Source organism: Dasypus novemcinctus, chromosome 2 (assembly GCF_030445035.2).
Source record: "Dasypus novemcinctus isolate mDasNov1 chromosome 2, mDasNov1.1.hap2, whole genome shotgun sequence".
Classification (NCBI taxonomy): Eukaryota; Metazoa; Chordata; class Mammalia; order Cingulata; family Dasypodidae; genus Dasypus; species Dasypus novemcinctus.
Genome location: NC_080674.1, coordinates 143,407,440 through 143,478,888, shown reverse-complemented (window position 1 = coordinate 143,478,888; position 71,449 = coordinate 143,407,440). Strand labels below are relative to the sequence as shown.

The 71,449-nt window shown below is 47.6% G+C and overlaps 1 protein-coding gene across 6 annotated transcripts; it reads right to left on the bottom strand.

The window, feature by feature from the left end:
• Positions 1-24,180: 24,180 nt before the first annotated feature.
• SLC25A48 (solute carrier family 25 member 48) lies at positions 24,181-63,140 on the bottom strand. 6 transcript variants are annotated; one of them, XM_004475883.3, is made up of 8 exons: positions 62,898-63,140; positions 61,259-61,302; positions 52,273-52,344; positions 50,250-50,508; positions 36,703-36,960; positions 33,018-33,151; positions 27,663-27,792; positions 24,181-24,574 (listed from the first exon to the last, which is right to left on the bottom strand). In XM_004475883.3, exons 1-7 carry the CDS (start codon positions 62,941-62,943, stop codon positions 27,670-27,672), a joined length of 936 nt encoding a protein of 311 aa, XP_004475940.1. In that variant the 5' UTR covers positions 62,944-63,140; the 3' UTR covers positions 24,181-24,574; positions 27,663-27,669. The 6 variants fall into 6 exon arrangements, with proteins under 6 accessions (XP_004475940.1, XP_012373997.1, XP_071066147.1 ...); XM_012518543.3 differs by having other exon boundaries at positions 36,775-36,960; XM_071210046.1 differs by lacking the exon at positions 62,898-63,140 and adding an exon at positions 61,563-62,485.
• Between the last annotated feature and the right edge of the window lie 8,309 nt (positions 63,141-71,449).

The following is a 71,449-nucleotide window of genomic DNA, read 5'->3' as shown; positions in this document are numbered from 1 at the left end:
CCATTGAATTGTCTTGACACCTTTGTCAAATACCAATTGACCGCATATGTATGGGCTTATTTCTGGGCTCTCATTCTACTCCATTGCTCTATATGTCTGTCTGTATGCCAGCACCACACTATATCAATCCCTGTATCTTTGTAGTAATTTTGAAACCATGAAGTATGAGTCCTCCAACTTTGTCCTTTTTTTCCAAGATTGTTTTTGCTATTCTGGGTCCTTTGCCTTTCCATTTGAATTTTAGGATCTGCTTCTTAATTTCTGCTAAGAAAAAACCCACCACAACAAAAAAACCCTACACAACTAGAATTTTGATAGATATTACATTGAATCAATAGATCAATTTGGGGAGTATTGTTATTTTAACTATGTTAAGTTTTCTGCTTCAGGCCATGGGCTGTCTTTTCATTTATTTAATTTGTCTTTGATTTCTTTCAATGATGTTTTGTAGTTTTCATGTGGAAGTCTTGCATATTTGTTAAATTTATTTTTAAGTATTTTATTTTTTAATACTATTTTAAGTGGAATTGTTTTCTTAATTTCATTTTCACAATATTCATTGCTGGTTCATTGCCACTGATTTTTATATATTGATCTTGTATCCTGAATTCTTGCTGACCTCTTTTATTGGTTCTAATAGTTTTTAAATGGATTCCTTAGGATTTTCTATATATGAGATCTTGTCATCTGTAAATACAGTTTACCCTACTCCTTGCTTTCCAATTTGGATGATTTTTATTTCATCTTCTTGCAAAATTGCCCTGGCTTGGTACTCCAGTAAACTGTTGAATAGAAGTGATGAGAACCAATGCCCTTATCTTAATTGTGATGTGAGTTGTAATGCATTAAGCTTTTCATCATTAAGCATGAAGTTGGCTGTGGGTTTTTCATAGCTGCTCTTTATACGGTTGATGAAGTTCCCTTCTGTTTCCTAGTTTGTTAGTTTATTTTTTTAATCATGAAAGGATTTTATCAAATGCTTTTGTCTGTGTCTATTGAGATAATAATTTCTCCCCATTATTTATTAATTAGAGGTTAATTTTTGGCTTTTGAATTTCCAAAGGTGGAGCTCCTAGCTCTAAGGACAGGATGGAAAAGCTCCCTGCACTGTGGGAGAGAAGTCAGAGAGGAGAAGGGTGAGGAGGTCGGTGGGTGCCCTTCATGGGGTGGGGGCATATCTGTCAGGAGTAGGGGAACTCATCACTAGGTCTTTGGGGCCCAGTGAGGCTCGAAGATGGCAAGGCAACACTTGAAATTTTAGGCTTTACAGTACAATAACCTCCCTAATCTAAAGTCAAAGTCACCCCAGGGTAGCAGGAGGAGAAAATTCTGAGCTGACTGGGTTTAACTTGGAATTTCTGAATTTTACCCTGAAATAGCAAAATTACTTTCTCTGCCACCAGGTAGAACGGAGGCTTGAAATCAACTTAAATTTAAGTTAGAGAAAAAGCAAGCGTCATTTATTTTTGCACACCTGAGAATGTGGTTTAATTTATTTACAAACACTGATTAAGCACTCAGTGTGCACCAGGTGCTGTTGTCTTCAGAGAAGCTAGAGGTGCCAGGGAGGGGAGAAATACCTGGTTTGCATGGATGGAAGCAGCATTTCTCTGATGGTTTTCTGGTTCCCTGGTTCTTGTGGGCTGGTCTCCTCTGCTGGACTAAATGCTTGCTGGAAACCTCTTTGATAACAGCAAGGCAGAGAGGGCCCTTGGCGCCTGCAACTCCAAGGGTTTGAGTAAATGGCTTGTCTGGCCTGCCGGGCACCAGCATTGGCATGTGCCCCTCTGAAGACCTCGGAGCCGAGCCTCTGCAGACCTCAGGGTTTCTGCCTGCAGGCTTGAGGCCCAGGGACGACCACTGCGACCATACAGCAGCCGCCTCCCCCCAAACTGCACACAACCCAAATACGCACAAACCGGAAAAATCATACAGTGGCCCTCTCTTCCCCCAAGCATATGTTTCTCGCTTTACAGTTTACAAGAACATTCTGGCACTCGCTTCTCATGGAAGTCCTGGAAATTCTGTAAGGGGGGATCTAGGGTGGCAATGAGGAAACTGAGTACCGGAGGGCCCAGAAGCCGGCCACGATCAAACAGGTAGATGGCGGCAGACCTGGGACCAGAACGCAGGGGGAAGGTTTCCCTGGTCTGAGGGTCTTTCCACCGCAGAGAAGGAAAAGGGCAACAAAATAAGAGATGGTGAGACCCAGGAAAGAGTCAGGGGAATGTCACGAGGCCAAGCACATCACCAATCAAGGTCACAAACTACCAGCGACAAGCGCCAGGCAAGGGTTTACTGATCTCTGCTGCCACCAAGTGGCGATTCTGTAGATTACCCGCTAAGGGACCTAACTTTCTTGTAGAGCAGTGATTCTCAAAGGCGCCCACGAGGTCAAAACTATTTTCTGGCTTTTTCACTCCCATTTTGTCAGGAGTGGGCAGTGGAGTTCCAAAGGTTATATAACAAGTGGTATCATAACCAATTGAAAACAGAGTAAATAGGGGAATACAATGGGCTTCTATTCAGCCAGACATTAGAGAGATTTATAACTCTTCTCATTTTTTGTGTGTGTGGAAAGTATAGTTATTGTTCTAAAATATGTTATTTATGTTATCATGTAATGGCTTATTATTACACCTTATGCTCAGTTTCAATTTCTGGTAAATGTTGGTAGATAAAATCTATGTAAACAAAAGTCCTTTGAGGTCCTAAGTAATTTTTTAAGAGTGTAAAGGAGTCCTGAGACCAAAAGGTTTGAGAACTGCCATTGTAGAGTAATGGTCACTGTTTTCTTTTTGCCGTCTCCAATAAGGCAAACTAGCCAGGTCTGAAGTCCTCCAACCTGAGGATGCAAACAGGAAAACTGCTGCTAGCCTTGGGATTCTGTTCTGTTTTCAGGCTTTCTTAAAAATTGAGTTCTGTTTATCCTGATGATGACACCAAAATCAAAGCCAGATACCAAGCTTTCTGAGGGCAACCTCCCCTCTACTGTCACCTCAGCACCTAGCACACATGCAGCAGTCAGTCTCAGCACACAGAGTTTTTGTTTGAATGAGAGGCTATGATGTATTGATTGAGGAAAAATCTCCAAGTTGTTATCTCAAACCATTCCACCAGATTATCTTCAGAAAAATCCGCGAGTAAGCAGGGACTGTTGCTCGCTGACCCATCCCAGCTACTGGGTACCACATGAGATTTGTCTAGGCTGGGGAGTGAATTTCTTCACGAAAGTTGTATTGTTTTCTTTTCCAGCACAGGTGCTCTTGGAGGCGGCGAGGGGAGCGAAAGGGTGCTGGAGGCTCCGTATGACCAGCAGGGGACAGCACACAGGACGAAGGAAGGCTAGAGGCCGTTACTCAGACTTTTATTGAGATTGCACAGCTCAGCAGTGCCGGCTGAGAGCCTGGAAACCAAGTGTCCAACCCAACATGGGGCCCCAGCTCTGAAAAAAGATGTGCCTTTATTTTTAAAAATTATGAAAGCAATATATGCTCACTGTAGAAAACGGAAACACTGTAGTGTGACACAAGGAAATCATGCTCATCAAAGTAGAAACTGAAAGCCTTCATTATGAGCAATTTGGTGTATTTTCTTCCAGGCTATCTCCATGCCTATATGTTATGCATATACAGAAATATTCACATATCATGTAAATTAAAAAGAAAATGAATAAGCCTATACATTTTATTCTGCAATTTCCTTCTCTTCAATTAATGTATTGCCTATATAATATTTCCATGACAATATGTATAGCTCTACCTCATTCTTTTTAGTGACTGCATGATATCATTCACCACAATTTATTTAATCCCTTCTTTTGTTGATGGGTATTTAGATTAGATTCTAAATTTTCATTATTACGAGCAATTTTTTTTTATTAGAGAAATAATTGTTTACAGAATAATCATGTATAAAATACAGGATTCCCATATACCACCCCACCACCAACACCTTGCATTCGTGTGGCGTATTTGTTACAATTGATGATAGCACATTTTAATAGTTATGCTATTAATTGAAGTCCATGGTTTAACTTAGGGTTCACTGTGTAGTGTAGTTCCATTGTCAAATATGCAATCTACTACTTCCCCTTGAAATCGTATTCAGAGATATATTTCAAGTGCTGTTAACTGCATTCACAATGTTGTGCTACCATCACCACCATCCATTACCAAGACATTTCCATAATTCTAAATGGGAACCTTGTACATTTGAAGCCTTGATTTCCCATTCCCCATCCTCACCCCATCCCCTGGTAACCTGTATTCTAGATTCTGACTCTATGAATTTACTTATTATAATTGTTTCAAATCAGTGAGATCATACAATATATCTGTTCTTTTGTGTCTGGCTTATTTCACTCAACATGATGTCTTCAAGGTTTGTCCATGTAGTCACCTGTATCAGGACTTGATTTCTTTTTACAGCTGAATAATATTCCATTGTATGTATATACCACATTGTATTTATCCATTCGTTGGTTGAGGGACACTTGGGCTGCTTCCACTCTTGGCAATTGTGAATGATGTTTCTTTGAGCATAGGTGAGCAAATATAGGTTTGAGTCCCTGCTTTCAATTCTTCTGGGTATATACCCAGTAATGGAATTGCCAGGTCATATGGTAGTTCTATACTTAGCTTTCTGAAAACTGCCAAACAGACATCCACAATGACTGCACCATTTTACATTGCCACCAGCAATGAATGAGTTTTCCTATTTCTCAGCATCCTCTCCAAGACTTATTTTCCTTTTTAAAATAGCAGCCATTCTTATGAGTATGAAATGGTATCTCATTGTGGTTTTCATTTACATTTCCCTGATGGTTAATGATATTGAGCATCTTTTCATGTGCTTTCTGGCCATTTATATATCTTCTTTGGAGAGATGTCTGCTCAAGAATTTTGCCCAATTTTAAATTGGCTTGTTTTTTTTGTTGTTAACTGAAGGATTTCTTTATTTATATTGAAAATTAATCCTTTATCAGATATGTGGATGTGGTTTCCAAATATTTTCTTTCATTCTATAGGTTGTCTTTTTACTTTCATGATAAAGTCCTTTGAGTAACAAAAGTTTTAAATTTTAATGAAGTCTCATTTATCTATTCTTTCTGTTGTTGCCTGTGCTTAGAATGTAAATCCTAAGAAACAATTGCTTAAACCAGGTCCTGAAGATGCTTCCCTGTTTTCTTCTAGGAGTTTAATAGCTCTATTTCTTATATTAAGATCTTTCATCACACCATATGGTGTGAGGTACGGGTCTTCCTTTGTGTGTGTGTGTGTGTGCAGGCACACGCACAAATTAAGATCCAATTTTCCCAGCAACATTTGTTGAAGAGACTATTCTTTCCCAATTGAGTGGTCTTTGCCACCTTGTCAAAAATCAGTTGGCCATAATTGTGAGGGTTGCTTTCTGAGCACTCAATTGGATTCCATTCCATTGGTCTATATGTCTGTCCTTGTGCCAATACCATGCTGTTTTGATTATTGCGGCTTTGTCATAAGTTTTAAGACCAGAAGTATGAGTCTGTAGCAGTTTGATATAATTGATGAATTCCAAAATAATATTGGATTATGCTTGTAATCTGATCTGTATCTGGTTATGATTGAGTTATGATTAGGGCAGATAAAAGGCATGGTGAAGAACAAAGTTGAGGGTTTCTGATGTTGGAGTTTGATGCTAAAGACAAGCTAGAGCCCCAGGAAGTAAGCACACAGAGGAAAGAGAAGCCAGCCCCAGGAAGAAAGGAACCTTGAACCCAGAGAAAAGCAAGCCCCAGGAATGTAGGAACCCAGGAAGCCTGAACCCTCACAGACATGGGCAGCCAACTTGCTCCAAATAGACTTTGGTGAGGGAAGTAACTTATGCATTATGGCCTGGTATCTGTAAGCTCCTACCCCAAATAAATGCCCTTTATAAAAACCAACCAATTTCTAGTATTTTGCATCAGGGTCTTTGAACTTAATTGTTTTTTTCAAGGTGGCTTTAGCTATTCAGGACCCCTTTCCCTTCCATATATATTTGATGGTTGGTTTTTCCATTTCTGCAAAGAAGGCTGTTGGAATTTTGATTTGGATTGCACTGAATCTATAAATTGCTTTGGTAGTAATGACATTTTAATGATATGTAGTCTTTCAATCCATGAATATGGACTATCCTTCTATTTATTTATGTCTTCTTTAATTTATTTTAACAAAGTTTTGTGATTCTCTGTGTAAAAGACCTTTGCATTTTTGGTTAGATTTTTTCCTGGATGTTTGATTCTTTTATTTGATATTGTGAATGGAATTTTTTTCTTGATTTCTTTTTCAGACTGGTCTTTGTTTGTGTATAGAAACACTACTAATTTTTCAGTGTTGATCTTGTACCATACCACTATGCTGAATTTATATATTAGCTCTAGGAGCTATGTTTGGATTTTTCAGGATTTTCTTATATAGGATCATGTCATCTGCAAATAGGAAAAGTTTTACTTCTTCCTTTCCAGTTTAGATGCCTTTTATTTCTTTTTCTCACCTAATTGCTCTGGCAAGATCTTCCAGCAAAATGTTGAATAACAATGGTGACAGTGGGCATCCTTGTCTTGTTCCTAATCTTAGAGGGAAAGCTTTTGATCTTTTACCATTAAGTAGGATATTAGCTGTGGGTTTTTCATATATGCCCTTTTTGTGTTAAGGAAGTTTCCTTCTATTTCTTGTATTCTAAGGTTTTGGTTTTGGTTTTGTTTTATCAAGAAAGGGTGCTGCATTTTATCAAGTGTCTTTTATGCATTGATTGACATGATTATTTGTCCCCCCCCCCCCCCATTCTGTTAATGTGATGTATTTTATTATTTTCTTATGTTGAACCAACCTTTCATACCAGGGATAAATGTCACTTGCTCATGGTGTATAATTATTTTGATATGCTGTTGGATTTGGTTTGCTCTTATTTTGTTGAGGAGTTTTGCATCTATATTCATAAGAGATACTGATCTGTAGTTTTCTTTTCTTGTGGTATCTTTATGTAGCTTCAGCGGAAGGTGATGCTACCTTTGCAGAATGAGTTAGGGCATATTTCCTCCTCTTCAATTTTTTGGAAGAGTTTAAGCAGAATTGAAATTACATCTTCTTGGAATGTTTGGTAGAATTCCTGTAGGAAGTCATGTTACCTTGGACTTTTCATTTTGGGGAGGTTTTGATTACTGATTCAATCTATTTACTAGTAATTGGTTTGCTGAGATCTATTTCTTCTTGAGACAATGTAAGTAGTTTTTGTGTTTCTAAGAATTTGTCCATTTTATCGTAGTTATCTAATTTTTTGGCATATAGTTGTTCATAGTGTCCACTTATAGCTTTTTTAATTTCAGCAGGGTCGGTATTAATGTCTCCCTTTTCATTTTTGATTTTCATTATTTCTGTCCCCTTTCTTTTTGCTTTGTCAGTCTAGCTAAAGTTTGTTGATTTTATCGATCTTTTCCAAGAACCAACTTTTAGTTTCATTAATTCAGCTGTTTTGCTTTCTATTTCATTTGTCTCTGCTCTAATTTTTGTTATATCCTTCCTTCTATTCACTTTGGGTCTAGTTTAATATTATTTTTCTAGTTCTTCCAGTTTTGAAGTTGAGTCTCTGATTTGAAGTCTCTCTTTTTTAAAAAAAATGTAAGCATTTAGAGTTATAGATTTCCCTCTCAGCCCTGCTTTTACTGTATCCCATAAGTTTTGGTACATTGTATTTTCATTTTCCTTCACCTCAGGATATTTCCTAATTTTGCTTTTGATTTCCTCTTTAACCTGTTGGTTGTTTAAGAGTATGCTGTTTAATTTCCACATATTTGTGAAAATTTCCCTTTCTCCCTCTGTTATTGATTTCTAGCTTCATCTGATTGTTGTTGGAGAATACACTTGTACTATTTCAATATTTTTTAATTTATTGAGATTTATTTTGTGACACAACATATGGTCTATCCTGGAGAATGACTCATATGCACTCAAGAAGGATGTGGATTTTGTTTTTGTTGGGTATAGTGTTCTATATATATGTCTTTTAGGTTTAGTTGGTTTATTGTATCATTCAAATCCCGTACTTCCTTATTGATTTCTGACTAGATGTTCTGTCTAGTCAGATAGAGAGTTACTGAGAGTGGTGTGTTAAAGTTTCCTTCTATTAATGTAGAAACGTGAATTTCTCCCTTCAAATCCATCAGTATCTGCTTCCTATATTTTGGTAATCTGTTAGGTGCATAAATATTTATAATTATTACATCTTACTGTTGAATTGTCCCCTTTATCGGTATGTATTGACTATCTTTAACTCTCATAACAGTTTTTTTTCCCCTCATAACTGTTTCTGACAAAGTCTATTTTATCTGATATTAGTATAGTTACCTCAGCTCTCTTTTGGCTATTGCTTGCATGGTATATATTTTTTTCCATTCTTTCACCTTTACCCTATTTGTTTCTTTGACTTTAAGGTGAACCTCCTGCAGATAGTATATAGTTGGGTCATGCTTTTTATCCATTCTGCCAATCTCTGTCTTTTGACTTAAGAGTGTAATGCATTTATATTTAAAGTCACTATTGATAATACAGGTGTTTTCTTCTGCCATTTAATACTTAGCCTTTGTAAGTCATATCTTTTTTGTTCTCAGTTCTGTTAAAACCTACTTTTATATTTATTTGCTTCCTTGTGTTGTACCATAGTGAATGCTTTCTCATTTGTATCTGAATATATATTTTTCATATGTTTTCCTTGTGGTTACCATGGGTTGAAATTTAACATACTAAATATATAACAATTATATTTAGTTTGATACCAACTTAACTTCAATAGTATGTACATGTACTTTTGCTATACCCCTTTGTCTCCCCACGATTTTGTAATTGTTACCATTTATATCATTGTACATTGTATGTCCAAATATATAGATTTAGCATTACTTTTTATGTATTTGCCTTATACCACCTGTAGGAAGTAAGAAGTATAACAGTTACTACACAATACAATAATACTGGCATTTATAGTTTCTTGGTTACTTTTACCACAGGTCTTTATTTCTTTATACTGCTTTAGACCACTATCTAGTGTCCTTTTGTTTCAGTCTGAAGAACACCCTTTAGCATTGCCTGTAAGGTAGGTCTAGTGGTGATGAACTCCCTCAGATTTTGTTTATCTGAGAACACCTTAATCTTCCTCACACTTTGGAAAGAAAGTCTCACCTGATGCAAAATTCGTGGCTGGCAGTTGTTTTCTTTTCCTTCGGCACTCTTAAGTATTTCAACCCATTGCCTTCCTGCCTCCATGGTTTCTGATAAGAAAGCATTGTGTAATCTAATTGGGACTTCCTTGTAAATAACATGTTGCTTTTCTTTTTCAGCTTTCAGAACTCTCTCCTTTTCCTTTGCATTTGATAATATAATCAGTATATAATGGGGTATATATTTTTTCATATTTATCCTGTTTGGTGATTGCTGAGCTTCTTGAATGTGCATATTTATGTATTTTGCTAAGTTTGGGAAGTTCTCCATCATTATTTCTTTGACTATTCCTTCTATCCCTTTCTTCTTTCTCTTACTGGGACTCCCATAATATATATCTTGCCATGTTTGGTGGTATCCCTGGCAGTTTGAGATTATTATGACCTTCAAAAAGAGAGATGTTTGTAAATGGTCTGTTCCTTTAGGAGTGATGTACTTTGATTATGTTAGATTGAGCTGAGATATCTTTGATTAAATTATGTTAACATTAGGGCTTTGGTTCAACCACATAAGTAGGGTATAACTCAGGGTTGATTCCCCGGCCCCTTGGTAGGCCATATAAATGGATACTCACTGAAGAAGACACACAGAAAAAGACACAGAAGATGAGAGAACTTGGCCATTTCAGTCCCGCCATGTGACAGAAAGGAGAAGGCTCAAACAGCTAATACCCTGGGGAAAGCCAAGCCATTTGCCTGATAGTTTGCAGCTGAAGAGACCAGAGGCCTGAGCAGCTGAAAAGGCCCAGAAAGAAATGAGGCCTCTAGCCTACAGCTGAGATCAGAAGAAGCTAGAACCATAGAGGCTTAAGAAGAAGAGGAAGGCTGAACATGCACAGAGATCAGCAACCATCTTGCTTTGACATGTGGCAAAAGATTTTAGTGAGAAAATACCTTTTATGGTATCCTGAGTCAGACTCTTTAGGACCTCGTAGCTGTAAGCTTTTTTACCCCAAATAAATACCCTTTATAAAAGCCAACATATTTCTGGTACGTTGCATTGGCACCCCTTTTGTCTGACTAGTACGGCGTCCCATAGCTGTCTTAGGCTATTTTCACATTTAATATCTATTTCTCTTTTTGCTGCTCAGCCTGACTCATTTCAAGTGTCTTGTCTTCAGGTTCACTGATTCTTTCTTCTGCCAGCTCCAATCTGGTCTTGAAACCCTCCTGGACATTTTTCTTTTTTTTTTTGTCTTTATTTATTTTTCTAATATTACATTAAAAAAATATGAGGTCCCCGTATACCCACCACCCCCCTCACCCCACTCCTCCCCGCATAACAACAATCTCCTCTATCATCATGAGACATTCAATGCATTTAGTGAATACATCTCTGAGCACTGCTGCACCTCATGGTCAATGGTCCACATCATAGCCCTCACTCTCCCATATTCCACCCAGTGGGCCATGGGAGGACATACAATGTCCGGTAACTGTAACTGTCCCTGCAGCAACACCCAGGACAACTCCAAGTCCCAAAAACACCCCCACATCTCATCTCTTCCTCCCATTCCCTACCCCAAGCAGCCACCATGGCCACTGTCTCCACACCAATGCCACATTTTCTTCGATTGCTAATCACAATAGTTCATGAATAGATTATCAGTAAGTCCACTCTAATCCATACTCTATTCCTCCATCCTGTGGACCTTGGAATGGTTGTGTCCACTCCACATCTATATCAAGAGGGGCTTAGCAATCCTTCTGCTTTCAGTTGTAGGCACTCTTGGTCTACTTCAACTCCATGTTAGCTGAGTGGGGTAGGTCCAATAAACCAGAGTGTAGGAGCTGAAATCTGTTGAGGCTCAGGACCTGGCTATCACATGGTCAGTCCAGAGATTCAGGTCCCCTGGGTATATATTTAACCCTAGCACCAATTACAATTCCAGTAAAAGTAACAGGAGAGACTTGTGAACAAAGATCACATCTGAGTCCAGCTCCATCACACAGAAACACTAACTCCAAAGCAGGGCCAACTGACATGGCACTGAACTCCATCTGCCATGACCATAGAACCTGTGGGTTTCTGTAGCCCTCAGAAGAACCAGTACCCAGGGTTGTATCTACTTTATCTGTCTCTGGGACTCTGCTGAGGTATGCATAAGGGCAACCCCTCTGATAACCTCCCGGCTCTTTTTGGAGACTCATAGCCATATAAACTCATTTGTCATTTCCATTTTCCCCTTGATTCAGGACAAAAAGCATTGTTTAACTCCTGGTATTATATGTAGATTAAGATATTCTGCTGGTGCGAGTTGACCCTTTTATTCAAGGTCATTTTCTAGTTACATCATCAGCTGGTACTTGGTAGTAATCCCTGGTGCCAGGGAGGCTCATCCCTGGGAGTCATGTCCCATGCTGGGGGGAAGGCAACACATTTACATGCTGAGTTTGGCTTCGAGACTGGCCACATTTGAGCAACACGGAGGCTCTCAGGAGGTAATTCTTAGGCACCCTGCAGCTCTAGACCTTGTTCTTATTTCAGGTGCACAGGCTCACAAGCATAGTCATTAGTATCAAGGGCTCACTGTTGGACCTTCATTCTTTTTTGGTCTTTGCCATTGTGCTTGGGGGATTGTTGCTGTTCCTTTAGGGAACGTGATAGAGCTCCCCTGGCTAGGAACTCAGCACTCCCTCAGTTGTTGTTTTTAATTGTATCCACTATGAAAATATCCAAACATTTTTATGTATCCTGAATATATACCCTGTAGAACTCCCTGCCAACCATGTGTCCCCTGTCAATAACATCCCACACCAGTATTCCTCCCCTGCCATTGTTGAACTTCTCTGTGATCCAAAACTTCTTGTAAAGTGAAGCCCAATATATTGCCGGGTACCATTAATAGTAAAATGGAATATAGCGATGAGTTTAAAGGTTAGATATAGAATATATATTAATTTAGAAAAATTAAGGTAAAAATAAATTGAGGTATCAAAAACTTAAAAATGCAAAAGCTTTGTTTTTGATATTTTGCCTTCCATCATTGCAATAAGTGTTGCCCTGTATGCAAATTGGCAAGGCTACTACTTCCGTCTTTTCCTCAGTGTCTACGTCCTATCTTTTTCTTTTCTTTTTTCTCATTATTAAGCTTATCTTCACAAAAGTTTTAGATCACAGTAATTCATATATACAATATACAGTACTCCCACATATCCAACATAAAGCCTTTTCCCTTTCACAGCAATAATCTTTTTACATATTTATAGTACATTTACTGAAACTGATGTACAGATATTGAGACAATAGCTTTCAAACAAGGTAACATTTGTGTTTACATTGTGGTTTATATTTTAGACTATACAATTTTCTAAATTTTTAGTTATCTTATGTTTTACATTATGATTTACATTTTAGCCTATCAGCCCCTATATATTTTTGGTGTAATTTTACATGTCTTATATCCATCCTTGTATACTCTTGTGGAACACTTCTATTGCCACACAGTTACATTGGTTCCATCTATTCAATACCTCTCTCCCCCTCCTCTTAGGGCCCACAGTGATGGTCAATCTTCATTGCTTGAAGGGTCATGTTCAGAGATACTTGCAACAGTGTTGAGGACTTGACATGCTCAACTGCCCTAATGTACTGGGAGCCACCATTTCTCTTGAGAGATACAATTCCCCTCCTGGGCATTTTTCATTTCAGTTATTGTGGTCTTCAACTCCAGAGTTATATTTAGTTCCTTTTTTAAAAAAAAATTTTCTTTACTTAGACTCTCATATTGTTTGTTCATTGTTTTCCTGATATCCTTTAGTTCTTTCTCTGTACTTTCCTTCATTTCCTTAAGCATTTTTAAGATCATTTTTAAAGATTTTGCTCAGTATGTACACAGTCTCATCTTCTTTTTGGTATTTTATGAATTTTTATCCTTTTCCTTTGGGTAGGCCATCATTTCTCATTTCTTTGTCTTATGCTCTTTCCTTAGTACACTGTGCATTTTAATATTTTAATATGTTAACTCTGGGATTTACTCCCTTGTATGTCTGTTTCTTGGTTTTGTAACCAGCTAGTAATAAGACAGAGACTTTCTTGAGCTTTAGCCCTTCTATCGGGAGGGACTGACTGCTCAAGGCAAATGTAGTGTGCAGAGTTTTCCCAATCTTGCTAGACTTCTGTTTTGTCCTGGACTTTTGCTTGTTAGTTATTTTGGAGTTTCCCTTTTCATAGGAGTCTGGTTATTCCCTCTGGTTCCCGGGGACAAACCTCCCTCTCAGGTGTCTAAAGCTGGCAGGCCTTTGTTCCAGACTGTCTACCTGTATAGGTTTTTTTAAAAAAATTATTGAAGTATATCACTCTTATATAAATATACGTAAACAATAAGTGTATAGTAATAGTTGTGCACTTACAAAATAAATATACATAACATCACACAGGGCTCTCATACCTCACCCTCCCACAAATACCTTGCATTGTTTTGAAACATTTTTAACTAATGATTAAAAAGCACCCCCAAAATATTACTACTAATCAAAGTATTGTCCCCAACCCACCCTATTATTATTATTTTTATGTCATTTACACATGACCATACATAAACAATAAGTGTACAGTAAAAGTTGTGAACTTAAAAAGCAAGCATGCATAACATCATACAGGGGTCCCATACATCAACCCTCCACCAATACCTTGCATTGTTGTGAGACATTTGTTACAAATTATGAAAGAATACTGTCAAAATCTTACTACTAACTATAGTCCTTATCTTACATTTGATGCATTTTCCCTCAACCCACCCTATTATTATTTTTTAAATATATTTTTATGACAGAAATTGCAAACTTAAAAAGCAATCATGCATATGTGTAGAATTCCCAAACAACACCCCTTTATCAACACACCACACCATGGCGGAACATTTGTTACCGATTATGAGATAATATCATCAGATTATTATCAGCTCCATAGCATATATTTGGCATACTTTTTGCATATTCCTCCCTTATCAACACAATATATCTTTGGTATAGATGCATGAATATTGATTGCATTATTACTGTTAACTACAGTCCATAGATCACTCCAGTTGTATTTTCCCCTTGTTTCTCCACATTTCCACCACCCTGCAATAGTGACATACATTTCCTCTAGCTCACAAAAGACATTCTTGCCTCTGTACCATCAACCACAATTCCAATCCACCTTTGAGTTTACTAGGTACTATTCAGTCTCTAGATTATTCTCTAGCTTTCTTTTTTTTTTTTTTTATTTTTTAATTTTTTATTGACTTTGTAATAATATTACATTAGAAATATATATGTGAGGTCCCATTCAACCCCATCCCCCCACCCCCCCTCTCCCCCCCCCAACAACACTCGTTCCCATCATCATGACACATCCATTGGATTTGGTAAGTACATCTTTGGGCACCTCTGCACCTCATATACATTGGTTCACATCATAGCCCATACTCTCCTCCATTCCATCCAGTGGGCCCTGTGAGGATTTACAATGTCCGGTGATTACCTCTGAAGCACCATCCAGGGCAGCTCCATGTCCCAAAGACGCCTCCACCTCTCATCTCTTCCTGCCTTTCCCCATACCCTTCGTCCACTATGTCCACTTTTCCCATTCCAATGCCACCTCTTCTATGTGGACATTGGATTGGTTGTGTCCATTGCACCTCTATGTCAAGAGGAGGGTCAGATTCCACCTGGATGCTGGATGCAATCTTCCCATTTTCAGTTGTAATCACTCTAGGCTCCATGGTGTGGTGGTTGTCCTTCTTCAACTCCATCTTAGCTGAGTGTGGTAAGTCCAATAGATCAGATTGTAGGTGCTGGAGTCTGTTGAGGCTCAGGATCTGGCTATCACATTGTCAGTCCAGAGATTCAAATCCCCTAAATATATCTTAAACCCCAACATTAACTGCACCTCCAGCACATTGGCATGAAAGTCTTATGAAGGGAGATCCCATCTGAGTCCAGATTCATCACACATAAACACCATTTCCAAAGAGGGGCCATCTGACCTGGTAGTTAACCCCATCGGCCATGACCATAACTCCCGTGGGTCTCTTTAGCCCTCAAAGGAACCAATATCTGGGGGTTGTATCTGCTTTATCTGTCTCTCTGACTCTGCTCAGTTGTGCGTGAGGGCAAACCTTCTGCCAGCCTCCAGACTCTTTTTTAGAAACTCGTAGCCATATAAACTCATTTCTCCTTTCCATTTCCCCCTTACTTTAGGTCAAACAGCATTTTAAAGTCATGGTATTTTATGTAGACATGGATATTCTGCTGATCCGCATTGAACCTTCCGTATAAGGTCATTTTCCAGTTGCATCATTGCGACGGTTTGCTCGGTCGGTAAAGGTGGGGTCTGGCTGCGGACGAGGGGTCGGTCCCACTTGGGACGAAGGGTTGGTCCCACTTGGGACGAGGGGTTGGTCCGGCAGCAGACGAGGGATCGGTCTCACAAGGGGTTGCGCGGTTCGGCTGACGGGGTCGCCCGGCGAAGCCGGCGACGAAGGGGTCGCCCGGAGAAGCAGGCGATGAACTGGGGACAAGGGAGGCCAGGCCCTTGTCGGGGGCTCTCAGGACTGGAGGGCGCACGGCAGAAGAACTACCGCGGAGACAAGGTAAACACGCAAGTCCACTTTATTGAGGGAGAGGCAACAGTTTTATAGGGGCTGGGGAAGGCTGATTGGTCGAAGCCACGCCCTGTTCTGATTGGTTGCCTGCGAAAGGTCAGTGGGCGGTACTGGGCGGGGGAGGGGTGGTGGTTAGGGATTGGCTGTCGCTGTTGCTGGGGGAAGGGGCAGGGTTTCGGGATTGGTGGCTGCTGTTGCTGGGGTGGAGGGCAGACTTGAGTTTCCCGCCCACGCCTGGCTGTTGCTGCTGTCGGGGGAGGGAAAAGGGCAGACTGGATTTTTCCGCCCACGCCTGGCTGTTGCTGCTGTCGGGGGAGGGGAAAAGGGCAGACTGGAATTTTCCGCCCTGCGCCTGCACAGGGAGAAAGAAGGCATTGTGTGGTGCTATCCGGGAGGAGGGGCGGCCGCGGAAGCATGGCTGCCGAGAAGGGGAGACCCGAGGGCACTCTGCGCCCATGCCAAGCTTCCTTCAGGGGTGGTGGTGAGTTCGACCAGCCACGCTATTATGGGGGCAGCAGCTTGGCCTACCGCGGCCGCTCCCCCGCCAGGCCAGCAAACCACGCTTCAGCCCGAGGGGTGACCGCACATCATCAGTTGGTAGTTGATAGTGGTCCCTTGTTGCCAGGGAGGCTCATCCCCGGGTGTCATGTCCCACGCTGGGGGGAAGGCATTGCATTTACATGCTGAGTTTGGCTTCGAGACTGGCCACATTTGAGTAACATGAAGGCTGACAGGAGGAAATTCCCAGGCACAAAGTTGTTCTAGGCCTTGTTCTTATTTTGGGTTTATCAGCTCACAAGCATAGTCATTAGCATCAGGGGCTCACTGTTGAACCCTCACTCCCTCCCGGTCCCCGCCACTGTACCTGGGAGACTGTCGCTGCTCCCCTAGGGACCACGACAGAGCACCACTGGCCAGGAACCCAGTACCCCCCCTACTGTGGTTTTTAATTGTTGCCACTATGAGTATATCCAAACATTACCATGCACCCTGGACATATGTTCTGTACAGCTCCCTGTCAGCCATATATCACCTGTCATTGGTACCCCATACCAGTATCCCTCCATTGCCATTGTTGAAACACTCTGTGATCCAGAACTCCCCGAAATTTGAAGCCCAATATAATTTCATGATCCCTTACTAGGGAATGGCATATAGCGATGAGCTTAAAGGATAGATAAAGAACTTGGATAAAGTTAGATAAAGAACTTATTCTCTAGCTTTCTATCAACTAACATTTACATCCCTAGACTATAATTTTCAGCCACATTCCCATTTATAAACCAGCTGTTACTATAATGTGTTATCATCAACTCTATGTTTTCACATTTTTACAGTAAAGTCAATTAAAACTTCTACATACATTAAACATCAGTAGTCCATCTCAATTCTCCTCTTATCTCCTTTAAGATCTATCACCTACCACTAAGTCTTGAAGATATTTTCCTACATTTTATTCTAGAAGCTTTATGGTTCTTCCTTTTATATTTGGGTTCATCCATTTTGAGTTAATTTTTGTATAAGGTATGAGATAGGGGTCTTCTTTCCTTCTTTTGGCTATGGATATCCAGGTATCTCAGCACTATTTGTTGAACGGACTGTTCTACCCAAGCTGATTGGATTTGACAAGCTAGTCAAAAATCACTTGACCAGGGAAGTGTACTTGGCTCAATGGATAGAGCATCCACCTACCACATGGGAGGGCCACGGTTCAAACCCAGGGACTCCTGACCTGTGTGGTGCTGGCCCATGTGCAGTGCTGATGTGCGCAAGGGGTGCCGTGCTGCACAGGGGTGTCCCTGCATAGGGGAGCCCCATGCACAAGGAGTGTGCCCTGTAAGGAGAGCCTCCCAGTGTGAAAGAAAGTTCAGCCTGCCCAGGAGTGGTGTTGCACACATGGATAGCTGACACAGGAAGATGACGCAACAAAAAGAGACACAGATTTCTGGTGCTGCTGACAAGAATAGAAGTGGACACAAGAACACACAGCAAATGGACACAGAGAACAGACAACTGGGGTGGGGGGGGTGGGGAAGGGGAGAGAAGTTAAAAAAAAAATCACTTGACCATAGATGTGAGGGTCTGTTTCTGAACTATTCATTCAGTTCTTTTGGTCTATGTGTCTGTCTTTATGCCAGTACCATGCTGTTTTTATCACTGTAGCTAGGTAACATAATTTAACATCTGGAAATGAGTGTCCTCCAACTTCACCTTTCCTTTTTAAGATGTTTCTGACTATTCAGGATCCCTTACCCTTCCAAATAAATTTGATAATCATTTTTTTCCATTTATTTAAAAAATGCTGGTGGAATTTTTATCAGAATTGCATTAAATCTGTATATCAATTTGAGTAGAATTGATATCTTAATGATAATTAGTCTTCCATAATTCTTCCAATTATTTAGGTCTTTTTAAATTTCTTCTAACAGTGAGTTGTAGTTTTCTGAATACAAGTGCCTTACATCATTGGTTAAATTTATTCCTTAATATTTGGGTTTTATCTGTCATATTTTATTTTCATCACTTTTTTTTGGACACTTTTAGTTACTTTTACTGATATACTCTTCATTTCTATACTTCCTTCCAGGTCTCTCTCTCCTGTCTTTTCTTTTTGGGTTGTAGCACACCCTTTAGTATTTACTGCAAAGCTGCTCTCTTGGTTACAAACTCTCTCAGTTTCTGTTTATCTGTGAATATTCTAAACTTACCCTCATTTTTGAAAGACAATCTTGCCAGATATAAGATTCTTGGCTGGAACTTTTTCTCTATCAGTGTTTTAAGTATAACATACCTCTGTCTTCTTGCCTCCATAGTATCTGATGAGAAATTGATACTTAATCTTATGGAGTATCCCTTATATGTTATGCATTGCTTTTCTCTTGCTGCTCAGAATTCTATCTTTGTCTTTGGCATTTCACATTCTGATTAGTATGTGTCTCAGAGTTGGTCTATTTGGATTTATTTGGTTGGGAGTATATTGTACTTCTTGGACATGGATGTCTATGTCCTTCAACAGGGTTGGGAAATTTTCTACCATTATTTCTTCAAATATTCCTTCTGCCCCCTTTCCCTTCTCTTTTCCTTCTGGGACACCCATGACATGTATGTTTGCATGTCTCTTGCTGTTGTTTAGTTCCCTGAGACCTTGTTTAATTTTTTTCCATTCTTTTCTTCATCTGTTCTTTTGTATGTTTGCTTTCAGAGGCCATTTCTTCAAGCTCACCAATCCCTTCTTTTGCCTCCTCAAATCTGCTATTATATGATTCCACTTTATTTTTAATTTCACTTATTGCACCTCCCATTCTCATAAGATCTGCTATTTTTCTGTGTATGCTTTCAAATTCTTCTTTGTGCTCATCCAATATCTTCTATTAGATTACTATTTAGTCATCTAATTGAATTTATTAATGAGATTTTTTTGAACATCTATGATTAGTTGTCTCAACTCCTTTATATTATTGGCTGGCTTATCTTGTTCCTTTAAATTGGTCATATCTTCCTGTTTCTTGGTGTGGGTTGTAATTTTTTGTTTGTGTCTTGGCATCTGGCTTGCTAGATATATTTATTCTGGGTGCAGTTTCTCTCTTTCGTTTAGGGCTTTCTTGCCCTTTCTCTCTTGCTTGTTGTGTAGTAGGAGCCAAGGATGTAGCTGGTACTGTAAGCTGTGGAGGCTCAAACTGCCTTCAGTGCCCCAGAGACCAATGAAGCTTCTTCCAACTTTCTCCTTTGCCAGTGGTATAGACAGAGCCACAGTTGTGTGTAATAATCCAAGTCGTCATGCAGGCCTAGACTATAGTTGCCCAGAGAGATTGATGAAACTTTATGCCCCTTTCCCCCCTGCCTGAGGCGGGATAGAGCTGGAGGTGTGGGCAACAATTTATGCTATACAGTGCAAAATGACCACAGTTGCACCAATAGACTTCTGATTATTCAGTCTGTGCCAGGTGAATGTACCTGCAGTTACCCTGAGAGGCTGGCACAAGTCCTGCCAGCTTCTTCCCTACCAGAGGTGGGGCTGAAGCCTAGGCTAGGGCTGCAGGCTGATCTGGGATCAGTGGCCAACAGTCTCTTCCTCCCCTGTTTTTGGGAAATGAAGCTTCCAATTCTAGCCACTGAATAGGTCCTGAGGCAGCTTGTACTGCCAAAGTAGGATGATCATCAGCCTCTGTAGCATTATGTGTATTTTCCTGGAGAGGCTGGTTCAGGTGCCCCCAGCTTCCTCCCTGCCAGAGATAGGGTTGGGTCTTATGCTAGAGCTGCAATCTGATCTAGATGGAAAGAAGCCGGTCCCTATCAGCACTGTGATTTTCAGTCTGCCCTGCTTCCCCTCATGCCAAGGGTGGAGTTAAAATTGCAGCTACTGGCCTCTTTCCAACTTGAGCAGGTTCAAACTATAGCTGTTCTTAGGATTATACTTTAGCATGCTGAATTTACTAATCAGTAGCTGAAATTGGTGCCCAACTATCTCTTCCTCCCCAATTTTTGGAAAGTGGAACTTCCAATTCTAGCCACAGAATAGCTCCCAAGGAGGCTTGTGCCACCAGTGGAGGATGGGCACCAACTTCCAGGGTGTGGAGTGCTTTACTTACAAATCTTCTCCACAGATGGGTACTCTCTTCCATTCTTTCAAGAATGTTGCAGGATGCTCTTCTGGTCTCTTGGAGACCCCAAACGGGTGCTTTAGATAGCTCTGGGTGATTACTAACTGCCCTATAGCATGAGCTGACTCTAGGAGCTCTTTACTCTGCCTCATCCTGCTGGTTGTTCTGCCTTTATAGGTTTTTATTCCCTTTGGTTGTCTCATGCTGCTTTTCCCTGGAGTGCAAATTCAAGGAGGAGGGTCACCCCAGGGAGGTCTTTCCCATGTCAGTCTTTCCCAACCAAAACCAGGGCAGGGACCCATAAAATGGACAAATACAACTCCAAAGTCCCTGTAGATGGGGTCATGAAGGGCCCTTAAAGAATCTCTGATGGCTCCCCAAAGTTGACCTTTCCTGTCCTGCCCAGCAAATGCAGTCCTTCAGCTCAATATCCCCTGCAAGCCCCAAGGAAGCCCTGCATCTTTAAATTCTACTGCCTCTGCTCCTGTCTGGTGAGCATTGAAACAATGCCTACAACTGCCTTTGCCCAGGGTGGAACTGAAACAATGGCTGCCACAGTCTCTGTACCCAGTGGGTTGAAACAACAGCCATCCTCAGAGCCAGGACCCAGCAGGCCAAATTTGCTAACCAAAAGCCTTGATCAGTTACCAGCTGTGCCCACCCCCATTCTTGGGGAAGATTTTTGTGTCCCTTTCTTTCACCATCAAGGCACTGAACCCGATGGTGGCCTGCTGTGAGAGTGGGGAATGAGCATCAGTAGCCACTGTTTGGAGAGAGAAAGTTATATTTCTTTACCATAGTATATCAGCCTCTTCCTCCCACTCTTCTTTGGCTGCTGTACAGTGTTCTTATGGCCTCTGGAGTTTCAAAGTAATTGTTCCAGACAGTTTCTAAAAGTTTAATAGTTATTTTTGTGGAAGGACTGAGTCCTGGAGCCCACTACTCCACCATTTTTCCCAGAGGCAATTAAAAAAATTATATATATATTTTAACTTTATTTTGTACATTTAGTAACTGAAAATATGAACAATTAGAAAAGAAAAAGAAAACGCAATTGAATAAAAACATACATTTCTCAATTAAATGTACTGAATTCATTTACAGTTTTTAAAAAATCATAAAATATGTCACACAATATTTTTGGTTCATAGTAATACAATCATACAGTATCAGAAGCAATTCTTAAATAACGTTATTATACTTTTGTTTTTACCCATTTATTCATGTTTCCTTTATTTAAAACTCTGCTTGTGAATGCTGCTTCCCTGGATATGAAGATAAACATGACTCAGCCCTGGCCCTCCAGGAGGGCACAGGCATGTGGGAAAGAAGATGGGCCGATGTGACTGCAGCACAGACGGGACACAGTGCTATATAAGATATATGAGTGAAAGGGCCATGTAAGTTGCTGGTGGAAGAGAATAATCAAGGAAGCCCCAGGTTGTAGCATATGAGTTGTATTTTGGACAACAGAGTGCTTTCTTTTTCCTGTAAAAGGAGGTGAGGATGCCAAGGCTAAAAAAAAAATCAGAGAGATAGGAATGTTGGAGTGTGGTTGGCAGACAGCAGCTGGTCCAATGAGGTTTGTTTGATTACTCAGTCATTCCTTCAACAAACATTTGAATGTCCATGATGCCTCTGCCATTTGATCATGGATGGGATGAGGTAAAATGGCTGGAACATAGGAGACTGGAATGGAGCAACTGGAGATAAATCTAGAAGTGCAGCTCTATTGAAGATTATGGAAGGCCTTTAATGGTGATTTGAGACTCCATACTTTTTTGTCCCATCAATTTTCTTTTTTACACCAGCTAATGGGCATCTCCATTGCTCCTGGCGATGTTTTCTGGGTTTGACAGCAGGGACAGAGTAGCCTCAGGAAGTGGGCTTGGGGGACCAAGCCCTCCTCAGTACCTCAGTTACATCTGAAACTCAGTTTGCTCATCTGTAAACTGGGGCCAGCACTTCTATCCCATACTTTACTTTCACCTATCGTCAAGAGGTGCCAAGGCTACCAAGAGAACCTGGGCTAGAGAACCTGAATAAGGTTGTTGTTGGATTTCAGACTCATGAGGAGAATCCTGTAGAAAACCCTAGCTGGCCTGGTATACATTGCAGTCCTTCCAAACTGTGCAGCCAGGATCTGCACTGGAAAAAATGCATGGTTGAGGCAGAATTAAGAAATATGTTTTGGGACATGTTACAGAAAAGACCTCAGATCCATCTGGGGATGGGCTGGATGCCAGTGAGCATCTCTTCACCAACATCCATAGTGCCTGCCGGGCCCAGGGGTGCTGTAGGTATGTAGATCCATCTCTTGAAAAAAGAACTGCCTCTACCATGCCAGAAGCAAGCACCACTGGACCCTCAAGGCTATCTTCAGCACCCAGGACAGCGTCTGCAAATAAATGTTTGATGACTGAAAGAATAAATGAATGTCCCAAAGCTGGAAGGATTGGGAGTTTGGACTGCAGCCTGCAGAGATGCCCAGCAACCCTGCTGTGCCAGAGCTATGAAGGGGAAAATTTCCAAGGAGGGCACCCTTCACTACAGTAAAAGGATTCAAACTGATGAGATTGAACACATTCAACTTCTTCATACTGGAACAATGCCTTGTCTTGGTGTTAGTTGTGCAAGCACAGGGGATTTGCAGAAGCATGCTCCAAATTACTCACAAAGGTGGGAAGGAGAGAAATCAAGAATGATCCTTTCAAGGAATAAAAATAATTTGAGTTTGAGGAATGGTGAATGGATCTGTCTTGTATGCCAATTCTGAGGGGCTGGTGGTGGTGAGAAGGATTCTGAAGCTGCATGGAGCTCATTAAAGGATTCTAGGAATGATTATGGATGCCTGTTGTGGGCACAATTGGGAAGGACATCAGGATGTAAGCCCGATCACATAACAGCAAAACAACAGTGTTCTGGGAAGTGAATGTGGCTCAGCTGATAGAGCGTCTGCCTACCATATGGAGGGTCCAGGGTTCCATACCCAGGACCTCCTGACCCATACAGTGAGTTGGCCCAGGCACAGAGCTGTCGTGTGCAAGGAGTGCCCTGCTATGCAGGGGCGCCCCCATGTGGGGGTGCTCCACCCTCAAGGAGTGCGCCCTGCAAGGAGAGCTGCCCCACGTGAAAAAAGCACAGCCCACCCAGGAGTGACGCTGACAAATGGAGAGCTGACGCAGCAAAATGACTCAACAACAAAAGACACAGTTTCCTGATGCCACTGAGGGTGCAAGTGGACACAGAAGAAAACACAGCGAATGGACACAGAGAGCAGACAATGGCTGGGGGGGGGGGGAAGGAAGGGAGAGAAATAAATAAAAATAAATCTTAAAAAAAATTAAAAAAAATGTTCTAGTGAGGAATAAAGTTTAGAATAATGTGATCCTTCTAGAAATCAGACTGTGGATAAAGCTTTGTTCCCCCTTTGTTATCCCTGTGAAAATGCCACCAAGGCTCACGGCCACCTCTCTGACGCCCTTTACTGGTGAGTGCCAGAGCTGGTGGGCGGGGAGAGCGCCGACGAGGCTTTCTCTTCCAGGACAGTCCTCGCAGCCACCAGGCCCTCCTCTCCCTGCCTGGGGTACCGGGGTAGAAGGTGTGAGACGCTGCCCCTCCAGCTTCCCCTCACCTGCGTGGGGTGGGTTTTTTCCGGCTCAGAGATGTCTAAAGGGTCTAAGTGGAGGTGGGAATGAAGGCGCTCAGGAATCTTTTGGAAGCCAGACATCTGATACAGGAAAGACCTGAAGAGGTTTTCAGCGTTTTTATTTGGAACTGAGAAAAAAAACCAGTTTCTCAATGAGTTCCCAGTGAATTTAAAACAGTCATGGGGGAGGCCTATTTCTGCCCACTTTTTACGTGGCACGAGTCCAGCTCGAAATCAATGGTGATCGACCAAGGGTCCCCACTGCTTCCTTACCAGGGCAGCAGCTCAGTGCCCTCAGCCAGGGGGTGAGGGACAAAGTGCTTGCAATTGTGAAAAAAAGGAGTCCAAGGCAGCACTCTCAGCTGCAGGCCCACCTGGAACAGCTAGGGTGGGGTGGGGAGACTGCGCCCCTGAGGAAGCCCCTCTTGCTTCAGTAAATGCACCACCTCAGGTTCCAGAGACACCGTCAGCATCGACAGGTCAGGCGACGTCAGCCCTGGGAAAAAGGAGGCGAGATGAGCACTTCAACCAGCTGCACTGACCTGTCAGCAAGACCCATGGGCCAAACCTGTTTGTGAGGCAACAATGGGCTAAGTGTGGCCATGAGCACAGACTGGTTAAAGGCTGTGAGGCTTGTCTGTGGTCGTTTATAACTGTTCAAAGAAGATATTATAGAAAGAATGTATCATCTTTCCTTGAAGGTGAATTTTCCTGACACTGAAAGTAGTTCTGTGAGATTGGGAGCACGGATGTCAGTGCAGAGGCAGCCAGCACTATTCCAGGAAGGTTCTGGGAGCAGGGAATCCTGGTGGGTGGGTAGAGATGGTGCAGTTGGATTGGGGGGCCTCAGACCTGCTCCTTCCATACAAGGCCACCTTCCTGCATTGTCCGAGTCTGGTTTCTTGGGTGAATTTGCAGTAACCATGCAAACAGACACAAATAACTGCAAGGACAAAACAACTACCTCATGCGGTGTTTCCTGGGTTTCCAATTGTCCTTGGGTCATTAATATGTGTAATCTGGGAGAGAAATCACTTAGTGGATGAATGGAAATGAAGTGCTCTTCCTCCACCAGACTTTTGTGGGTGCTGGGAAAGAGCTCTTTACCTGCTTGTTGGAAGGAATGGGGGTGGGGGCGGGGGCCGGACGCTGTACCCTCCAGTCACTTGGAAACAATTTCCACACACTTCCCGCCACCTGCACTCAGGGTCTCTTGAGCTAGCTGCCATCGCACCACTTCCTAGGAACTCGTTTTCCAGCATGTATCACTGCTCTCTCTCCTCTGTCTAGACACGAGGGAAGCACTGCTGCCTGCAGCAGGACCTGCGCCGATTCTCAGAGCTTCTTGATAAATTCAAATCTAGGACTTGTAAAAATGGCATTCTTGGGTTAGAGCAGGGAGTTGGAAAACGGGGTGTGGCTTGTTCGAGCGGAGGCTCCATACAAGTTGCTGGATACCTCCTGCTGCCCCTGATGGGCTCCAGCCTCTCCCACCCCCAGCCCCTTGCCCGGGAGCACTTTGGAAGGAAGCCTTCCCATTGGGCTGGTTGCTGCTCTGGTAGGCAAGGTGATGGTGATTTGGTTTGCTGGAGACTTCCTCCTGAAGTGGCAAATCCCCAGGGTGCCCACGAGTGGCAGGGCATGACCGCCTGGGCAAGCGTCCAGCCACTCCTGGGATCTGCGAGGTCTTGGCATTAAATGAGTGTGCAGCTGAAGATTTAATGACATGGAAAAATGGTCCTAACTGTTAAGTGGGAGGAATGGGCTACAAAACCCTGTATAAAGTATGATCCCATTTTGGGACACTTGGAGAAATAATAGCGAAGTATTGGGATTATGGACATTTTAATTTGTTATTTCTGTTTATTTTGTACATTCTATTTTTCCTACATAAAAGTGCCCTGATTTTATTACAGGATTTTTAAGAGTTACTTTCATCTCTTAAAAGGGTGGGGAGGGGGGAAGAGCAGGGGTGGCTGATACCTGAACACAGCTTTAAGAACAAAACCACTATTCTCCCCCGCCCTGGACATAGCCCAAACACAGTAGCTCTTCATCCAAGATGTTTAACTATGCGAAGTGTGTTGCTAACCTTCTCCTTTTATAAGAAAGGGCAAAAAGCCAGGAAAGCAGTGACTGTTGGTGCTTTAGTAAAAAGCTGAAAAAGCGTTTTCTTAAAGTCAATTTCTAGGATTTCTCCCAGGCTCGCTACAGTCCCCTTGAATGACCTTGTCCTTTCTCTGCTTCTATTAACTGCACAATCCATGAGTCCAAGGAGGGCTGCTGCCCCAAACACTTCTGCCAGCCTGGAGAGAAGGCAGCAGTGAGATTTTCTAGAATACCTTAATGAAGGTGAGAAGCAGGCCCCAAAATTCTTGGGAAAATTTTCAGTAACCAAGGTGGAAGCAAAATGGTTTCCTAGTTGATTAGAAAACTTGGTGACTTGCCCCACTGTGTTGTCTGAGCTTTGGTGATAACCAGTTTGGGGCCAGAGAAGGAAAACAAGGGAGAAAAAACAAGGAGAGGAAGAGGAGGCACTGAGAGGGGAAAGAAGGTTGATCATCCACCAATCCCCAGCGTTTCTGAGTGGCCTCTTGTGTGCCAGGCTCTGTGTTAGGCATCAGGGATTCAGAGGTGGAAAAAATCGTCACAGCTGTCCTGGGCCTTTCACGCTGGCTGCAGAGTGAGGAACCAAGCAGGCAGTTACAATGCAGTGTGATGTGGTAGGGAAGGAACAGGAACTGTGAGAGGGAGCCTACAGCAGGCACAACTCACCCCCAGAGGCATCAGGAAGACTTCCTGGAGGAGGAGGCTTCTGAACCGAGGCCCATGTGGCCGAGGAGCTAGTGAAGCCGAGTACCAGGGGGAAAGGTGCTAGAAGGTATCAGGTAGAGGGAAGAGAGCGAGCAAAGATCTAGAGGTGAGATAGAAGGTGGAATGTGTAGGATGGTGTGAGAGAGCAGGCTGGAGAAGGAGGCAGCACTAAGAACTGACGCTTCATCCAGAGAGCAATGGGGAGCCAGAGAGGGTGTTTGAGCAAGGCAGTCACTTGAGCAGCAGATTCCTCAGGCCGCAGTGATCTCTCTGCAAGGAGGAAGGGAAGAGGAAAGGATGCAGGAGGCAGAGAATGGTGGCCGAGACTTGCCCTCCACGGCTTCTTGGTGGCTTTGGCTTTCGGTGGGGAGGTTGGAGACAGTGCCCCGTGTGAGCGGAGTCACGGAAGGCTCAAGTCAGGCTTCCTGGTTCAAGTCCTCCCTCCTGAACCTTGTACAGGAAGCTAGAAACACTTCTCTCCCCAAAGGCGGCCGAAGCAGCTGAGTGGGAAATGGATATTGCGCGCTCGCTCGAGGCAGGGCAGTCCTGTGCCGGCTCCTCCCCCGGGGACGCGGTCCATTCCCAGCCACAGGTGGGCACTTCAGAAGCGCTTTCCAGCGACGAGAAGGGGGCGATGCGTTTCCCACACTAACACCGATTAGACAGCAACCTGTGACAGCGCGCACGTCAGAAGGCCCGACACTTTCATGACCAAGAGAAGGGTTTCAAGTTCCCGGGAGGTCGATCGGCTGGACAGGAGACACACTGACCTGACGCTCACGGGTCTGTCACCGCGTGGTCCCCTCGGAGGGCGTGCAGCGAGAGCTCGTACCCGAGGAACATGGCAGCGCTCATGGGGAAGCCCCGCATGGCGTTCACGGTGACACCCCTGAAAAACACCTTTGCACGGGAGGCCGGGTTATTACGGTGACGCTCTGCGGGGCACCACGAGGGGCAGGGAGAGGGCTGGTGGTGCTGCCCCAGCTCGGGCTGGACCCCGCAGAGCCCACGGACCTGGCGTGGACCCCACAGGGAGCCGCGGGCGGCCGCTCCCCTCACCCATGTCTCCTCTGACCTGATACGCATCTTCTAACCACTAAGGCAAACTGGAATCCGGCCAACGCCCGCACACACTTGCTCGGCGACTCTCGTATGTGCACACATACGTGAGTCTCTCGAATATGGAAGTTCTATCTCTCCACTCCGCTCACTTGGTGATGGCAGACTGTGACAGGTGCTTCATGGCACATCCCCAAAGTAGCAGTGTGGGGAAAGACTTGGGCGGTGCTTAAGACTCTGCAGACGTCGAGTTGAGGCACAGCTTTGCCATTTAGTAGCTGCATCACTGGGCAAGCAACAAACTCGCTGAACCTCCCTTTACCCACTGTAAGGTGGAGGTAGTACCAGCATTTATGTGGTAGAGGCAATAAACAAGATGGTATTTTTAGGGCACTTACAGTGTCTGGCAGGTAGTAAGCACTCATTAACTGTCAAACCTCAGCATCACTGCCATTATCATCAATTGCCACTATCATTATGCTGAGTAGAACTCAATGTCAATCATGAGCGTGAGGGCTGAGAAGTCAAGAAATAAAGCAAGAAAATAAACACTGAAAGTAATTAGTGTGTTTATGAGCTGCTAAAGGCTGCCTTTAATACCATGAGGAGCCCAAGTTTGTCTTCCATCTGTAGGGATTATTGCAAGATGCTTCCTCAGCACTTCCTGTGACCTTCCTTTCTTCCCTGACCCTCTTCCTGCTTGGTGGTGGAAGGACACTGATAAATGGATGTAGTGCCTGCCCTGCCCTTGTCAGGAAAACAGGTAAGGGCTTCAGGGAAGCTCTGGGATGGGAGGGGAGTGAGAGAACTATCCCAAACTAAAGGCAATGCCCACCCAGGTATAAACTACCCAAGAACGTGAGATAAGACATAAGCCTGTTGTCTGACTCCTGTATTATTTACAAAGTCTAAGATATAGAGGCAGGACTGTCATTTTAAAGTAGAAATCCAGCCGCTCAAGCGTGCCGGGTCTTCTCAGACGCTGGGCGTCTGGTGTCTGGGCAGGTGCAGGCCGCTGCCCTCGGCAGGATGTCGGGTGACCTGCTGCAGAGAGGGGTCTGCGCCCCGAGACACTGTGGCTGCCTCAGAGATGGCAAAGGGAGAGAAGAGGGCCTTGGTGGCCTCTGGGGAAGCCTTGGCCCTTGGCCCGGACGGTGAGCTGAGGGGCTCCCCAGAGGTCAGCGGAGTGCTGAGCCAGGCCCTGCAGCGATTAAGGCAGGGCACGGGGGGGCCCTTGCACGTGAGCCCTCCTCTCATTCTAACCTCCCTGGAATTCCACAGGCTCACCCAGAGTGACTGAACAACAGCAAGGAGCTGGACCAGGCTCCAGGTGGAAAATTCCATGCTGGGTGCCCACAGAGCCTGGTTTCTACTCCACGCTGCGAGGCCAGGCCAGGAAGGACCCAGTGCTGTGTGCTCGCTGCCTCGTCCGCAGCGCTGGGCCGCAGAACCAGGTCGGCTCAAACAGGCAGCCGTGAAGCCAGAGGAGGCAAAGAGAGCAGACCAGCCAGCTCCTCCCAGAACCTTCAGACCAGGCTCCCCCCTCGGGCCTCAGGGATGAAACCCACGCCCCTTCCCAGGTCCCCAAGACCCCCCAACACTGCCCTGCCCCTTCTCGGGGCTGCTTCTCACTCCCAACACTCCAGGCAGGCTAGAGGCCTCTTCCCACCACGTGGCCCCCTTTAGTCTCTGCCTGGGATGCTCCCCCAGCTCGGCTTCCATCTGGCAGTGCTCCACGGCCACCCAGGTGGGACCGCGGCCTGCTGTGCTCAGGGCCTCCCCATCTCGGCACCTCTCCCACCCATCGCCCCGATGGGTCTGTCTTCCCACTAACAGCGGCGGTGGGTGAAAGCAGGGCTGCCTGCGTGGGCCACTTCTGAATCCCTAGTGCTTGCCCAGAGTAGAACTTCCAGGGACGCTGATTAATGAATCTGTGGATGGACAACCAAGCAAGTGATAGAACTGCACGCATAAATGAAAAGGAACAGTCTCTAAAGATACGGTGCTGGCTTGGGGAGGGCTCCTGAGCGCAGGGGCAGCACCACAGGGCGACCCAGCACTGTGCCTCGGGGAGCATGTCCACCTGCACAGGGTCTCTGGTCTCCCGATGCACAGACCCCTTTGTACACACCTCTGTGGAGCTTATTTCACATGACAACTCTCCAGTACCATCCGTGGCTCATGGGGTCCACATGCCCCCGAGCTTTTCTTCTGTCTCCGCTTGGGTATCACCCCCAAGTCTGTGGACCTTGAATGGCTCTTATGATAAAGATGCTCTCTGGTCATCATTAAGGGAGTGAGAAAGAGATATCAAATTGGCCACCATTCCCATCGTTTCATTCCTTTTCAATTTTTTATTACAACTGAGTTCTTCCTTGGGACAGGGGGCCCAGGTTGGGTGATGATGGCCTTGGGTTTTGTGCCTCAGTGAGCCACAGTAAAAACTGTCTGAGAACAGGCACAGAGCCAAGCGTCCAGAGTCCCCTGGGCTCTGGGAAAGGGATTCTCTCACAGCTGCTGGAAATCTGCCTTTGAGTCAATCCAATTTGCCAGAACTTTGTGGGTAGGTTTTTTTTTTTTTCAGCATTACTATTTATGTTTATATACAGACACTCACATAAATGCACATACATTCTTATACACACATGCACATATGCTTGCTCATGCTGTGAATAATTATGGAACATACCACAATAAAATACTTTTGAGGAGAGGACTGGGGACCTCAGGAAGGATTTTAAACAGTATATCCTCTTGTACTTTTTAAAATTTCCTGTCTACTCTTTAAACTAACTGATAAAAAATAAACAGAACATTCATTTAGAGCCATCTTGTACGTGGTGTGGCTAATCAAAGTGAGTATCACTCTCTGTAGCTAAAACCTATCTCTGAATATACACTATGGACCCAACACTATAAGGTTAAGAAATTGATTATCTGGCCTCAGCTGCCTTCCAGAACTTTGTTTTTTTATATAACACTGTAATTTGGGGAGGAAATAATATCATCAATATATTTTGCCCCTATAGACATTTTAGAATTATGACACAATATTTTGGGAAACAGACAAAAACATCTCAAATAAAAACAGAACAATCAGCTTTGAATCTCTTTTGTGTCCCTCTGTACTTGGTTAAATTGCAAACTGCTTCTGCTGATAAAGAAAAAGAAGAAAGAGAAAAGAACACTTGAGGCTCTACCTTTCTTTCAGAAGAGTTCTTGTTAAAAAAAAAAAAAAGAATTTAAGGTAATGAGAATGTGAAACTTGAAGCCCTAAAAGTATAAAGATAGAAACAGAGCTCCAGCTCTATCACTTGCTCTTGGCGAAACAGAGTCCCAGGCCCCTGCCTGTCTTTGTCCCTGGGCCGCAGGCGGTCAGAGCCTTCCTCAACAGGTGGTGACCCGAGGTGGACGCCCCATCACCTGCCACCTGCCTGACCACGACCAGGCCCCACTATTGGCTCAGCAGCATGTTAGCTTCAGGAGGATTTGGTCCCTGTGGTTTACTGCTAGGACCTCAGCTCTCAGAACCATGCTTGGCCCATACCATGCTCTAAAAATAAGTATTGGTCAAATTAATATTGAACTGGTGAGAACTAAAGCCCTCAGGGTCCCACACCTTCCACCCCACTCCAGGAGCTGTTGTAAACCAGATCCCCCCCCACACAGGGCCTTTCACTATTTAAACCAAGGCACCGTTTCCATTGGCTCCTCATAGGGTAGTTTTGCCCTTAAGATTTAGTCCTTCAGTCTAGCTCTTGGGGTCATTTTGAATCGTGTCCTTTCACCGTCTTCCTTGACACCGGGTCATCCGAAACTCTGGATCTTCCCCAAATTAGGGGGAGGAATAAGACCAGACTTCAAGGAAGCTGCTCTAAGAAGAGCAAGATGAGGCGGGTATAGAAATACCTGTCCACGATGGTGTGTGGGAAGTGCTGGGGGGCGTGCAGGAGTGCGGCGGAGGGCGTGGATTCTGGGGACGGCACCGAGGGGGCCTTTGTGCCAGGCGGTGAACCGCGCCTCCTCGAGGGGTGGGAGCATTCACCTCGCGGGGTTTGGGGCGAGGGAGTCATATGAGAAAAGTCTCCCTAAGGAACACTAACAAAACATGCTAAAAATAGGGTACTACTCTTTCAAATGGTTAACTCTTTCAAAATGTTTCTTATGTGTTATGCATTAAGCAAAGCAGTCTTATGTGTATTATTTAATTTAAGCCACAAACAACCCTGTCCTTCATGTTAAGAACGATCGTCCTCAGAGGAACAGAGGCGCTGGCTGCCCTCAGCTGCCCCACAGCCGGGCCTGGCTCAGGGTGGTGCGTCTAAGAGCAATGCCAGGAAAGGCAGGGCTCCGCCTGAGGGAGAGCAAGCATGACCTTTCCCAGCGGGTGCCGGGGGTGTCGTGGGAGGCCAGGCAGACAGGGACCAGTTTGTTTACAATCTTGGAGGCCAGACGTGGAAGTCTGGTCTTGCTTCTGGGATGGTGGGAAGGTGGGAAGGGCGTGTGGGTAGAACAAGCCCCTGGGTGTCGGGAGGACAGAGGAGAAGGGAGAATCGGGTGGGAGGGAAGGAGCCGGGTGGGAGGCCGCCCCACGACTGAGACCAGAGCGGAAGGGTCTGGATTTGTTAGGTGGGAGAGCAGAGGCCAGATCAGGGAGTGGGAGCTGGTGAGGGCCAGGAGGGTGGAAGGGGCTCTGAGACTTTCCCCTGGAGGAGGGGAGTGGGTGAAGCCCTGAGCGGCCGGCAGGTCTCCCATGCTGCTGAGAAGGCAGGGCCCACAGGGGTGGGTCGGGGCGCCGCCCTGCCGTGCACCAGCGGTGTGACCCAGGGCAGGCCGCAGGCCTCCCGGAGCCTCTGTCAGGTGGGGTGCACACCCCGCCCCGCCCGGCCCCAGGCCAGGGTGACAGCAGGAGTGTGTGCTCGGGGCAGGCCCCGCTGGCCACCGTTGGTAAAGGGTTCATCACTCGGTCTCCTGAGTCTCTTCTCTTTCATCCCACATCCCCCGAATGCCAGGACCACCTGCATTCAGGGGGCCTGAAACCCCCCTGCCGACCCTGGGATGCTTACTTTAAGACCTTCCTTCTGGTAACTCTGGGAGATACAGTCCAGGACACCTTTGTATTTGTTTAAATAAACCCCGTCGGCTTGGAGTCGACTTTTCACGACATCCATTGGAGTGGCTGTCCCCCAAGAAATTGCTCCTGTAAAAAGAGAGAGACAAACCGGGGTCTGAGGCCGCCCGGTTGGGGTCTGGAGGGGCCCTGCTCCCTGAGACTAGAAACGAGAACCCCTCAGAGCTCATGGGCTGCTGGGCAGACCGCTGGAGACGTGGGCAGGGCTCAGGATGGGGGCGTGTGGAGTGGCTCCCTCCTCCCTCGTCAAGCCTGGGCCCCTCGTCTGGAAAATGGGGCACGGGGACCTACCCATGGAGGGCAGCGCCGGGGACCAGGGCAGTCTTTACTAACAGTTTTACTGGGGAAACGGTAACAAGCCCAGAACGTACTGTGCAGCCCCTTTGCAGGCACCAGGGCAGAGGCCTGAGGCTGAAAGCCTGTGAGGTGGGAGGCAGGGTTAGCCCTCAACACGGAGAAGTGCAGGACTCTGCACACAGGCTGCTCGCCAGGGAGGGCTGGCCTCACAGAGCAGGCTTTAAACATCGCTTTCCTTTCCAAGTATGTGACTAAAAGCCCGAGGACCACGTGCCACTGAGTCATCTGCACTGGACAAGCTCAGCTGCTTGTGTTTGAGAACTTTTGTGACTTTATAAAGGACTCTAGAAAAACAACGCCAGGTTATTGTGTAAACACAGAAATTGGCACATTCTAAAGTGGGGAGAGAAAAGCAAACTGATGCCAAAGTCCAGGGCAGCTGGTTTGCAAGGCTTTTGTAATTGCTGCTCCACTGTTCTCAAAAGAGAACTTTGCCTGCCCCGGGTCCTCTGCCCATCCCAGACTCCAGTCCCCTTGGCCTCCTACCCACAGCCCTCAGGACCTCCACCCTCTCCTGCCTCCTGCATAGGTAAGGGGACCCCTACGCAGGCATCGCCCCAGGTGCTGCCCTGGCAGCACCCCTGTCCCTCAGCCTGCAGGTGAGAGCACCATAAAACAAGATCTGCCTGTCAGGCCATTCCCATCTGCTCCCACCAGAAATGAGAACAAACCGGGCCTTGTTTGTCCACCCAGCCAAGTACTTATTGAGCACTTACTTTGAGCCAGGCAGAAATTGGCCTCAGCAATGTGTGGGTGAGGCAGTGTGTGTTTGGTGGTTAAGATGTGGGTTTTGTTATGTGTTTGTTTTTAGTTTAAAATAGCTAATGATGATGATGATAAGGACAAGGAGGAGAATAAAAATGAACACATTTCAGATCAGCATCAAACATGCCATGCTACCTGCTGTCTTACAAAGCAACCCTCTCTTTTTTTTTTTTTTTTGAGCTTCCGGAGCTGGGGATTGAAACTGGGACCTCATATATGGGAAGCCGGTGCTCAACCACTGCACCGCATCAGCTCCCTTGAGTTGGTTTTTCCATTTGCTTGCCTGTTTGGGTTTTTTTTTTGTTTTTAGGGAGGCACTGGGAACCGAATCTGAGGCCTCCCATGTGGGAAGCAGGTGCTTGACAACTTGAGCCATACCCGTTTCCAGCAATCCTCTCTTGACCTCCCTCTTCCCCTTGTCATAGCACCATGTCCCTGTCCTCTTTACAGCAGAATGCCTCAGAAGTGTTCTGTGGACCTGCTTCTCTACTCTCTTCCAACCAGTTCTCTCTTCATCCCACTTTAATCAGGTTTCCGCACCCTCCTCTCCTCCAAGGGGCTCTCTGCAAAGTCCCTGATGACTTCCACATGGGTAAATGCCGGGGCTGAGTCTCAGGTCACACCTTACCTGACCTCTCCTGGTGGCCCCTCCTCCTTGAAACTTCCTTCATCTCCCTTGAGGGCATCACACTAAGCTGTTTCTTTTTTCTCTCTTCCTGCCCTTTTGGCCAGCTCCCTCTCCCTCTCCTTTGTGGATCTCAACACCCGCCCCACCTCTAAAGGCTGAGGGCCCCCCAGCTCCATCACCGACACTCTCTCCACTTCCCCTAAACGAGCTCACCCGGCTCACGACTCTAAATGCCTTCTTTATGCCCGTGGCCCATAAATGTGTTTCCAGCCCAGACCCCTCCCCTGCACTCCATACTCATGTATCCCACACGCCCCCTCGCGTCTCCACTGGGGTGTTTAACAGGCTTTGCAAACACAGCACACCCTGAATTAGCTGCTAGCTGGCTTCTCCCCACCTGTTCCCATCTCGTTTAATGGAAATCCATCCCTCCGAGTTTATGGGTCTAAAACTTTGGAAGCATCCTTGACTTCTCCCTTTATTTCAAACTTCACATACTATCCTTTGGAAAACCTTCAACATATGCTCAGAATTGGACCACTTTCCACTACCTCCACTAACACTGACACCTCCTGGATCCAAACCTCAAACACCTCTTGCTTCAACGATTGCAATAACCTTCTACCTGGTTTCCCTTGTTCCCCTAACATCAATTCTCCTCACAGCAGCCACAGGAATGCTTTAACAACACAAATCCTGAAATGCCAGTGCCCTACTCAAAGCCCTGCGCTGTGTCCCCGTGCCATTTGGGGTCAACCTCCTTGCGGTGGTTTTCAAGGCCCTCGAGCCTCTGGCCCCCTCGACCCCTCAGCCTGCTTCTACTCCTCTGCTAGTGCCTCTGCTCCTTCCACACTGGACTCGGCCCTGCAGGCTGAATGTGCAGGCACTCCCCTCGCTGCAGGCACTTTGTCTGTGCTATCCCCGCTGCCTGGACACTCTTCGGGTCTGTCAACAAATGCCATCTCAGGCAGGGCTTCGCTCTAAAACGGCAGCCCCTGCCACACTCCCCATCCCCATCCCTGCCTGCTTTTCCTCCTGTGTATCACCACCTATCTCTCTATTTTATTTATTTTCTAACTCTTCTCTCTAACATAAGGTCCTTGAGAGCAGGGATTTTTGTCTGTTTTGAACAGTGCCTGGCACATAAGAGGGACTCAAACCATATTTGCCAACGAATTGATGAATGAATTTATTCCATATATATTATGATCTTGATACTTGATCACACCCAGCCTTCTTGAATTCTCACAACAGCCCCATCCCAAAGCTACTGATATGATCTCAACTTTTCAGATGAGAAAACTAAAGCACAGGGAGGTTAAGTGGCCAGTGCAAGGTCCCAAAATGAATAAGTGGGTATTTGAACTTGTATCTGATTCTAGAACCCCTGAAACACTGCCTGCACTAACTGTGTGACCTTGGGTTGGTTACTTCGTCTCTCTGAGCCTAAGTTACCTCATCTGAAAAGGAGGGAGATTGATTCCTACCTTACCGGGCCAATGAAATCCTTACACTAGAAAGGGTTGCAGTACGCCCATATTCAATAAAGGTGAACCATGATAACAGAGTTCCTTTTCAAGGTACATAATGCTTGAAACAGAGTAACTGCTCAATATATATCTGTTTACAGACAGTTGGATGAGCCCAAACAGGGGCTGGTCATCCCCATAGCTCCAGAGAGGAAGGGATGAGAGAAGGGGGAAGGCCATTCCCCCTCCCAGCCCTCCACCTGCCTGGACTTGGCAAAGAATTCCTGGAAGTGTGGCTGGATGAGCCCTGCCCTCCCCGGGGCCGAGGCATGGCAGGCTCCCCAGCCGTCTCATGGCAGAGGCTGGCACAGGGACGGGGCCCCGCCACCGCCCACCCTTACCTGCCATGCCGCCCGCCAGCCACACGGCACAGGGGCTGGGGCCTGTGCAGGCCTCGGGTGTGATCCACTCACTCAGGAACACGTAGGGGATGAAGTAGAGGCAATAGCCGGGGACGTCCCTCAGCAGCATGGCGCTGGCCCCCCGGTACAGTCCCGCCAGGCCCTCGGTCCGCACGATGGTTGCGATGCAGTGCACAGGACCCTGGTACACTGGCCGCTCCCCACGAGCCAGCGCCCTGGGCTTCAAGCGGAGGTTGGCTGCAGAGTCAGAGGGAGAAGATGGCAAGTGAGCCATGGGGCAAGAGCCAGGCCATTTCCGGGCACAGGCTAGCCTGCTGACAGTTTTCTCACATGGCTCACCAGTTTTCACCAACTTCCTGACCTCCTTGGCAACTCAAACCGGGACTCTGAAGTCACAAGGATCTCCTGCCAACATGCGCGGCCAGACTGGATGCAGTCCCAGCCAGGTGATAAAGCACTCATTGCCTTAGGAGCCCAGAGGTTTCCGACCAACCGCCCCAGTCTTTCTAAGCAGCTATGACTGCAGACTGCCTAGGATAATTTATGACAAGCCGAACCAAGATCTTCTGCATTTTTGAAGAGGCTGGAAACTCCAACACATTCTCTCCCCTCCCCCAGATGTGTGTGTGCATGGGTGTGCACGTGTGTGTATTTACCTATGCACAATGTGTCAAAAGCCAGACTGTCCTGGTTCAAAATCCCACCTCTACCACTTACAAGCTTTTTGACTGTGGCAGGGCAGCTTTCCCAGTCTCTGCTTCCTTTAACAAGGGCACAAGCTGCTGTGAGTATAAATAAGGTAATACACATAAAGAGTTCAGCCTAGTGCTTGGAACACTGCAGGGGCTCAATAAGTAACCAACAGGACTATTTCACCGAGGCAGAGGTGGCTGCATACATCGGGTGCAGGACCTCTGGGCTGGAAGGCTGGGCAGGCTCTCACTGCCTCACTCCAGCCCTGGCCAGGCTGTGCCCTGAAACAGCCGGTAGGGCTACCCCAGCATCCCCAGCCCCTCAAAACCTGGGGACCTCAAGGCCTGCTGGCCCCCAACCTCCAAGTTCTGTGCTGACAGATCGTATGCTGTTCATGCCTATAGCATCTTCTAGGGGTGCACATTGTCGGCAGAGAGTCTCTTTCCTGCTCAGTCTTCCTGCCTGCTGCCCTCTGCGTCCCTCTCTGCTGCCCTCTTCTCCTTCCCCTCTGCTAAGCACCCTTTAGCAATGCTTTGGCTCACGTCCAGAGAGACCTCCCAATCCCAGTGCAGATAAGCAGACTCTTGTTCTCAACTTTCCCTTCTCAAAGGACTCATGGGACATGACCAGGAAAGAAATGACGTGAAGTTTGTGACCACAGGCCCATTCTGGCACCTGGGTTTCATTCTCCATACACAGTGTTTCAGTTTGGCTTTTTACATGCTGGCAAACAGGCAGATCACTTTCATTATACAGTTGAACTTCCAAGTGCCCCGGAACAGTCTCATCTTTATCAGATGACACTCAGCCCGTGACTCCACAGTCCAAGCTGGTGATCTGGCCATAAAGTGCAACCTGTACTTTCACCCATCGTAGCAGCCGGTAAGGTCAAGGATGAGGCTACCACTCCCCTGGGAAGGCACTTGAACAAACTCATCCCATGTGGGAGGAAGAGAGGAATCACTGCTGTCTGTGTTAGGCCAAATACAGTGTGTGCAGAAGGCCGAGGCCCATTCATTTCTTCCTCAGTGACTCCCTTGGGATGGGCAGGGGTGGTGGCCACTTCTGAGAGGTCGGAGCAAGGTCAGACACTGTGGCCTTTGAGAGCCCCCTGGGAGTCACTAGACACCCCTTCCTCTCCCAAACCCACAATGATACTGCTTTTGTCATTCTGGGAAACTTGGCCATTAGACAGAATAGGTGCCGTTGTTCAAAGTATAAACTTTGCTGGCACCTCATTCATCGCCAAGTTAGAGACTTGACCCCGGAGTCAAGGTTTTCATGAATCAGCTATGATGTGGTTTTCAGGAGTTATTGATTGAAGGAGACTGTTCTGATAATAGCCTCCTTGTCTGAATGTGCAGATGTCGGAAAAACACTTGCCAAGCCTCGAACTGGCCTGGTCCATGAGAACCAAACCTCTACGTTTTTTTTCTTTTCTTCCCAAGATAAGCAATAAGGACATTCCCTCGCCTTCTCCCCGATTTGTAACATAATCAATTTAGCTTTTATTGCCTGGGAATTACCCAGTCACTACTATTAAAGCAATATAATTGTCTTAATGACTACCATCACCGGAACAGTGACACGCATCTGAGCTGGAGGCCACAGTTGCCCTCGACACGACACAGGTTTATACTGTGAGGTGCTCAGAACTTCTTTCAACCTCCTCATGCCCAGCATAATTTAAGAAAACTTTTTACTTGGAAATAATTTTGAATTTGCTGGAAGGCCAAGAAGAAAACTAGTACAAAGCACACCCATGTCCCCTTTCCCTGGAGTCACCTATTGCTAACATTTTACCTCATTTCCTTTATGACCTGTGTGTTCCCGCACCCTCCACACCCTTCTCAATTTTGTGCAGGCAATTAGGCAAAAGAGATGCCATCGTCCCAGTGTAAAAGCTTTGCCTGTGCAGTGTCCATCCCTAGGTAACGATGACCCACGAGTCAAGGTTTTCATGAATCAGTTCTGGGTAGGATGTGGCTTTCAGGAGCTACTGGCTGAAGGAGACCGTCCTGATAACTTTCTCCTTGCTGGGCTGTGTGGAGGCTGGAAAACACTTGTCAAGCCCTGACGCAGCCCTGACAACATGAACCAACCCTGCGCTTTTCTTTTCAGGGCAAGAAATAAGGAAATTCTTTTGCGCACACACACAATTTTCTTATACATACATACATAATTTTATTTCTGCACTCTTTGAGGGTGAATTACATATATCATGGCCCTTTACCCATAAATACTTGAGTATGTATTTCCTAAGAATAGGGGTATTTATTGTTTTACATAATCATGGAATAGTTAGCAGTATGCCAGGAATCTACACTGGTAGTATTTTCACCTAACCTACCGTCTATAATCGAGTTGTCATTTGGTCTCATGATGCCCTTTATCGCATTTCCCCCTCCATGTCAGGGTCCAGTCTAGAGTCAGGTACAGCATTTAACTGTTTGAGTCTTTTGTGGACCCCAGAACATCCTGTTTTTAAAGAGAATTCATTCCTGGGTGTGTAACCCTAGTGCAGGTGGGAGCTTTTAATTAAATTACTTCAGGTAGGGGCTACGGTCAGGTTGTATGACCCAGGGGGGGTCTTAATCCTCTTACTGGAGTCCTTTATAAAGGGAGAAATAAAAAACTGCAGACACAGGAAAATACCGCAGAGACCGAGAGGAACCCAGAAGCTGAGGGAGAAGGCCCTGGAGCCAGAAGCTGAAATCAAGAGAACCCAGAAGCTGAGAGGAAGCCCCTTCAGCCAGAAGCTGAAAGCAACGAGGCCCCGGTGAGAGGAGGGAGGCCAGTGGACACTGCCATGTGCCCGATCGCCCACGGCTGCAGCTCTAGGAGACGAGCTCCTGATGATGCCTCGATTTGGACACTTCCACGGCCTCAGAACTGTAAGCTTTTAACCTAATAAATTCCCATTGTAAAAGCCAACACATTTCTGGTATATTGCTCCCAGCAGCTTTTAGTAAACTAAACAGTAGTCACGTCTGCTTGGTCTTCTTTAGTCTGGAACATTTCCAAGGCCTTTCTTTGTCTTTTATGACACTGACATTTTTTAGAGTACACTGCCTCTTAATAGAACTTTCCTCATTTTGGCTTTGGCTGATGTTTCCTTGTGCCTGTGTTGAGGTTACACTCTCTCAGCTGGGCCTCCCCGATTCTGAAGTCCTGCCTTTTTCCCCATGAAGACGGATCACCCTCAGGAGGCCCTAGTCTTCTTCTCTGACCTCCTATATCTTGCTTTTTAAAGTTTGTTTCCAAATTAAGGCTTAATTTACAGCCAATAAAATGTATATCTCTTAAGTGTACAGTTGGTAAGTTTTGACAGTTGTATGTACCTGTCTGACCACAACCTCTCCAAAAAATAACTTACACTTTAAACTATTTTTGCTCATAGCTCACATAAGCAGGGGAAAGATTCCACAGCCTACCCACTCCCTCCTGCTTTTCAAGGTAAAAGAACTTTGGGATATCCGTGAAGGATCATTCACTTAGAAGTAAATCTTTCTTTTGGGTGGTGGTTGCTGAATTCCATCTGCATTATCAATAGTGACACAGATGTTTCATTCTGGGACTACAAAGCAGAATGTCACAAAGGCCAATCGTGACAATTCTAGTTCAAGATGTGCGTGACATGAAGATGCATTCAGCACCACCACTGGTTAACCCCCAAGCCACAAAAACCTTGAATGGTAATGATGAATTTAAACATTTATTTATTTAATTATTTGTTTATTTATTTAAGGAGGTACTGGGGGTTGAACCCAGGACCTCATGCATGGGAGGCAGGCGCTCAACCACCGAGCTACATCTGCTCCCCTAATATTTATTTTTAATTGAACAGCAATAGGTGGAATGATGGAAAACTATGGTCAGCTCAAGATAGCATTGTTAAGGAAAATAGAGCTTTCTTCCAGAAGACAGCGGGAATTCTTACCAGTGGCTCAGATGATGCTCAGGTGCTCTGTGGCTTGATCCTGGCAGCCAGGCCAGAGCGTGGGGAGCAGGGAGGGGACAGGGCAGCAAGGCTTCTTAGGAAAGCACTGAATCAGTTCCTGGTAACTTCAGAAGCTGACTAATTTTAGTTCATGGAAATGAAATAATGGTGACTCTTAAAAACTGACTTAGGGAGGTGACTAGCAAGTGGCACTTGCTCATGTGCACAATTGAAATCTGAGGACTTGCATGTCATTTGTCCAAGGAACCCCAAGGACATGAGGCGTTGGGTTGGTACTAAACTCACGCTGAACCACTGATTCCCAACCTATTGTTTCTGAAACTCCAGTGTTTTTTCCTTGAGGGTATATGTGTGCATGTGAAGAGATTAATTTAGATATGTATTTTCTTCTAAAGTGAAATTCATTAATTTCTCTAATTAGAAATTTTATTCTATAGTGAGGATAAAAAATATGAATCAAATTTTGATATTTCTTCTGTACAATACAAAGGGTGAACCCTAGTGTAAACTACGGGCTATGGAGACCTCGAATGCATCAGCTTGTCTGCTATAATAAATTGTTTCATTGATTGTAACAAAGGCATCACACTATTGAAAAATGTTAATAATAGGGAAAACTAGGTGTGTTGCGGGGAGTGGTATATTGGAACTCTTTATTTTCTGCATGATTTTTCCATAAACCTACAACTGCTGTAACGAAAAAAAAAACATTAAAAAGATTTTTTTGAGTGTTACCGTAGCCTTTGCAGCTGCTGGTGGAACTGTTGTACCTATATAGCCCCTGATTTGAAGCAGCCCTGGATATAAGTTCTTGCTCAGTTGCTATTTACTATTCAACTTGTGCAAGGGACTCAGCCTTGTTGGGCTTCAGTTTCATCAATAAATAGAAGAACGAGTGGCCTGTCCACCTCATTTGGCATTTGTGAAAACTAAATGAGAATGTTGGGAAATGTACTTTACTAAAATGTTTAGTGTGCAAATATGCTTTCTGCAAGACAAATACTCATCATTCCTATTTTATTACCCTCTCCTGATGTGATCCAGATTCCAGAAGAACTGGATTTGCCAAGCTCAGGCAGCTGTGGCATAGCCAAGTCTACTGTGGGAGATGACTGATGCCGTATGGAGCTAAGAACCTCTGATATTGGTGTCAAGTCCTGGAATTAGAACAATAACCTGCTTTTGTCAACTGATTTAAAGAACAGACAGATATGTCACCAAGGCACGTGACTCGCATAATGGTGTGTTATGTTGCGTGTCCCTTCATTGATTCCTGGTAGCTACGTGGGACCACTGTCTGAAAGGACCCATTCAAATTGCCCAGAACTCAAGGGCTCCTCCTGAACTGCATAGCTATAGGCCTGGCCTCTCCACTCACTTCCTCCCTCCACTCTTAGGCTGCTGTTGCTCCAGTCCTCACTTCTCATTGGCAGCCCACAGTCTGCTAGAGAAGGCCCAGCCTGCACAGTCATGGGCTGTCTCCAGGTTTTTTTTTTTTTGCCTTTTGTCATGCTCCAAGTTTTCCTGCCTTTCCACATAGGATTCCTTTTTCAAGAGCTCAATGGAGCAACATGTGTCGCTACAGAAAACTTACCATCAACAATTCCTGCTCTGTTCTAGGAAAGGCTTGGAAAATCCACTGTATCAGAAAACTGCTCACCCCTAAGGTCGATCTGCCTGGAGATGAGTATTTTTCTTCGCAGCCACTAAATTTTATGGTAGCAATAAGACTATGCTACCAAAGAGACAAGCTGATACATTTGGGGTCTCCAAGGCCCAGCCAATGACCTTCTAGGTGGGCATCTATGAGGAGTCAGGGAAACTGGAAAAATGGTTTTACCCCATTTTCTCACTACTGAGATTTGGGCTCAAATGGACTTTGCATACCTGTTTGATTATCTCACCTGCCTAGATGACCCCCCTTCCCAGGGAACCCCCAGTTGGCCCTCTCTGCTGCTGACCTTCCAGTCCAAGTTGTCCCCTCTTGCCAGGTCCAGAAATGAGGATCTTTTACTTCTCAAACCCTGGCTATGCCTGTGCCCTTTATTCTATTCAGATTGCCTTCAACTGAAATTCTTCCTGCCCTCAAAAATCTCTGCGTTTTCACTTTCCTTCTTCCTCTCCCCCAACTTGCCTAAGATACCGCCGCTTTACCCCCAGGGTTGACTCAGGGCCCGGCTCAGAGCAGGGGCTCAGGAAATGTCTGTGAGTGAATGAGCGAGAGAACTCCAACAGCGTGGCCCTCAGCCCCTTGCCTCCACTGGGCCTGTGAAATCACTTGGACAGTCAGCACAGAGTTAATGCTGAATGCTCCGATCCCACAAACTCTGCCCCATGTCCTGCGGAGAGTTTGTGATCTGCATGTTAATTAGGTTCTTAATGAGAGCACAGGCCTGGAAGTTCCAGATGGAGGAGGACTGTCACTGGCCATGGGACTCTACGATGTGACTTGGCGGAGGCCACGCTGGACCACCCAGACTTCCAGCTCGGGCACAGCAGGGCACCACGTGAGGCTCAGGGCCCAACCAAGGGACACAGTCCTTTTAAAAGGGGCTTCTTCACAGGCGTCTCGCTGTGAACCCAAGCCTCCTCTGCCTTCTCGCCAAGCAGCAGAGGCCCTATGGGAAAACCTCTGTTAAACGGAAATTGCCTTTAAATTTCAGCAACTGCTGGTATAATCTGGTAAAATCCTTTGGATCATAATATAAAATCTTAAAAATGGCCATACCCTTTGAGCCACTCATGAATCAAAAGGCCCTCACATTGAGGGAAATTGACCTAAATGAAGGCAATATTTTATGGACAATGCTGATCACATCATTATTTTGAAGAGCTGAACAACTGTAAACAACCTAAATGTTCACCAGTAGGAACACTGTAAAATAATGCATTCAATAATAATAATAATGGCAGATAACACTCATTTCAAGTTTCAACGTGCCAGGCATTGTGCTAAGAGCCCCACGTGTAACACATCATCCAGCCACCCAGCTTGAGGTGGCTACTATTGTTAGGCCTGTTTTACAGAAGAGTAAACCAAGGCTTGGCAGTGGCAGGTGAGTTGTGGTGAAAGTAGGATTTGAAGCAGGTATTCTAACTCCAAAAGCTGAGCTCTTAACTACACTCTCTTGACCCTCTTGATGTGTATGTGTGTGCATATTTGATGGAATATTAAATGTCTATTTTAAATAGCCATCTATTGTTAATAATTTTATATGCTATTTTAGCAACATGGAATGTTTCTGTTTATAATGTTTATAATGTTTCTGTTATAATGTTGACTTAAAAACAGGCTATGAAATCATCTCCATAACATGGGTACAACCCCTTCAAAACTTTAACCTATGAATATACAAAGGGGAAAGGCAATGCATTAATGTGATAGTGGTTGTATTTGGGAGGGCGGGCGTTTTGTACTTCCACTTTCAATATTCTGTATTTTATAAATTTAAAAAAGAAGAATATTACTTATTTCTCTAAAATGCAAAAAAACCATGGAGGGAAGTAGACTTGGCCCAATGGATAGGGCATCCGCCTACCACATGGGAGGTCCGCGGTTCAAACCCTGGGCCTCCTTGACCCGTGTGGAGCTGGCCCATGCGCAGTGCTGATGCACGCAAGGAGTGCCCTGCCACGCAGGGGTATCCCCCGTGTAGGGGAGCCCCATGCGCAAGGAGTGCGCCCTGTAAGGAGAGCCGCCCAGCACGAAAGAAAGTGCAGCCTGCCCAAGAATGGCGCTGCACACATGGAGAGCTGACACAGCAAGATGACACAACAAAAAGAAACACAGATTCCCGGTGCCACTGATAAGGACAGACGCAGCCACAGAAGAACACACAGTGAATGGACACAGAGAGCAGATAACGGGGGGGGGGGAAGGGGAGAGAAATAAAAAATAATAAATCTTTAAAAAAGAAACAAAAACCATGGAACACTACTCTGGCAGTTTGAGATTATTTATGAATCCCAAAAAGAGACAGACAGAGAGTAGTTTGTAAACTACTCTCTTCCTCTGAGTGTGATACCCTTTGATTGTATTCAATTCAAAGGCTTGAGGTTTACTTGATAAAATCAATTTGGGGCTTCTGATTGGGCTATGTCAGTAAGGTGTGACTCCGGTTGAGTTCCCGCCCCCTTGGTGGGCCAAGATAAATGCACACTCGCTCAGGAAGACACAGGGAAGAGAAGAGAGCTCTGTCATGTTTGATCCTGGGGCCCTGGGGAGAGATGAGCCATGTGCCTGATAGTTGGCAGCAGAAGAGCAGAGCAGCTGAGCAGCTGAGAAGGCCTGGAAAGAAACGAGCCCTATGCCAGGAAAGAGAAGAAGCCCTGAGAGCCCAGCCCCAGGCCAGCCTGCAGCTGGGCTACAGGAAGCCCTAGCCAGGAAAGAGAGCACTGGAAGCCTGGAGGGGAAGGGGAGCCAGGCAGAGACCAGCGACCACCTTGCTTCAACACGTGGCAACTGACTTTGCTGAGAAAGTAGCCTTGAGTTGGACTCTTCAGGGCCTTGTAACTGTAAGCTTTTATCCCCAGTGAACACCCTTTATGAAAGCCAACAGGTTTCCAGTACTTTGCATCAGCAGCCCTTTGGCTGACGAATACAACTATTGATAAACAGTCATGATGAACTCACTGACTCTGTACTTCTGAGTTCCCCAATTAGATGTCCTAGGCTGTCACCTCACCATGCCCTGAGTGGAGAAGTCAGAGGCCTCCCATGCCTTGTTCAGAACGTGGGCACCAACTCCCACTTCCCTCGGCCACGCAGGAAGTGACCCAGCATTTAGTGAGAAACCCACAAACCGTGAACAATCCCACAAGTTCTGGCCGAGGCCTGGTAATACTGATCCTGGCACAGCCGCCACCAGAGCGGGGCCTGATCCAGAGCAGAGGCCACAAGTTTGCATTAGCCCCAGCTCCCATCCATTCTGTCAGTCCACACAGCTTTATGTTTGATCATTTAAAAAAAAAATTTAAATCACCTGACAATTTCCAATAGAAAGATCTCACAGGAAAAAACCTAGCTTCCTTAAAAAACCTAGCTTCTCTTGAAAATCAGAAGATCTGACCATATTAGGCCACTTGGCACCAGTCAGCTGAAGCGGAGATCTGGCCACTTCCTTGGATGGCTTGTGGGTCCAGTTTGCCACAGTCCCCACCCCTCCCTTCTGCATCCCAGATACAGCAAAAGACACACAGCACTGGCACTGCTTGTTTTCTAATAGCAGAGTTATGTGGAAACTGAAACATGTACTATGTACATGTTTCAATCACAACAGGAAAAAATATTAAGAGGATTGTGGGGTTAAAGAAAAATGGGGGATGCTATATTTTCCAGGTACATCTGCTCACTTATTTTCCTGGCCCCAGTGAGTACTCTACATTTCTATTTCTGCCTTAGAGGGTTCCTGAGGAACGCATAAAAGAAAAACCACGTTCTTCATTTTCTGGAGCGCTCCCTGGCAGAAAGTACTGGTGGTAAGCATTTGCCTGCCTCCCTTGCCCCATCTCCAAGGAAGGTAAGGAAGAGTGGGCCATGCCAAGAGGATCAGCCCAATGTCACGGGACACAGGCCTGCCCCTTGGAACCCATGAGCCATGGGTTACTTAACCATTACTTAAACAACATAGTTTGGAGAGGTGTTCCTAGCCTACTTTCCCCCAAAGTTTGAAGCTGCTTCCACATGTGATGATTTTGTGCAAAGGCCATGTTACCAAAGTTGTTCAGCCTTGGTTTCTACAAAATTCTGGGGCAGAAGCAGAAGCAGTGTCCGTGGGCTCTGAGTCAGAACGCTTGAGCCCGAATTCAGTCCACCTTGCACTAGGTGCCGACACCTTGCAGAGGCTTGTGGGGCGCAGCAGGAGGTGATCCTCTAGCGTGGTCTCTAGCCCTTCCTCTGCTCGCTCAGTAACCCGTCATGCTGCCTTTGTTTGGCTGGCCAAGCCCCTGAAACCAGGTGCTAATGACTTGGAGCTTTGGAGGGCCGAGAAATGTTTGCCCACAAACATTTGCTTTCACAAAGAACCTTCTGTGTGCTTCCAAAGGCCTGTTTCCTGGTACAATGAGGAAGGACAGAGCAAATACATGTTCATTTTCTGTTGCTGCCTCAGTAAGTTTATTTAAGAGAACTGGTTTTCTTCTGGTACCAAGGATGGACAGATTACCTGCAGCAACAGGCAGGCTCCGACACAGGAGGGGGGTCAAGAATCACGTCCTTCCTGAGGCAGTGCACTGTCAGAGCCTCTCGTGGCAGAGAGGGCTGCAGGAGCAGGCTACGAGGGCACACTCCTCCCATGTTTTCACTGCTGACAGGGCTCATCAAGGAGACGAAGCTCTAGAAGGACCCAGACTCCTAGATGGGCAGACTGATAGCCCCAGTCCAGGTGGGCCATGGCCCCAGGTGAGGCAGGCATGGGTGACCTTCAGTGCTGCCCAGACCAGACATGTCTCCCAAAGTCTTTCCTGAGCCTCAGCCTGGCTGAGAGCCCTGTCCACTCCCTCCCACCCACCACAGTGTGTAGTGATCAATTCCCACCTGTCTCTCGGCTGCATGGAGCTCTAGATGCTCATCGTTGCGTCCCCGGCACCAGCCCTGTGCCTGGCACACCACAGCTGCATAGCTATGATTTGTTGGATAAATGAACAGGGATAGCAGGTGTCCCTACCTCTCACCATCATGATGGCCATTACATGAGATGATGCATGTGCAGCACTTTACTCAGGGTCTGGCATATAACAGTGGCAGTGGCTAGAAGGGGTTGCTCAGCTCCCTAAAATGGCAGGAAGCTGCACGCCCAGCTTTGGGGCCCTTCTTAGGTCTGGCCACACCCTTAGCTGCCTCCCACACTTCCTCCAGTTTGCAGAGGTTTCTAGCCTGGCCATGACTCCCTACTGCTCAGGTTCCTGCCTGCCAAGCCAGCTGCCATTCAAGCACAGTGTGGGACAATGTGGGGGTGGAAAGGGCAGGACAGTGGGATGGAGCCAAGCACTGTCAAGAAAGCTCACTCATTAATTTTCTTCTTAATGTCCCAGGTTTTCCAAAGGAAGGCATTTCTTGAGAAACACCTCCCTCGGGTCCAGGCTGAGACCACCCCCAACACACACACACGCCTGAGCACGCAGGCCTACCTCTTTCCTCCCCCTCCAGGGATGCGGCACCCAGGTGTGAAGGAGGCAGAGTGGCCTGCAGGAACGGGGGAACGGGCATGAGCTGCCTCATCACAGAGCCTCTTCCAACGCCAAGACCCCCTGAGAGTTTAAGATTTGGGGAGAGGCTTCCTTTTCACCTGAGATTGAGACGAGGCTTCCTGAAGTCAACAGAACATAGCAGAGAGCCCAGCCCAAGAGCCAGGACTCCTGGTTCCAGCCTGCTCACGACAGCCTCCATTCCTCTCCATCTTTGCTTTGACCTCTGGGACAGGACCAGATCAGCACGCTGCAACCATTTCTCTAAGGTGCAACGCACTGAGGACACTCAACTGCATGAGACACTCCTCAGTGCGTCCAGCAGGTGAAGATGGGATCCCCTGCTTCATGACCCCTAGGTGGCCCCAGAGGGGTATACTCGGTGACCTTCCATGGGCTGACCAGGACCTTGGGCCTAGGGGTGCTGAGTGCTCCAGCAGGCACAGCACAGGTCCTCAGGGCTGGGTGCCAGGCCCTCCATGAGCCCTGGGAGCCTCAGTGCCAGGCTCAGAGGGAGGGCAGATCTGTTCTGGGCACCTCCTGGGTGGGCTGGGGAGTGCAGCCTGAGTCAAGGCACCTGGGCTGGGGGTGGGCAGGGGAGATGCTGGGCCGGGATGCTCCTGGGTGAGCTTCGGGGCTTCAGTGTGGGGCAGAGCTGAGCCCGCCTCTATGGGCAGAGACCATGAGGGGCCATTTGGAAGGGCTGCCAGCGAGAGGGCCCAGCAGCTTGAGGAAGACTGTCAGCCCCAGTTGGATGCCTGAGGGGACAGGAAGGGGCCCTAGAGAACAGGATCCAGCACTTCTGTTATACAGATAAGGAGACTGAGGTCCAGGAAGCGGCAGCATCTTGCCCAAGGCTACAGAGTGAAATTAGTGGGAGAGCCGAGAATCAAACTCTAAGATGTTGAAATATGTCTCCTAAGACCCCCAACTTTGCCTTCCTCTAGGGTTAGCAAAGTGCCCTCCTGTTCTTTGCATCCTCCTTTATCAAAACCACTCACAGCAAAGGACATGAGAAAGCTCTCCCAAGGAGGAGAAACTGGTATATCCCACCAAGAAATGAAGTCCCAATTGCAAAGTCAAGGGTGCATGAGGAGGCAAGGATAAGGCGAGGAGCAGGCTCCTTCATGCCTCTGTGCCTGGTGCAGGTGTTAAGCCAGTGGTCAGGAGCATGGACTCTGGTGTAGGATGGATGTGGGTGTGAATCTTGCCTTTCGGGTCTGCTTGGTAGGAATGAGAATTGTGCAGCCACACAGGGCCCCATGCTGGGCTTCAGTTCTGCTGTTGCGTTCTAGCATTCTTAATAAATTTTCAGCAAGGGGCTACCACAATTTTCATTTACTGTAATGAAGGTAAATTATGCAAATGATGCAGCTGGTTCTGTCTGATGAGTCATTAATTGTGTGCCCTTAAGTAAATAACTTAATCTTGGAAGGTCTGAGTTTCCTTCAGTAAAATGGAGATAATAAATCACCTGCCTCGCATGTTTATTATTGACTATTAATCTAGATATTTGAGGAGCCCTTTGCAGGATGCCGGGCACGTAGTGAACATGTAACCAGAGAGCTAATACTATGGCTAAAATAATCACAGTGATGAACGATTGCATGACAGCCACAGCCCAGATCTAGCAAACCTGGAAAGGGCCACACGTCCCTGGACACGGGCCCCCGGTCCCGGCTCTTACCTTCCCGAAAGGGCTGTGCTTGCATCTGCAGCCGGATCTTGATGAGGTCCACGGGCCCGCCCAGCCCGACAGAGACCACGCCGGCCACCATGCTGGCCAGCAGCAGGTCGGACAGTCTGCGGGGTGGGCTGGCCTCTGGCTCCCCGCAGCGCTGCCGGCTGAGGAGCCTCTGCGTGTTACTGAAGACCCCAAACACCACCGAGTTGTAGACAGCAATGCTGGCGAGGGGGAAGGACATGCCCTTGAAGAAGCCGAACACCTGTGGGGAAGCCCGGGGGGGAGACGCATGAGGACCCCGGCCGTCACAAACGGCGGTGTCCACCCGCAGGCCGGCGCACAGGCCCGCCGCCCCGCCCTCCTCCGGGCCACCGTGCCAGAACCTTGCCCTCGAGGAGACTTCAGGCTGGTGGGGGGACACTGCAGAGCACAAAAACCGGTGCAACAGCGAGGAGAATTACAGAGGCTGCTGCTCGATGGGAGGGGCGCCGGGGGCAGGGGGCTGCTCCAGACCCTGCAGCCGGCGTTCTCGCACTGGGGAGGGGCTGGCTTCTGCGAGGCGTGTTGATTTCTATGATTTGCCTCCAGGTTCGGGGCACCTGCTGTGTGCCAGGCCCCGAGCAACCATGAGGAGAAGGAATGGGTTCCTGCCCTTGCTGAGCTCACGTTCTAGGGCCAGCGGAGGGCCAGGGGGTCAGACGAGCTGAGAGGCAAACACACGACAACCAAACAGTGGTGAGGGGGTTAGCCCCAGAGGCTTCTGAGCAGGGGTGTCCCTTGACTCAAGTTCCTGGAGAGGGGAGCCCCTGGAAGGGCAGCAGAGGAGGCTGATGCACACGGGGGACCCAGGCTGAGGTCAGGGCTCCTGCTATACCACATTCTCAATGATCCACTAAGAACCGGAAAGTGCCACAGGCCCGTGGAGGAATCAGGGCAGGTCTTGAGCCCTGCGCCAAAGGTGAGAAAACATTAGGGAGCTGGAAGCCATCGTACAGACTCCAGGCTGAGGACAAACCTGCTAATCCTGACTGCATGCACTGTGCCCATTTGCCAGAGGCAGGTCATCACACACATGCCCGTGTGAGCACACACATGCACAAGCACACACACGCCTGCTCCAGGCTCTTCTATGACAAGATCCTTCAGATAACTTGGGGCATTGCTTAGCTGGGGAATGTCCATTGTCCAGTCCCCACAGTAACCCCGAAGCCGGGCCTCAGCTGGCTGGCCCTGCTGGGAGTGATTCAAAAGGGAGAATCGCCGGCTGCCTTTCCTGGCTCTGAGGAATCGCACGGCATTGCCCTGGGATGCACCTGCCTTGACTTTAAAGCAGGTGACTGAGAACATTAACACAACACCTGTAGCAAGACCCATGTTGTCCATGGAAAAAGCCAACGTACCGGCAGGTGTCTGAGCTGCAGGGCGCTTCTTTGGACGGCGTCCGGTAGAGACTCAGGGAAAAGCAGTCTGCCACAGAGCTTGATAATCCCTTTAAACCCACCAGCCATTTCACTTTAAATTTGAGATTTTATTTTAAATTTCCTAAACAGGGGCCTTAGAATGTCTTCCTAAAAGCACAGGCTAATTTTCAAGAAGGGGACCAGATATGTTTTCTGTGAAATATTATTCAGTTTCTCCCCTCTGAAAATAAAAGTCATGATCTCAAGCAACTTGTGGTGCAAACAGGCTCCTGGGCATCCAGAATCAGAAGTGCCCAGCAAGACAAAAGGAAGGCTGCACGCTCACGGCTTACCAGTCATTCATTCGGTTTTGAAAAGCTGACAGGCCACCTGTTCTTTCTGGAATTTTCTGTACTGTGGTTTTAAATTCCTCAGAATTTCTCCAGAAACCAGTTGTTTCCCCAATAATGTTATACTAGGTGATGGGTGAGGGCAGGTCACACGTCATACTCGAGATGAGGAAGGAAAAGAAGAGCTGCAGTGAGGAAGGCGATGCTGAGCTCCCCGAGGCTCCCGTCCCGTGGGGGCTCTGGCCAGGGGGTCCCCCTCAGCCGAGGGGCACTTACGCTCTCCCTCCTGTACACCGTGCGGATGCAGTCGAGGGTGTTCCCGTAGCCGACGCCGGCCTGCAGGCGAGTCTGCGGGGAGAAGAAGGGCGGTGAGGGCCCAGTCAGGCCTTTGGCATTCCCGCTGCCCCGAAAGACGTGGCTCCCAGGGTCATGAGGCGCTGAGGCCTGAGGGGAGGCCCTGCCCGGCAGCGGTGAGGAGGGCCGGGCTTTGGGCTGGTCAGGAACGGCCTTCCTCTCACGGCCCAGTCTGACCTTGTGAAAGCAGCAGGAGCCCAGTCAAAGGGACCAAACCCGAGGGCTGCCTGGTGAGGGGTAGTCCAGGCTCCAGGACAAGGCAGCTCTGCTCGGTCCCCTCTGCTGCTCATCACCGCTCCCTCCTGGATACCTGCTCTCTGCATTGCCCCCCCCCCCCCCCGGAGGACAGCTATGGGTGGCTTCTCAGCTGGTCTCCTGCTTCTCCCCCGCTCCTTTGCCTGTCTCCACACAACAGTCACACTAGTCATTTCCAAACAGTAATGAAATCATGTTTCTTCTGTTTAAGCCTCTCCAGTGGCTGTCTGTTAAACTCAGAGCAAAACCCACCCTCTTTTCCAGAGCCCAGGGTCCCGTGGGGGCCGAGCCTACCTCTCCCCTTTGCGTCTCCACCCCCTGGTCCCGTGCACCGGCCACACCACACCTTCTCAGTCCCTGCAGCACCAATTCTTTGCACGCTTCTCCGGTCCTGCTCATTTTTTGGATCTCAGTTTCAATGTTGCCATTGCATTATCTGTTTGGCTGTTTACTTAGGGGTTTCGTTGGGTTCCCCAAATAGTGCAGGGTCTGTCTGTCTGTCTTCCCTCTTGTCCTCATTACCTGGTGAGCCCCTGGCGGTGGCCCCTGTGACTGGCTGAGTGAGGGGCTGGAGGGTGAGGGCATGGAGTCCTCTGGCCAAGGTGGCTTTGGTGAGAGCACAGAGGGTGCATCTGAGCAAGCCCACAAGAGCGCCTGAGTAACCCCCTGGCCTGGTCTCAGAGGGCCCGGGGCTTTTCAGATGTCCATCAAAACACTTCCTCTCGGCACCCCAGCAGGTCAGTGCCCGAGTAGGAAGGTACCGTGAGAGCCACAGGCAGGGACACCCTGACCTGTCTCTGCAGAACCCAGCATCTGGTGGGGCGCTAAGACCCAGAGGAGCAGGCCAACAAGTCACCGCAGACCTGGGGCAGCTCTGCAGCCAGGGGGGCGCCTGGAAGAGCACCCGCCACAAAAAAGAAGGTCTGAGGGGAACTCGGGCGATTTTGATTTTCCACATTGGACTTTTCAACTTTCCTATAAGCAGGTGCTCCTTTTGTTATGATTTTTATTTGTGTAATTTAAAAAATAATTTTTAAAAAGTAATTTGGGAATACATTCTCTTAAAACAATTTCAACGTGACCTTTAAGGCTAAATCTCCCCTACCCTACCCAGTCCTCAATCTCTCTCCCTCGTGCTGCTCCTCCCCCAGCAGACCTTGGCCAACAGTGTGGCTAACAGTTGAAGGCATCTGCCTAAGTATTTTCATAAATACATATAGCCAAGAAAATACATATATAGTGCTCTTATAGGTCTGATGCATAAATGGTATCTATTCATAAGTACTACTTTTATAATCAGAAACATATTTAGTCATTCCTTTCACCAACATTTATTGACAGCCTGTTATCCAGCAGTCACTGTTCCAATCTCAGGAAATTCAGCAATGAACAAAACAAAGGACCCCTGCATGGAACTTACAACAAAGTGGGATCAGGAGAGAGAGATGATAAAAGATAATTCTCAAGTAAATATATGTGCCAACTGACGACAAGTGCTGTGGGAAAAATAAACCAAGGAAGAGGATAAGAAGGACTGGCTGTGGGGAAGAAAACAGCGATTTTAAATTGAGTGAAGACTCCCTGGAAGAGGCAGCGTGACGGGCACTGGGCTGTCCTGGTCTTCTTGTTAAGAAGAACCACAGGCTGACTTGGGGGGGGGGCACCAGGACAATGGCATGGGTTAGGGAGGGGCGGGGCAGACTTCTCTGCTCCATTTAATGCTGGCACGAGGCCAAACCCTCCCAGTGCTGGTCCCAGTTCTGTCAGGATTGTCCCTAGGTACTGATCCTCCAGGAGGGATCAAGCCTCCACTAAGAAGGTTAAGTGATCTACTCACTAAAGCAGACTGTACCTGAGGGAACTGGGAATCAAAGCCAAGGCAGATGACAGAGCAAAAGTTACCAGCAAGAGGAGCGCTTGGAGGGGCACCGAGGCCAGCAGGGAAGCCCAGGCACCAGGGCCCCCAATCATAACAGGAACTGGCATTTAGTGAACACTACTGTGTGCTTGGGAAACACTGGGCAACTTGCAGAACTTATCTCACTGAATCCCCAAAGTGAATGGAATAATTGGTCTGGCACGATGATCTCAACATCAGGACATTACGCACTGATGCTCTTCAAGCTCATGGCTTTCCTTCCTGTTTGAAGCTCTCAGGACCTCAAGGGAGAAAGCCTAGAGAAAGAGGGATGGGTGCTCAGTGGCAGAGCAGGAGAGGTGGCTGCAGCCTCAGTGCTGAGAGCTGGGCCACTGCCCTGGCTGTCCTGGGCCAATGCGCATGCCCGTGGCTGGCTGGGGCGGCAGGGGCAGCCTGCCATGGTGGAGGTTGTGCTGGGCCAAAGCAAAAAGCCCCACTGGGGTGGTCATGACGGGGAGGAGACACCCCACCCAGCCAGCCTCCAACAGCCCAGGTGAGGAGGTCTAAAGGCAGCTGAGCCCTGATTAGAAAGCATGGCCACACTGCATCAGGCATCAACCCCTGTTTGCAGCAGCTGTGCCAGGAGCCAGGTGAGTACCTCATCCCCGGCCCCACGGCTACCCCAGTCATGGAACTCAGAGGCTGGCTCCTCCCACCAACTCCAAGGCAGTGCAGGGCAGGGGATGTGCTTTTGACTTAGGGTCAGCAGCCCAGGGTCCTTTAGCTTGGGTCTTCCCTGGGATCTCCCTCTACCCCTGAGCTGTTTCTGTTCCTCAGCACAGGAATTCCTGGCTCATTGCTCTATCCCCAGGGCCTTGTACAAAGGAGACATAGAGTAACTAATCTTCACAACAGTCCCATCAGGTAGGTGCTATTTGCCCATTTTAAAGATGAAGAAACTGAGGCTGGGGGAGGTTAGGTAAGTGGTGAGGCTGCAACTGGGCTTCAATTATTCTGCTTCTGAAGCCCTTGCCCTCACCTTTCCCAGTGGACAGGGACTCTAAAGGAAATGCCAGCCAGAAGGAAGGCAGGAGGATGTTCCAGGGTGAAATGAGGGTTCTGGGACAGACCCAGCCTTGACAACTGGCAGGAACAGGCCAGTGACCTCAGCAGCGAGGTACTCGGGGTGACCAGAGCCAGGATTGTGTTGGTCAGAAGGGGGTTCGCCAGGAGGACAGGGAGCAGAGTGGAGAGACGGAAGACAGCCCCAGCCTTCTCGGTGGCCTGGTGGCCAGGCCAGCGAGGGCCTGTGCAGAAGGGGAGGGGCCCAGACTGGGCGCCGGAAAGGCCGCTCTAACGTAGAGGAATAAAGGGTGCCTTTGTCAGGTGGCTGCAAGGCCCAGGGAGGCAGGGATTGGGTTTGCTTTGTCCGCCGCTGATTCCTTAGCATCCCATAAAGTTCCTGGTCCTGAGGAGGTGCCCAGTAAGCATTTGTTATATGAGGGAAATGTGGGGTCTGTATGAGCGATGTGAAGGAACCAGGAAATATCCTTTACTGGTCTGTTCATGGCAGAAATTCCCACCATTAAGGCCACTCTTCTGGTTCAAATGGTTTCTAGAAAGACTCTTGACAAAACAGAATCTGCATGGGCTCATTTTGATGATGATGATGATGATGAAAAGCACGTTTAATACAATAATATTTGTGGCAGTTTGAGATTATTTTAGGGATCCCAAAAAGGGAATGATTATGTTCGTAAACTATTCTCTGGGTTTGATACCCTTGATTGTATTAAATTCAAAGATTGAAGTTTACTTGATTATATTAAATTCAAAGGATTGATGTTTACTTGATAAAATCAGTTTAGGGCTTTCGATTTGACCACATTAGTAGGGCATGATCCCTGCCTCCTTGGTGGGCTGATGTAAACTGTCACTCACTCAAGAGGACACACAGGAGGAAAGAGAGCTGTCATATTTGATCCTGGGGCCCCGGGGAAAGAGGACCCATTCACCTGATAGTGTGCAGCAGAGCAGCTGAGAAAGCCTGGAAAGAAACAAGCCGTATACCAGACTGATACAGGAAGCCCTGAGAGACACACCCCCTGCCAGCCTAAAGCTGAGATTGGAGGAAGCTGGGCCCACCGAGCCTTAAGAAGAAGAGGAAGCCCAGGAAGGAGAGCCCAGGCAGAGATCAGCAAGCATCTTGCTTCAACATGTGGTGACTGACTTTGGTGAGAAAGTACCCTTGAGTTGGATTCTTTAGGGCCTTGTAACTATAAGCTATTGCCCCAAGTAAATACTCTTTATGAAAGCCAACATTTCTGGCACTTTGCATCTGCACCTCTTTGGCTGAATAATACAATATTTAATATAAACAATATCATTGTAGAATCCTTCTTATCCAGGGCAATCAACTTCTTATGCAAGGAAAATGAACTCTAGTCAGTTAATTGTAAAAAGGGATAAAGTCAGAGGTGATGCACACATCCTTTAACCTTTTCCTTAAAACATCACTGGATGTTCATTTGTAAACCACGCTCAGGATGCATTGTCCACAATGTCTCGTTTCAGTTTTCCTTTGAAGCAGCAAGAATTTAAAGATATTTGTCATGTGTGAAGCAATCTAAGGAAAGGCTCAAAGCAAACATTTTTGGGGTTCCCTTCTGTAGTGGGTTGGATGGTGGCCTCCCCAAAAGATACGTCCACCTGAAAACTGTGACTGTGCCCTTATTTGGACTAAGGGTCTTTACAGATGTAATTAAGTTAGGGAAATCGAGATAAGATCATCCTGGATTAGGGTAGTTCCCATAAAAGACACAGAGAAAGGTCAAGTGAGACCAGAGGCAGCGTTTGAGTGAGGTGCTGCAAGCCGAGGAGCACCAAGGACTGCAGCAGAGGGGCAGGGAACGGATTCAGAAGGAATCCACCCAGCTGACTCCTGAAGTTTGGACTTCTGGCCTCAAGGTCCTTGGTTTTAAGCCACCAAGTTTATGGTAATCTGCTAAGTCAGCCCCTAATTGTTTATAGCTAACCCTCTCACATTCATTTCAACAATTTGTTACTGACACACTTTCATCAGGTCCACTTAGTTTTAGAGAAACAGCAATCCTCCCCCAGCTGGGGCACACAGAAGCGGGTGGGTGAGGAGCAGCTCCACGGCTGGGCAACTGCAGACGCCAGGAGAGAGAACACCAGCCTTCAGAGACACTCCCATGGTCACTCCAGAGAGAAACTTGTATCTACCATTTCAGTGAGAGGACTTCAAACGCAGTGTCCAAGCTTGGTTAAGATCCAGCTATACGTTTTCACATGATGTGAACAACTTAATTTATATAGAAGGATATTGAGAAAAATAGCAGCTACCAATTTTGAATGTCGGCTGGCTTCCAGGAAGAAACCTCCAAGCTTATATCTGCCTTGTAAGCCTGGGGTTTGTAGCTATTTAACAGAAGGCTCTGCAAGCAGGGAATAGGCACAGACAGGCTCCCAACCCCGAGCCTCTGTGGTGCCACAGCCTGTGCTCTTTGTAGCTCAGCCATGGTGGCTCCTGGTCAATTAATCTACAGATCACACTATTGTGGACTGGTTTGTCAAATGAGCCTTGCGGGGGCAGAGAGAGCTCAGTGGGCGTCTCAGGCTGCTGCAGAGGGGGAATGAGACCTGGAGAGCCCTAGGTGTGCCTGGCCTGGGCCTGAGCCCTGAGCAGCTGTGATCCAACCTTGACATGCTGGCCAGTCCACTTCGGACACAGCCAGGCTTGCTGCTTAGCCCTTCTCTGTGGGCCCCGGGGACAAGTCCCTGGGTATGTGGAGCTGGCAGGAGACAGGTGGTGAGGCTCCCAGCCTGCCCCACCATCTCAATCTCCATGGGTTTCTCCAGACACCCATACCCATGCACCTCATTAAAGACATACTGGCCTTCTTTGTTCTTGAGAAGGTACTTGAGGGCCTGTTCCCACCCTTTGCACCAGCTATCCCCTTGGCCGTAAGCACTCTGCCCCCAGCTCTGTCTGTCTGGCTCCTTCACATCATTTTGCTTGCAGCTTAGCAGCCTCCCCTGCAGAGAGGACATCCCTGACCTCTGACATGGACGAGCCCTGACCCCTGCCTCTCTCATAGCCTCCCGTTCTCTTCCCAGCACCTAGCGCTGCCTGTAGTTGCCTTGTGCTTCATTGTTTTCCTTAATTATTGTCTATCACTTCTTAAAATATCTGCCCCCTTGCCTAAACCCCCACTGCTGAATCCTCAGAGCCTAGATCTGCTTATGGCACCTAGGAGTCAGCTCCTGGATGGACGGGTGCCAGACCTCTGTCGCACAATTTCCAGGTCAGCTTTGTTGGCGCCTTCTCCCCTCCAGCTTCCCCCAACCCCACACAATGTGAGGCTTCTGGCCCAGCCCCACCCTGGCCCCACCAGCCTCCTTCCACCACCTCCTCTGAGGTGCTCAAACAGGTGCTTGGCACTGGGACACTTCCTGACAAAACAGGCTCTTCCTGCTCAACCTCTCCAACCCAAGAAGCTCCCGGCTCACCAACTCATGAGTGTGGACAGCAGAGGTGTGGGTCCTCCTGGGAGTCCTGGACAGGTTGCTGCTTCACCTTGGCTTACAGATGCCAAGGCCTTGCCCCCTCTTCCCAGCAATACGTGTAGGGATGGGACCAGCCCTTGCAGTCCTAGAAGCCCTGTCTCAGGATCCCCCATGAGCTGTGTTCAGGGCATTCGCAGCCCCTCCTCAGACTCCTGGGACCAGTATCTCTTGGGGGAGGTGGAAGGTGGGACTCCCCAGTCAGCCTGATACTCACTGAAGCCTGAGGACTACCAACCTGTGGCCTTGCATCATTGGTCCTCAGTAATTGGTGACCACCTGCAGGTTTGGTCATGACTGTGACATCAACCTCAGAAAACCCAAGACTCCAAGTCGCTTCCTCCCAAACACTCAGATGAGTTTTTTAAAGGCTTCATGTCTCATGAAAATGGCCACAGGTCATTGCTCTGCTGAAGGTCTGAGAGCCTCTTTCCCTGCAAGTGTCTCTCTGAAAACCAGACTCAGCACCCTAGCTTCACCCACTCTTGGTTCCCAGGAGAGGGGCTGGGTTGGGTGGGAGACAAGGTTTGACATGATGGCCCCGTGCCTTGGCATCTGCAGCAGCCCCCAGCACTGCTCACACCTCAGCCTTCCCCACACACCAGGCCACCTGGAAGTAAGGACGTCCTAAACCCTATTCTGCCTGGGTATCTCTGTTCCTCCAGTCCAGTGAGGCCCTGGGCACAGGCATCCAGAGGAGAAGGCATAGTACTTGGCAGCCTTCACTCACACTGGTGGATCCTGGTTAGCCAAGGGCAAGGTGTGGCCAAGGGAAGATTGGCAAAAAGCGAGGCTACTGCAGAACACAGTAATGTCCACCATGACTGGGAGTAGCCCGGGAGCTGCTCCCCAAGGGTCCAGGTCAACAGCTCCACCATGACATTTTTCTTTCAGAGACTGGCTCGACAGCCACCTTCCTTCATTCAGGGAGCATCTATTGGGCTCCAGACTGTGCCTGGGGCATCAGTGTGGAGAAGGTACTGGATGGGGGAGTGGGCTGATCTGGGAGCCAGTTCACATTGGGGCTTTGAGCCCCAGCACTACCACATCCCAGCTCTGAGGTCCAGGGCAAGTGCCTGACTCTACTCCTCAAGCTCCTCCCATGTAAGACGGGGAGATTATACCAGTCCCAGTAGGGCCTGCTTCCCCCACCCCTCTGTGGCCCCAGCTCCCAGCACTGTGCCCGACACACTGTCCTTGAATACCCTCTTTACCTCCCAAAGCCTTTCTTCACAGAGTTTAGACCAGAAGGCCGGTCTTCCCACCGTGAGGAGCGTGGGTCTGGGCTCCGACCTTTGAGGGGCCCACAGCTAAGAAGAGAGGAAGTTGGGGGGAAAGGAAACTGCAGCAGCATTTGAGAAGGGGCTGAAAGGTTCCTCTTTGCATACAATCCAAGAAGAGCTTTAGGAATGGACCTGGAAGTCCTAGGTGAGAAGGCACTGTTCAGGGCCATGCTCTCACGGTGTGGCTCAGAGTTTGCTCACCACTGGGTATGGGGGCAGGGGTGGGGATCAAAGAAGACCCCTTTGCAGCATCTCCCTTTGCAGTGCTGTGACTTGCTGTGTGACCTGAGCAAGCCCCTTTCTGGGCCTCAGCTTCTATACCTGTAGAACAAGGGGACTGGAAGATCCCAATGCCAGAGGGCCCCAGCTCCCGAGACCTCACACACCATGAGCTTCATCAAGGTATAATGGCGTCTACTCCTAACCTACATCCAGAGCCCTAATCTCATATTCAAGGCTTCTGAGGAATGAGTCTGACCCATCTTTCTTGGCCCACAGCTGCTGTCAGAAACCTGATGCATCTACAAAATGTGTACCTTTCCCAAATATGGCCCCCACCCAGTTTTCCCACCTCAGTGCCTTTGGATATGCTGCTGTCTATACCGGGAGTACATTTTCTATCACCTGAAACCCAACCTTAATTTTATGGCTCAAAGGCTTTCCTGATAGGGGAACGTGGAGGAGAGCAGTCACAAGAAACTGGAGGCAGCATTGATGCAGTCACAAAAACAAATTCATTGCCAAGTTGTAAGGGCGGGGCCATTTCACACCAGGCCTCCTGGCACTGCCCCCCACCCCAGGCTGGTGGTGGAGAGCCTGCACTGGGTTGGAGACTCTGCAGAATCAGAAACAGCAGTCATATTCCCAAAGCAGTCCCACTTCAGGCCCCTTTCCAAGAGGTAATGGGAAAACATGGCTACTATACCTTGACTGTGTCCAGAGGGTGGCCAACGATGACGCTGGCTGCACCTGTGGATAGGAGAAGAACACCTGGTCACTCAGCCCTTGACCTCCTGGCTTGCACCAGCTAGCTCTTGGGATGGGGCAGAGGGCTCAGGCACAACATTCACTCACTCAGTTAAAGGCCAGTGCCAGGGACCCCCAAGATGCTGGCACTGCCCAGGCCAAGAGCAGGGCAGAGAAAACAGAGTACAACCTGGGCCCAGCCTCAAGAAGCAAGCACCCCAATAAAGGAAGGTGAAGAGAAAACCCAGAAACTTTTCAGTTACCTGCAGTTTACTGGCTTCGCTAGGCCTCATTTTAAGCAGGTGTACAATGGAAATAACAAGAGCATCCACCTCATCACTCCACTGTGAGGATTAATAAGATCATGAATCTAAAGTACCTGGCAGAGAGCCTGGACACTTAGAGCATGGTATTGAGTTGTCTTTTTATTTGTTCGTTTTGTTTATTTTAAAAGAAAATCCCTCTAGAAAAGTGATTGGCACTCCGGATCTTTTCACAGCAAAATGCCCATCCGCACACATACTCACAAGTCCTGCACGGTTTTGGAGAAAAGCAAGGCTGCCCTGAGGCCACTACAATTATGAAACCCTTGTTATAGAAGCTTCACAACCATGAGATTGAAAGAGAAATTATCCTTCAATGACAAATTCCTCTTCACACTAGTGAGGAAGGACATGTCTGCTGGCAGAGGTGATGCAGGCAGTAAGAGCAGCTAAGGGTACTGGAATATTAGATATTTACAGGAGACAAATAACCAGCTAATACCAGAACAAATTTTCTATGGTCCAAAACCTCTAGACCCTGTGACCTCAAACTATCCCCTCTCCTCCCTGCCCCTCCTCCCCAAGAAGCTGAGAAAGAGGAAGGGATAGACCAACTGGGAAAAGAAGAATGGAGAAGCAAGGGAATGGATGCAACTTTTGCCCAAAGCAAACCCATCCCAGGCCTGGTTAGAAAGAGGCTTCTGTGGCGGTGGGAAAGGGCCCAGCGGTTCCAGAAGTGCCCCGAAGAGGGGTCTGCGATAAAGAGGAGAAGGGTTCCTCTCTGGGCAATCTGCATTTCCAGCCCTGCTTCTGCGCTCGGGGTCTGAGAGCTCCACGCCCTCCAGTCCCGGCGTCCCCTAGGGCGGGTCTCATCTCGAAGCCGCGCTTCCCACTGCCCCTCAGCGGAGGAGCAGAGCCCAAGCGCCACCCACACACACAAGTTCCTGGGAGCCCCATCTTCAAACTCAGGTGCACACTCGGTCACAGAAGGGTGTGTGAGCACTGAGACGCTCCATTGGCTGTTGGCTCTGACCGGCGGTTTAATCATTACCGGATCAAGTTCCGTGAGCCCCAACTTTGAGGTAAATCATAAAGTCAGGGTGAATCGCTCTGAAGTTCTTGGAGTTTAGCCCCAGCAGCACGCGAGGAAAACAGTAAGACCATCCAAGAGGACGCGCCGGGGAAGCACCCCCACCTGGCAGCGCGCACGCTGGGGTGCGTCTTGGAAGCGCACGGGGCGCAAAGCTTCTTGACAGAGAGCACGGTGTGCAAACTCGGCCCGCGCAGCCCTCTTCCCGCTTCTCCCCCGCCGCGGGGTCCCTTAGGCACACTCACCTCCGATCCAGCCCGCCGCAAAGTCGTCCAGCTGGAAGCTGCCCATGGCCGGTGCCCCGCGGCGCCTCGCCGTCCAGGAGGCGGGAAAGCGGCCGCTCAGCGTCTGCCTGGCATGGTCCGCGGGTCTCCGCGCGCCTGAGGAAGGAGAGCGGGAACTTGGAGCCCGCTGCAGGTCCTACTCCAACCCAGGCTACTCGTGTCCCGCTGCGCCGGCTGCAGCGCTCGCGGCCAGTGCCTCAGGCTGCTGACATCACGCCCCCAGCGGACCTTAAAGGCACAGCACGCGGGCAGGGCGAGGGTGCACTCCGGCAGCGCTTCCCAGAAGCAAGGGCCACCAAACGGAATCCCTTAGCCCTCTTCGTCAAGTCATTCTCTTGATCAGTGCCTTTAAGGCGAAAGTGTCAGCCCGTGTTGCATTTGTTCCCATTGCGTCAGACACTGGAAACGATTTCAGAGACTTTTTTTTTTATTTTTGCAAAATTCATTACAAGAGGTTGGAAGGCAGGCCTTGTCCAAAGTCAGGAAGTATTTGATTAGAAACGCCAAGGCCGTCTGTGATGTGACTACCTGTGAAGGCACCCTTTTTTAAGATAAAAGGGCACTGAAATTATTCTAACCTAATGTCCAACTATAAATCAGAAGTAATTAACTCCTTGAGGAGCTGATCAAAGGTCAGGGACACATTTGCTATCAAATGCTGGAAGGCATAATTTTCTGTTGAGTTTAGGAACTCTTCCCCATCCTACCCCCAAGCCTCTCCATGGCCCCCAGGTTAAGAAGAACTCTATTAGTTAATAACTGAAATAATGTTGGAAAGCACCTAGCCTAGGCTTAGGCTCCAGGTTAGTGCTAAGTAAATATCACTTATTAATATTTTCTGTGGCCTACTGAATGTGCCTAGGTTTTTAGTCTTCACTGTAACGTGGATACTATTATTCCCATTTTATGAGGAGGAAAATGATAATATATTTGATGCAAATAATGTATATTTATATGTCACATTATATATTGCACATGGATTTTTTTCTATAAAATTTCATTGAAGTATATCATTCATACATGAACATATATAAACAATAAGTGTATAATAAAAGTTGTGAACTTACAAAATAAACATGCATATCATCATCCAGGGATCCCATGCATACCACCACTCCTTGCATCATTGTGAAACATCTGTTAAAAACTCTGAAAGAGCATCATCAAAATATTACTAACTATAGCTCATATCTTACATTTGGTGTATTTTCCCTCCCAACCCACCTGATTATTAATACCCTGCATTAGTATTCTATAATTATAGATCATGAGAGAACATTCTCATGTTTGTCCTTTTAACTACAGTCCATCTTCCGCCACTGGATTCCCTGTGTTGTACAGTCCCATACTATGTACAATCCTTCAAATTGTATACTCAGTAGCTCTCATTTTCATTACAGAGGAGTGCTATCATCACCTCAGTCAATTTAGAACATTTTCATTACTTCAAAAGGAAAAATTCCACACCCCTTTATATCCCCTATTATCCCTTAGAATTGATACATCTTCTTTGCCATTGCTGCAAAAATATTACAATATTACTGTTAACTGTTGTCCATAAGTTACATCAATTGAAATTTCCTGGTAAATCTCCATATTCTTAACACTTCGTAAAAGAAGAACATTCTTGTATTTATACTATTAACCACAATCTTTATCCACCACCAAAAGCACTGTTACACATTCCCTAGATTATCATTTAGCTTCCTTTCAATTGTGGTTTATGTCCACAGACTAGCCACTTCAGCCACAATCACATTTTAAAATCAGCAGTGATAGTTATCCTCACTGTAATAACACATGGATTTTTTTTTATAGGACTTTTTTTTTTTTTAAAGATTTATTTATTTATTTAATTTCCCCCCCTCCCCTGGTTGTCTGTTCTTGGTGTCTATTTGTTGCGTCTTGTTTCTTTGTCTGCTTTTGTTTCTTTGTCCGCTTCTGTTGTCGTCAGTGGCACAGGAAGTGTGGGCGGCGCCATTCCTGGGCAGGCTGCTCTTTCTTTTTCACGCTGGGCGGCTTTCCTCACGGGCGCACTCCTTGCGCGTGGGGCTCCCCCACGCGGGGGACACCCTTGCGTGGCACGGCACTCCTTGCGCGCATCAGCGCTGCGCATGGCCAGCTCCACACGGGTCGAGGAGGCCCAGGGTTTGAACTGCGGACCTCCCATATGGTAGACGGACGCCCTAACCACTGGGCCAAAGTCCGTTTCCCGACACATGGATTTTTAATCTTTTTAGAAAACTGACTCGAATTAGGAGATGAAATTTGCCACATGTAAGGTGCAGGCTTTGCTGTCGGAGGGCAGATTTGAGTTTATGAGCATTGTGGTTATTCACAAAGTCCTGGCTCTCACAGTGAAGGGCCCAGAGGATACCCTGACCCTGACCAGACACCCCCTGCTGAGGACACTCCTGGCCAGGAGCAATTTCCAGTGCCCTGACAGCTCCCGCCTTCTGGCCAGGCCTTTAGGAGGAGTGAAGCTAGGCTGGAAATGTCCTCTGAGAGCTGCCTGGGAGTGAGTTTCTGGGGTGCCATGCAGCACACTGTGCCTCTCTGGACAGCTCACCCTGCCTGGCAGCTGCCTGAAGCCACTGACACCCATCCCCCCACCAGGCTTTTTGGAGCAGTCCTCCCTCCTCTGCAGACAGGTAGCCCCCCAAACTCTATGCTCCCAGTTTGGCTGAAACACTTCTTACTCCCCTCCCCCAGTGCACGTCCCTCATTCACTCTGCCCACTTGCTCTAGACAAGCAAACGATGCTGGAGTTGCTTTAGCCTGAGAACAGCCAGAGTCTGTGTGAAGGGCTTTTCCCACAAGGTCCCTTAGCTATCACCTCCTCTGTAGGTGGAAACTGCATCCACCCAGGCCCCAGCAGGCAATCCATCCTCACCGGGGGGTGTGGTCTTGCTGTGTAGTGGGGGCTTTTGTTCCCACTGACTCTCTCCAAGAAGAAAGATGACTTGATGGCCTCCAGTATCCTGCTAGTCCCCTGTAGGGACTTGGTCTTGGGTCCCAGCAGAGACATTCCAGGATTGGTGAGAACAGTGAGGGGTGTGGTTTGGAGGATTGGGCCTCTCCTGGGCCTGCTCTTCTCCCACTGGTCCATCTGTGTTCCTTCATCCAGGCCAACATGCAGGGCAGCGGGCCAAGCTTTCTTCCAAAGCAAAATGGAGTCTGGCCACTGAGACTGGGTCCAGAAAGGGCCAGAGAGGCCCGCTGCGGAGTGGGGACTTGGGGGTGGGAGGGACCCTTGTGTAGACTTCACTGCACGTCAGCACCCATGGTGGACCTGTGTCTGGGTGCTCTTTCTTCTGATGAAAGAGCCCGGGATGGAGCCACGGGCCTGGCTAGGGTGGATCTTCCCAAGTCCTGTGGAGGGGTGGAAAAGTCACAGCCCATCCCTGACCCTTGGCTCCCTGTCACACTCGGTGACTACTCACTTAAGGTTTCAGAGTCTCCATCAATGCTGGTTCAAAGCTGGGCCCTGCCATGCCCAGGACATGTGCCTGGAATAGTCATGGGAAGTGAAAAGACTTGGCCCTGTAACATCTCTCAAGAGTGGCCCTGTGTGAGTCTCCCGCTGGCACAAGTCTAGTGGAAAGCCCGCCAGGTCCACTCTCTTGAGGACCACCTAAGGGGTGGCCAATCAGGGAGAACCCAAGTTGGCAGGCAGTGTCTCTGGCACTCTTGGGCAGGCCTCCCAAGCCCAGAGAGCTGCTGCTTGAATTGCTAAGGAGCTGGAGCATGGAGAAAGGAGTGGGATCCTTTCCAGGATGAACCACTGCACCCTCTTAGCTTGCCACAGGGCTCGTGATGCAAAGTACCAGTAATGGGTTGGCTTTCTTTGTTCTTTCAAATGTTTTTTTTTAATTTTTAATTTTTAAAGAAGATTTAGATTACATAAACGTTACATCAAAAATAGAGGGGGGTCCCAAACATCCCAGGCCCTTTCCTCCCACACTTTCCCCCATTAACAACATCTTTCTTTAGTGTGGTACATTTGTTACAATTGATGAACACCTATTGAAACCTTGCTATTAACCATGGACTATAGTTTACATTATAAATTACACTTTGCCCCACACAATCTTATTTGACAAAATGTATAATGGCTGTATCCATCACTGCAATGTCAAGCAGGGCAGTACCAATGTCCCAAAAATGCCCCCAAGTTGCACCTATTCTTCCTTCTCCCTCCCCTCAGAATCTCTGGTGGCCACTATCCTTTATATCAATGATACAAGTTCTTCCATTGCTAGAATAATAATAAGTCTACCTTAATCCATATTTGCATTCACCCCTTATGTTTGCTCATTCCTCAATTTTGACATTTTGGGATGGTGATGCCCACTCTGTTTCTGATTGAAAGGGAGCTTAGACCCTATGGGGCAGATGGGTGGAATGGTCTTGCTTGCATTTGTAGATTCTCTGTTTTTTTTGGAATGGGTGATGTCCATCATCATCCTTTTGTTAGTTGTCCTAGGTGATTCCAATGAACTGGAGAGTAGTTGTTGCAATTCTGCTGAGATTCAGGTCTCAACCAGCATATGAATAGACTGAAGATTTAAGTCTCTGTACCATATATTTAATAAGTACAGTGCTAATTATAGGTTCAAATAAAAGGGGTAGGGCAATTATGAATGAGTCTAACTCTGTTCCATTAGGGAGCATATATTCCAAAGTAAGGCCCGTTGACAGGATGCCACATTCCTGAGCTTGTCTACCCTGTCTATAGTGTCTAGATGTCTCTAGAGCCCTCAGAAGCCCCTCTGTTTGAGGCACTGTTTATTGTAGCAATCAATGAGATCCTGCTGAGATGTCCATAAGCGTAACCCAACTCACTTTGAAATCTCTTAGCCATTAAAAACTCATTTGTATTTAATATTTCCCCTTTTGGCCAAGGTCTTTTTCCAGATACATCCCTAAGTTGGCACTTAGTAATAACCACTTAGTGCCAAGGAAACTTTTCCCTGGAAATCATGTCCCACACTGGGGGGAAGGTAGTGAGTTCATATGTTGAATTTGGTTTGGAGAGAGATGGGTTCACTTTTATAATAGGAATTTTACTTCGGGTAAAACCTTATAGTTCTGAGGCCATGAAATGTCCAAATCAAGGCACTGTCAGAGATGCTTTCTCAGAAGGGTCAGCTATTGTTGATTCTGGGGTCCTGCCACAAGCATAGACAGCGGGTGATCTCTTCCTTCCTCTCCTTCCTCTCTGTCTCTTGGAGCCCAGCTCCTGGAGCTCAGCTGTGAACAACCAGGCATAGGGTTTGTCTCTTCCCATCCCCCTCTCTCAGTCTTGGCTGCTCCGCTTTCTTCCTGAATTCGGCTGTGAGCTATCAAGCAAATGGCATGACTCATCTCCTGGGCCTTGAGCTGCTCCCTGGGCCCAACCCCTTGGTGGCCTCTTTCCATGCCTCTGTGCTCTACTGGTTCCAGTCTCTGGACCTCTCTCAACCCTCAGGGCTTCTTTGCTTTTCTACAACCCTCTTCTCACATGGCAGGATCAGTATTGTGGCTTCCTTTCTCTGTGTGTCTACCTCTCTCTGTGTCTCCATTTGTATCAGCTCCACTAAGAGGGCAGAGACTCAACTTGAGTCTTGCCTCACTGATACAGTACAGTCAAAAGGGTCTCACACCCACAGGAATGGATTAGTTAAAAAACATAATATTTATTTTGGGGGGATTCATAAAAGAACTTCACACTGTCACACACCCCATCCCCAAATATGTGCCACTGAATCTGCATATGAGACACATCACCTGAGGGAGGCAGAGGGAGGATCCCAAGTCCAGGGGCAGCCATGGGCTGGGGCAGAGAATGCTAGACCGTCAGGCAGTGGGCCACAGAAGAAAGCTGCCTGCTGGAGGGATCTGGGCCTTGTTTACGCCTGGCTCGCCTGCTTTGGAGTAGCACTAGTAGTGCCTCCCTACACATTTGTATCCTACACTTTGGAACAAGCAGGGCATCTATTTCTCCACTTCATAGGTAAAGAAACTGAGGCACAGAGAGATCAACTTCCTGGATAGAGATCAGCAAGCTGGAGCTGGTGCTCAGAACAGTAAGAAACACCATTGCCTTTCTTTCTCCCCATAGGCACCTTCTCAGGGCATTTCCACTTCATTGAGCTATGCTGATATCATTAATGTTGATAACAAATGACCCACTTCCCATTTCCCATTTGCCCATTCAAGCAATAGCAGTTCCCTGAGTACGTGCCAGTCTCAGCTTTTGGGAAGGTTTCTGTCAGTGAAGAGGCATTTTGTCAGAGCCTCATGGAGATGGCCAGGAGGGCACTAGAGAGGGAGGTGTGCCAGGGAGAAGTCAGGGAAAGCTCCCCAGGGCAGGCCTTGAGTCTCCTGGTTGCACCCCGAGTCTTTCTAGTTCTGTGGCCATGGCCTCACTTCCTCCACCCCTCTCTCCACCAAGCCCACCACCCTCTACTCCTGTTATGCCTGAGCAGCGAAGCCCTGGGCCACTTTTTCATGCCTGCCCTCCCTCCCCTCCTGTCCTCCTCATTGGCATCTGGGAGCCTGCTCTCACCTGGCTTCCCCACCCTCCCTTCTGTAGCTGTTCTGGTCTTGTTTCTCGGTTCCTCCTTAGATGCGGGGTTCCCCAGGCCTGTCATCTCAGTCTCACCCATCCTTTCCCACCATCTCTTAGCTCAGCCCTCACTCCTCATTTCCAGCCCAGCCCTGACTTCTGAGCCAAGAATCTTTTCTCTGCTCACACCTCCTCTTCATGGCCCACACCATCTCCAACACAGCACCATGTGTGTAACTTCGCAAAGCTCTCCTCCTTCAGGGCCTCCTCAGCTTAGAAAGGGCGCCTCCAGCCAGCCGGCCACCCAAACCAGAACCCGGGTGTCATCCTGGAGTCCTCTCTCCCCTCGGTGCCTCTGCCTGCCCCTCATCCTGTTGGTCGTTTAGTTGTGGAAGTTCCATTTCCCCCAATGACCCTGAAATCTAGCTGTCTTTGACGTCTTCTGATGTGACTCAATCGAGAACTGTGCCGCTGCTCCCTGGATCACGGTGGATGGAGACCCCTGGGCATCCCACCCCTAGTCCTCTGTCCATCCTCTAGCTGCTGCCATGGTGACCTTCCAAACCTTGGATCTGAATGACTCCCCACGGCCTTGGATATAAATTCCAGTTTCACAGGTTGCCATGAGCCCTGGGGGCAGGGCCTGGCTGCCAGTCCACTTCCCACCTCCCACCTCCCACCTCTCCCAGGCCTCCACTCAAGCCCATCGCCGTCCAGGCAGCGTTTCCTCTACACACCACCTTCTCTCCTCTGTGTGACTGTGCACTCGCTGCTTCTTTGTCGGGATGTCCTTCTCGCCCCTCTTCCTGGCTATCCCCTATACCTTTCTCCTTGAGACTCAACTCAGCTGTCACCTCCTGACAGACCTTCCTTGAAGCACTTGCCATCCCCCACCCACTCCACCCTCGATCTGATGTCTCTCAACTGTGTTTCTAGAATTTGCAGGCATATCCGTATCCCTGTTGCTCTACTCCATGGTTTATAATCTGTCTTCCCATCAGGACTGAGAGCTCGCCAAGAACAGGGCTTTGCCTTATTCTGCTCTTGATCTGCAAAGCCTGGCACAGCCTGATAAACAGCCAGTGATCAAACATTGCTCAGCTGGGCCATAGCCAGTGAGGTCATGGAGCAGATATTTGTAAAGCTCCTGCCAACTGATGGTAGCTGGGAGAGTCCAGAGACAAAGCAGAGCTGAAGCAGCAGCCACATAACTCCTGGGAGCAGGGCCCCCCGCCCCAGGTCTTTCTTGGCTTGTCACAGAAACCTGGTTCTTACAGATCCTCAAATGTACCAGGCTCTTTTCCACCTCAGGGCCTTTGCTTGCAGTTCCTTCTCCCTGTCCTTCACAAGACCGACTTCTATCCCCTGCAGGCCTCAGCCTAAACATCCTCTACCTCGGGAGGTCTCTCCAGACCCCCTAGCCCAGGTCATGACTTTATTACACCCTCAGGGCACCCCTACTTCTCCTTCCAGCCCCGCCGTGTTGGCAAGTCCTTGCGCAATGCCCAGGGGGTCCATGAGGGCAGACCTTGGCTCCTCAGCTGCATTCTTGGCCTCCTCCATAGAGCAGATGAATGGTAATTATTGATGCTTGAACTGAAGTGAATGAAAAGGGAGCCAATGCATGTGTTGCCCTCCTTCTTTGGTCATCTGTTGCTGCTGCGTTGTTCCTACACTGGCCTCAGCAAATAGGAGGTCTGAGGTCTCTTCCCTGGCTGATGGGAAGGAAAAGGAGCATATCATGATTTTCAAGGTGCTATTTGAGTTTCTCATTTGAAGCAGGAGTCCTTCCTTTATTGAAAATTCTTTTAGAAAGCATTGTCAGAGCATGTTCAAACTGTACTTGGTCTATCACCTATTCCTTTCGATGCTTGAAAGTTAAGAAATAGAGGTAGCTGGCTGTGGAGTGAGGGGAGCAAAGCAGTTGGCTGGGAGGCTGGAGTATGTGGGTGTTGATCCTGGT

Coding starts and splice junctions, on each gene's coding strand:
- SLC25A48 (XM_004475883.3), bottom strand. CDS start 62,943: ATGGGCAGCTTCCAGCTGGACGACTTTGCGGCGGGCTGGATCGGAG. Junction 50,509..52,272: donor CGGTGTACAGGAGGGAGAGC/GTAAGTGCCCCT, acceptor GCTTCCCCACAG/GTGTTCGGCTTCTTCAAGGG. Junction 27,793..33,017: donor ACCAGAAGGAAGGTCTTAAA/GTAAGCATCCCA, acceptor TCCCGTGCAAAG/GTGTTTTTCAGGGGTGTCAC.